At 40.9% G+C, this 70,488-nt stretch overlaps 6 protein-coding genes across 8 annotated transcripts in view; 4 read left to right on the plus strand and 2 right to left on the minus strand.

Moving 5' to 3' along the window:
• aldh3b1 (aldehyde dehydrogenase 3 family, member B1) overlaps positions 1–1,237 on the plus strand; it is an 8,482-nt gene extending 7,245 nt beyond the window's left edge. For both annotated transcript variants that reach the window (XM_026326059.1, XM_026326058.1), the window contains exons 9-11: positions 1–32; positions 122–221; positions 555–1,237. The exon at positions 1–32 is cut by the window's left edge and continues 135 nt beyond it. In XM_026326059.1, coding sequence (XP_026181844.1) covers positions 1–32; positions 122–221; positions 555–742 — 320 coding nt within the window. In that variant the 3' untranslated portion in view covers positions 743–1,237. The remainder of the gene's footprint in view (positions 33–121; positions 222–554) is intronic.
• A 4,414-nt stretch (positions 1,238–5,651) lies between these two features.
• clpp (caseinolytic mitochondrial matrix peptidase proteolytic subunit) lies at positions 5,652–10,285 on the minus strand. Its single transcript, XM_026326230.1, has 7 exons — positions 10,189–10,285; positions 8,718–8,807; positions 8,233–8,304; positions 7,991–8,087; positions 7,519–7,706; positions 7,272–7,377; positions 5,652–7,109 (listed from the first exon to the last, which is right to left on the minus strand). Exons 1-7 carry the CDS (start codon positions 10,198–10,200, stop codon positions 6,883–6,885), a joined length of 792 nt encoding a protein of 263 aa, XP_026182015.1. The 5' UTR covers positions 10,201–10,285; the 3' UTR covers positions 5,652–6,882.
• A 1,188-nt stretch (positions 10,286–11,473) lies between these two features.
• Positions 11,474–14,089, plus strand: LOC113141147 (guanine nucleotide-binding protein G(I)/G(S)/G(O) subunit gamma-5). The gene is made up of 3 exons (XM_026325386.1): positions 11,474–11,578; positions 13,502–13,630; positions 13,795–14,089. The coding sequence occupies exons 1-2, from the start codon at positions 11,486–11,488 to the stop codon at positions 13,625–13,627; spliced, it is 219 nt and encodes a 72-aa protein (XP_026181171.1). The 5' UTR covers positions 11,474–11,485; the 3' UTR covers positions 13,628–13,630; positions 13,795–14,089.
• Positions 14,090–17,154: 3,065 nt separating this feature from the next.
• carm1 (coactivator-associated arginine methyltransferase 1) lies at positions 17,155–41,027 on the plus strand. The gene is made up of 16 exons (XM_026325188.2): positions 17,155–17,389; positions 26,080–26,205; positions 27,728–27,834; positions 28,372–28,476; positions 30,910–31,020; positions 31,184–31,361; positions 31,529–31,619; positions 32,448–32,529; positions 33,316–33,401; positions 33,852–33,941; positions 34,075–34,212; positions 35,052–35,141; positions 35,253–35,365; positions 37,419–37,496; positions 38,347–38,415; positions 38,528–41,027. The coding sequence occupies exons 1-16, from the start codon at positions 17,248–17,250 to the stop codon at positions 38,665–38,667; spliced, it is 1,746 nt and encodes a 581-aa protein (XP_026180973.1). The 5' UTR covers positions 17,155–17,247; the 3' UTR covers positions 38,668–41,027.
• A 9,648-nt stretch (positions 41,028–50,675) lies between these two features.
• Positions 50,676–59,983, minus strand: prkar1aa (protein kinase, cAMP-dependent, regulatory, type I, alpha (tissue specific extinguisher 1) a). Of its 2 annotated transcripts, none has more exons than XM_026324667.1 (11): positions 59,851–59,983; positions 57,738–57,917; positions 56,947–57,114; positions 56,310–56,401; positions 56,164–56,225; positions 56,038–56,084; positions 54,911–55,069; positions 54,724–54,784; positions 54,468–54,589; positions 53,968–54,049; positions 50,676–53,495 (listed from the first exon to the last, which is right to left on the minus strand). In XM_026324667.1, the coding sequence occupies exons 1-11, from the start codon at positions 59,953–59,955 to the stop codon at positions 53,323–53,325; spliced, it is 1,251 nt and encodes a 416-aa protein (XP_026180452.1). In that variant the 5' UTR covers positions 59,956–59,983; the 3' UTR covers positions 50,676–53,322. The 2 variants fall into 2 exon arrangements, with proteins under 2 accessions (XP_026180452.1, XP_026180453.1); XM_026324668.1 differs by having other exon boundaries at positions 59,855–59,898.
• Positions 59,984–60,902: 919 nt separating this feature from the next.
• The window catches only part of LOC113140711 (actin-related protein 2/3 complex subunit 1A-A), a 12,220-nt gene continuing 2,634 nt past the window's right edge, over positions 60,903–70,488 (plus strand). The window contains exons 1-7 of the mRNA XM_026324669.1: positions 60,903–61,059; positions 61,716–61,837; positions 63,120–63,224; positions 63,738–63,960; positions 64,258–64,365; positions 65,239–65,445; positions 65,718–65,793. Of these exons, the coding sequence (XP_026180454.1) occupies positions 61,774–61,837; positions 63,120–63,224; positions 63,738–63,960; positions 64,258–64,365; positions 65,239–65,445; positions 65,718–65,793 (783 nt within the window). The 5' untranslated portion in view covers positions 60,903–61,059; positions 61,716–61,773. The remainder of the gene's footprint in view (positions 61,060–61,715; positions 61,838–63,119; positions 63,225–63,737; positions 63,961–64,257; positions 64,366–65,238; positions 65,446–65,717; positions 65,794–70,488) is intronic.

Consider the following 70,488-nt stretch of genomic DNA (forward strand, 5'->3'; position numbering starts at 1 on the left):
TGGCCCTCTACGTTTTCTCTGATGAATCCTCTGTAAGCTCACAGACCTCTTCAGCCTCCTGTCTCACAGCTGCTCACCTGCTGCTTCATATTTTACATCATGTTTTCTTTCCTTTGTGAAGGTGGTAGACACAGTTCTTAAGAACACCAGTAGTGGAGGATTCTGCTCCAATGATGGGATCATCCACATGACCCTGCCAGGCCTCCCGTTTGGAGGTGTGGGTAGGTGTCACCTTCCCCACTCCTCATTGTCCAGTTTCCTCCCATTGGATCATGGGAACTGTGGTTTTGGGGTGCTGCTGTTTATTATGATGCAAGTCATTCTATGATTACCATGATACTAAACATTAGGTTGTAAATATTGTTATTCTGAACATGTTATGTTATGCCCATGTACAGACTCGCAGGGCCCATAACAAGAATTGTGTGAACCTGAAAGTAGGATTAGTTATTTGTAGTTACTTACTTAGTTACTATTTTGAAGAGAGCGGGGGAGCCTTTTCATGTTCTTTAGTTTTTTTTTGACTGGTGGTATGGTTTTCCATGCTCCTGCAGGGGCCAGTGGTTGGGGCAGCTACCACGGACGCTGGGGCTTCGAGACATTCAGCCACCGACGGGCCTGCATGTTGCGCGGCTGGGCTTTGGAGAGACTCAACGGTCTGCGGTACCCACCTTACACCGAAACCAAACTGAGCTGGCTGCGCTGGACCGCCTCAAGCAAGAGCAGCTGCTCGCTCATGTGATGACAAGCAAGGGCTGGTTTGTGTGTGAACACAGGGTATTTTTATATTGTATGTATGAGAGAATGAGTGTGAGGGAAACTAATATGGAAACAGGATGAATCATTACATTTTAACCCATTGTGAAGGTTGTATGTTTGTGTATATTCACATATATAGTGCCTGTATTGTGTCCCTTTTCACGTATCATTTTGCAAGTTAATCTTTTTCTCACTGGTTTCTTTGCATTTTATTTTCTGAGCACATGTATTCTGATTAGCACACACATTAGAGACAAAACTTGCTAATTTTTCATGGATCAAAACCTTTTACTCTGGCTCAGATTTCTTAATTGCCAGAGCTTTGTCTGGTTATTTTTATACTCATGATCTGAGATATTTAGGTGAAGAACAAAGTTACAGTGTTATTGTTTTAGCAACCTTATTTGTCACTGTTGGTCTACATGTATTGTCTGAATTTTAATACTGTTTCATTAAATATTGTAATTTTGAAACATTACTTTTACTGCTTGCCAGAATGATTTCCTTGGGAATTAATAGTCTTCAAAGAAAAAAATGTTTGCACTGAGCACACACAGAACAGTTATATTGCCATTTACAAAATATGTAAACTTCTGGCATTGAAAACTATGTAGGAGATAGAGAAACACTACAAATAATTAATAATAAATAATGTATGTAGGGCTGGATAGAAATCTGTGTAGGGACTATACACTCCCATCCAAAAGTATTGGAACAGTGAGGCCAATTCCTTTATTTTTACTGTAGACTGAAAACATTTGGGTTTGACATCAAAAGATGAATATGAGACAAGAGATCAACATTTCAGCTCTTATTTCCAGGTATTTACATTTGGATCTGATACACAACTTATTTGTAAAAGAACACCATATTCTTAGGTGAGCAAAAGTATTGGAACAGATAGACTTAAAATAGATTAAAGTGAATAAGACTTAGTATTTAGTTGAAAATCCTTTGCTTGCAATAACTGCATCAAGCCTGTGACCCATTGACATCACCAAACATTTGCATTCCTTTTTTGTGATGCTTTTCCAGGCTTTCACCGCAGCCTCTTTTAGTTGTTTGTTTTTGGGGCTTACTCCGTTCAGTCTCCTCTTTCGCAGGTAAAGTGCTGACCTATAGGGTTTGGAGATTGATTTGGCCAGTCTAAAACCTTCCACTTTTTGCCCCTGATAAACTCCTTTGTTGTTTTTGGTCATTATCTTGCTGCATGATGAAGGATCTCTCACTCTGGTTGCATCTTTCTTTAAATTTCAAGTCAATGTTTCTGTAGACTTCTGAGTTCATTTTGCTGCTGCTATCAGGTGTACATCATCAATGAGGATTAATGAGCCTGTCCCAGAAGAAGCCATGACATTACCTCCACTGTGTTTCACAGACGAGCTTGTATGTTTGGGGTCATGAGCAGATCCTTTCTTTCTCCAAAGTGAGCCTTTCCATCACTTTGGTAAAAGTTCATCTTTGTGAGGCTCATCTCTTTACATTTCAGCAAATTCTCACCTGGCCTTCCTATTCTTCTTGCTAATGAGTTGTTTACATCTTCTGGTGTAGCCTCTGTACTTTTGTTCATGAATTCTTCTGTGAACAGTAAACTGTGATACCTTCACTCCTGCCCTCTGGAGGTTGTTGCTGATGTCACTAACAGTTGTTTTAGGGCCTTTCTTTACAGCTCTCACAATGTTTCTGTTGTCAGCTGCTGTTTTCTTTGGTCTACCCATTTGAAGTCTGTTACTTAGTACACCAGTAGTTTCTTACTTCTTCAGGACCTTCCAAATAGTTGTATTGGGCTATGGCCAATGTTTGTGCAATGGTTCTGATTAATTTAGCATCTTCTCTCAGCTGCACAATTGCTTGTTTTTCACTCATAGGCAGCTCTGTGGTTTTCATGTTGGTTACATCTCTAACTATCAATGCAGCCTGCACAGGCAAAACCAAAATCTGAAACTGAGCGTTATTGTTTGAATAGTCAACGTAATAGGACACACCTGGGCAACAAAACACACCTGAGGAGTTATTCATAAAAACCTAATAAAAATTAAGACCACTCCTCTTATTGAACAGAAAAACAGAACTGTCAAATGTGGATTATTAAATATCAGGTCCCTTTCATCTAAATCTCTGTTAGTAACTGATCACCAAATTGACCTACTTTATCTTACTGAAACCTGGTTACAGCAGGATGAATATGTCAGTCTGAATGAATCAACCCCCCTCAGTCATAAACATTATCATGTTCCTCGAAGCACAGGTCGAGGTGGAGGAGTAGCTGCAATCTTCCACTCAAACTTATTATTAAACTTTCATCCTCAGAACAGTTATAACTCATTTGAGAGCCTCACTCTTAGTCTCTCACATACAAACTGGAAAACACAAAAACCAGTTCTACTTGTCATTGTGTACCGTCCACCTGTCCCTTACTCAGAGTTTTTAACTGAATTCCCTGACTTCCTGTCTGATTTAGTGCTTAGATCAGATAAAGTCATTATAGTGGGAGATTTTAACATTCATGTAGATGTTGAAAATAACAGCCTCAGCATTGCATTTAATTCTATATTAGATTCAATTGGTTTCATTCAAAACGTTAATAAACCCACCCACTGTTTCAATCACACCCTTGATCTTGTTCTGACCTATGGTGTCGAAATTGAACATCTAATAGTTTTTCCCCAAATCCTGTTTTGTCAGATCATTCTTTAATAACTTTTGAATTTAAGATGATGGATCATGCAGCGTTTGGAAGAAAATTCCACTACAGCAGATGTTTATCCGACAACGCTGTTAATAAATTTAAGAAAATGATTCCATCTCTATTTGCATCTATGCCAAGTATAAACATAGTGGAGGGCAGCTGCCTCAATCCTACTCCCTACCAAATTGATCATGTTGTTGACAGCGCTGTAACCTCACTGTGTGAAACGCTTGATTCAGTAGCCCCTCTGAAAAAGAAGTTAGTGATTCAGAGAAGACTAGCCCCATGGTATAATTTACATATTCGTACCTTAAAGCAGGCATCACGAAGGCTGGAAAGGAAGTGGCGTTCCACAAACTTAGAGGAAATTTTTCTAGCCTGGAAAAATAGTCTACTAACATATAAAAAAGCTCTCCGTAAAGCCAGAACTGCATACTATTCATCACTAATAGAGGAAAATAAGAACAATCCCAGGTTTCTTTTCAGCACTGTAGCCAGGCTGACAAAAAGTCACAGCTCTGTTGAGCCCAGTGTTCCCTTAGCTCTCAGCAGTGATGAATTTATGAGTTTCTTTACAAATAAAATCACAACTATTAGAGATAAAATTCAGCAGACTGCTTCTCTCCCATAGATCTCTCTGAATTTACATCAGTAGTTGCTTCATCGAAATCATCAACGTGTCTCTTAGACCCCATCCCGACTAGACTGCTTAAAGGCACCCTGCCATTAATGAACTCATCTATATTAGACTTGGTAAATTTATCTCTAGTATCAGGCTACGTACCACAGGCCTTTAAGACTGCAGTAATCAAACCTTTACTCAAAAAGCCTAGTCTTGATCCAGGTGTCTTGCCTAATTATAGACCAATATCCAACCTGCCATTTATTTCTAAAATCCTAGAAAAAGCTGTTGCTAAGCAGCTATCAGACCACTTACACAGGAATGAACTATTTGAAGATTTTCATTTAGAGCACACCATAGTACAGAAACAGCACTGTTGAACGTTACCAACGATCTTCTCTTAGCCTCAGATAATGGACTTGTTTCAATACTTGTCCTCCTAGACCTTAATGCAGCATTCGACACCATTGACCACAACATCTTATTACAGAGAGACTGGAGCATGTGATTGGTATCAAAGGAACTGTGTTAAAATGGTTCCAATCTTATTTAGAGGCAGATTCCAGGTTACCTGTGGTTCCCAGAGTTTCCAAAAGCAGAATGGGAGGCAGAGCCTTTAGTTATCAAGCTCCTCTCCTGTGGAACCAGCTCTCAGCCTGGGTTCAGGAGGCAGACACTCTCTGTACTTTTAAGGCTAGACTTAAAACCTTCCTCTTTGACAAAGCGTATAGTTAGGGCTGGCTTCAGGTAACCCTGAACCATCCCTTAGTTATGCTGCTATAGGCCTAGACTGCCCGAGGACCATTGGTGCACCGAGCTCCCCTACCCTAACCGCCCCCCTCCCCTCCCTTCCCTTCCCCTCTTCCTCTCCTCCCCCCTCACATGTATATTCCACCATTGTCACTAACTTTGTGCTCTCTCCCTCTCTCTCTCTCTCTCTGTTCTCTCTGTACCTTCTGCAGGTGTCCCTGGTCCTGGAGCTGTATATTACTGATGTGCAGTTACTGCCCCACCAACCTGCAGTGTCTATGTGTTGTTTATTGTTGCTGTTCTTTTTTCTCTCCTCTATGCAGTCACCCAAACCGGTCGAGGCAGGTGGCCGCCCAAACTAGGCTCAGTTTGGGCGGCCACCTGCCTCGACCGGTTTGGATGAGTTAAAGGGAGTTTTTCCTCTTCACTGTCACCAAGTGCTGCTCATAAGGGATTTGTTGGGTTTTTTCTTTTTTGTAAAGTGCCTTGAGATGATTGTATTGTGATTTGCTATACAAATAAAATTGAATTGAATTGAATTGAACTGTCAGTCACATGTTCCAGTACTTTTGCTCACATGTAAAATGGGTGGGTTCAAAGAAAAGGTGCAATCTTCTAAGTTGTGTATCAGATCCAGATGTAAATTCCTGGAAAAAAAGAGCTGAAAAATATGGGGAATGAAATAATCTTTTTTTTATGCATTTAATGTTGTAACCATTTGTAACCACTTTATTATAAAATCCTAATATATTAGGAGTTCATTGTTTCATTGCTGTGAAACTTGCTGTCCCCTACATTTTCTTTTTGTTAAAAAAAAACTTGGATAGTTAGTAGTAGGGGCATATTTTATTCTTCACAAAGTTGTTAAAAAACTACCTATATGGTACATAACACTGATATCAGCACTCTAAATAGTAAAGTACCGTAGACAGAAATTAGATGTAAAACAACAAATGCAATGTGTCTCTAAGTATTTGAACCTCTTCAGTCTTGGTGGTTCTCATAGCAGGAGTCAACCAGCCCAAGTACAACATGTATTTAAATTACCACTGAGAGTCCTGTCCAACAAGGGCCTCAGACTTCTGTCACAGCAGTCAGTTTAATTTAGGAATATTATAATCATTCAAAGTTTTGATATGGGTTTTGGGTTCTTTGTAGCTATAATTCGTACAGCACTGGTAATAGGTCCTATCATCGGCTAGCTACAGAGGTCTCTGCAGGTTCAGTTGTCTAATGGCTCTTTTGGTCAGACAGGATGTGATCAGGGTTCTAATTCCTGCAAATAAGGCAAGAGCTTAATATGAAATCCCACTAGTATGAAAAACATTTTTTGGAGGTGTAGGTGCTGTTATCACATTACATAAAACATGACTAATAATGCACAGCTTATTACCTATCTTATTACCTTTATTTGTTTTTGAAATAGTTGAATAGTTTGTTTTGAAATTGTTTTGCTTACTTCCATTACTGTTATGTGGTATTATTTGGATGTTGCATCAAGAATATCCAGTCCATGTTTGTGAACAGTGGCCAGAATAATCATATTGTTTTACAGATCAGAATATATACATAGGGGTCATATCAGCTCCTCTTCCCTCTTTAGTGGGTATCTCTTCAGCAAGGAGGTACAGAACATCTCTTTTAGTGCTCAGTCTGCAAACTCTGAGATCAGCTCAACTCAAATACTATACTTCCACTGTGGGTTAAGTATTAAACAACTTGGTGTCTGAACCAAAAATTCACTGACTACTGCTGACTACTTTTCACAGTCATTATGCATATCTTTTATTTCATAGAATGAAGGTATCAACATCTTACCAAAAATAATAATATAAAAATCCCAGTATCCAACAATGTATTCTTGAATGCCTTCTGATCACTGAGTGAAGCCAGGATGGTGCCTGCACAGGTGTGAACAGCACAGTGTTGGTACTGTAGGGTTAATAAAGATGTTGACACTTGAGAAAGCCACCACGGAGACTATGCCTTGCTCTCAGGAACGCTAAGGTGGTGAATCCTGAGAAAGTGTGTGCAGAGCTCTTACAGCTTTGCCATGGCAGGTTCATGGCTCAGGCTTGTATGAGGAAGGAGGATTTGTCCCTGGCGATGACTGCTCAGAGGCCGGAGACTCTGGTGTTTGCGAGGCATTCACTGCTGCTGTGGGCTCTTTCTGCACCAGTTCAGGCTCATCCTGTCCTGCCTGGGGTGGGTGGACCAAGACCCGGTCTATGAGACCAAAGTCTTGCGCCTCCATGGGGCTCATGTAGCGATCCCTTTCCATCACACTTTCTAAAAGGCAGGAGAAGGGGAAAGAACTGTCATGTGCTGCATATGGTATGACCAGTATTCCTGTTCAATCACCACTGACTATACAAAAATATGTGCTTGGTTTTTTCATTTTTTTTACAAGCCACAGAGAGAGGTTATAGATAAACAGTGGAGAAAACCTACCAATAGTTTCCAGCAGCTGCCCTGTATGTTTGGCATAGATGTTATTGATTTGTCTTTTGAGCTTCAGAATCTCCTCAGCCTGGATGGCGATATCTGTGGCCTGACCCTGGACACAGCACTATGAATATCACTGCTTTGTTTCAGTGAAACTGTCACATTTAAAATTGTGACTGCTTTGCTTCCCCTGTAATTTCACCAATGCCTGATTTCAGATCAGTTATTAATGTACGTAGGACAACCACCTTACCCTGGCTCCTCCTGAAGGCTGGTGAACCATGATGCGTGCATTGGGAAGTGAATGCCTCATCCCCGTCGTTCCAGCTGCCAGAAGCAGGCTGCCCATACTGGCTGCCTGGCCTACACACCAGGTGGAGATGGGATTGAGGATGTACTGCATGGTGTCGTAAATGGCCAGGCCTGCTGTCACCACACCGCCTGGGAAGGATATGAGATGCTGAATGACTAAGCTCTTACTTTATTTTACCCAAATTCAAAATTAAAAGTTAAAAGAGATCATGGCAAAAATTTTAAAGTTAATTTGTAACATGCAGTGCCTTGTTTTCAAACTTTGTTCATGTATCTGTCTATTGCTCCAAGCCATTCTTTTGCCAATTTCGAGAACATTTGTAAGAAACTGGAACGTATAGCGGTACTGTTTACAACACCTTACTTGAACCCCGAATCCCTCAGTCTAGTTTTGTCTCCAGCGATGGCCTTACCAGGACTATTGATGTACATGTGGATGGGTTTGTTGTTGCTTTCTGACTGTAGGAACAGCAGCTGAGCAATAACCAGACTGGCTACAGAGTCATCGATCTGAGCAGAGGCATGAAAAAAAGAACACACACGCACACGCGCACACACACACACACACACATATATGTGTATATATATAACAAAAACAAAACAAAAAAATATAAAGGTTAATTTGATCCATGCCAACATTTTGGAGGACACTTACTGGACCCATTACACAAATGATTCTCTCCCTCAGGAGGCGAGAATAGATGTCATATGCTCGTTCTCCTCTTCCCTGGAAAAAAGTCCAAATTTTTTGAACTCTTCAATGACCATTTAAATAATGCGAAAGTCGTCATTTCCTATGTACCACTCAATCTTCCCTTGTAAAATCTATTTTAAACCAGCATATGTACAACACTGTATGTTGTTTTATGTAGAGAATGACAGTATGAATGAGGAAAATGATTTGAAGAAAATGTTACTGAATCTTCTTGTAAGTAGTAACCTTTTAAATTGTTAACTAGATTTTAGGAGATTACTGTAGATGTATTTGAGTATTGTAAATCGACTCTTCTTGTGTGTAGTGATAAGGAAATTATTTTAAGCTGGTCCACTTATTGAGGATACTCTTTGGGCACATTTCTGTATATGGAAGTTGTACATAGTATTGAGAGCTCTGAACACAGCCCAAGTCATTGCACTCACCGTCTGCTCCACAACAATAGGTATAAGAGGACTCCTCCATACGGGGCTGTGGTGGATAGGTCTGCTGTGTCTCAGTGTTAGTAATAGCCTCTGAAAGACAGACATGCGGAAAACACAATCCTTTCTACTTCTCTGTTTTTCAAACTTCATTCAGCAATCACAGCAGATTGTCTATGTAAGGATGTAGTATGTTGTGTCACCCCAAAAGCATCAATGAATCAACAATGAATAATTCACTTAGACTAGACAGGGTTAGAGCTGACAGAGTTAAGAGATGACAGGGTTAGAGATGACAGGGTTAGAGATGACAAGGTTAGAGATGACAGGGTTAGAGATGACAGGGTTAGAGATGACAGGGTTAGAGATGACAGGGTTAGAGATGACAGGGTTAGAGATGACAGGGTTAGAGATGACAGGGTTGGGTTAGAGATGACAGGGTTAGATTAGAGATGACAGGGTTAGGTTAGAGATGACAGGGTTAGAGATGACAGGGTTAGGTTAGAGATGACAGGGTTAGGTTAGAGATGACAGGGTTAGAGATGACAGGGTTAGAGATGACAGGGTTAGATTAGAGATGACAGGGTTAGATTAGAGATGACAGGGTTAGATTAGAGATGACAGGGTTAGAGATGACAGGGTTAAGAGATGACAGGGTTAGAGATGACAGGGTTAGAGATGACAGGGTTAAGAGCTGACAGGGTTAAGAGCTGACAGGGTTAAGACATGACAGAGTTAAGAGATGACAGGGTTAGAGATGACAGGGTTAGAGATGACAGGGTTAGAGATGACAGGGTTAGAGATGACAGGGTTAGAGATGACAGGGTTAGAGATGACAGGGTTAGATTAGAGCTGACAGGTTTAAGAGCTGACAGGGTTAGAGATGACAGGGTTAGAGATGACAGGGTTAGAGATGACAGGGTTAGAGATGACAGGGTTAGAGATGACAGGGTTAGAGATGACAGGGTTAAGAGCTGACAGGTTTAGAGCTGACAGGGTTAGAGATGACAGGGTTAGATTAAAGATGACAGGGGTTAGATTAAAGATGACAGGGTTAAGAGCTGACAGGGTTAGAGATGACAGGGTTGGGTTAGAGATGACAGGGTTAAGAGATGACAGGGTTAAGAGCTGACAGGGTTAAGAGCTGACAGGGTTAGAGATGACAGGGTTAGAGATGACAGGGTTAGAGCTGACAGAGGTAGGGGGGACAGGGTTAGAGATGACAGAGTTAAGAGCTGACAGAGTTAAGAGATGACAGAGGTAAGGGGGACAAGGTTAGAGATGAGACAGAGTTAAGAGATGACAGGGTTAGAGATGACAGAGTTAAGAGAGGTTAGTTAGCCTACTAGCTAGCTAATGCGGCTCAGTGCGACAAGCAGCAATATCACCAGTAATCATCGATTTGAATATAAAACGACTGAACAGTATGAGCAACACTGACAGGCATTACAGTACAACTGTTGGTAATACTCACTTGTAGAAGCATTTTGAAACTTTCACGTTTGTCTGACCGCTTAATACACCGTAACCTGTTTCACTTTGCCCTTTCACCCCGACTTTTTCTTCGTGGCAGTAATAGGCGCTTAGCAGCCAATGTATTTCATTAGCGCCATCTACCTGACGGTGTGCAGCTGTTATCAAGCATGAGTATAAAATATATAATTATAATTCTAGGTCTTTGAACCCCTACTGATTTTAACCTGCTAAGTATAAATATTTTTTACTTTTAAAACAACAATATAAATTGATGAGACTGGATCAACAATTTAGATGCAAGCAGCCTAGTTGTGCACAGTGTAACATATATATGGTTTTGTGTCAGCTAATATACAATTCAGCAAGCTTACAGAAGGTCATTAGCCCAACTTCATTCAGTAAGGTCCATCAGTTGATTAGTTATAGTCAGAACATAAAATGATCTTATAAAACATAATGCATTGTCATATCTTAAACATTCAAAACTGTTAAAATGAACTCCACATCAACCAGCTACAACAGTAACACTACACATCACAAATTTTACTAACATGTTAAGTCCAGTCTATTTAGAGCAATTTTAATTGTTTCATGTCATATTTGAAAGACAAAAATAACAAAGTAAAATAAAAGGTCAATAAAAGCCACTACACCCTTCAGTATTGAGCTTTTTAAATATTCCTGTTCATGCATTTATCCTAACTTGGAATTAATGGCAGGAAAGTAAACACATTTTGCTGCAGTGATCACAACTAAACTGACCTTTGTTGCAGTGCTCACTGTTGTTGCTTTTTTTAAATTTAGTTTATCATTTTTTAAATAATATTTATCAAAACAAATACCCTATACTTCAACTTAAAAATAATATAATTATTGAAGATGGTACAGTTTTGAATCATTCGATATTTTTGTCTGTCTTTTTTATCATATTGTATTGCATTGTGTTATATTGTGTAATAAACTCTGAGAAGCAGTACTTTGAGCATTTTGATCACAGGAAAGATTCGCAGGAACACTTTTGGAGTGACATTTTTGATACATATCTTTACTTTTAACAGAGGACATCTGTGTCGTAGTGTTACAGCTTTTTCTTAAATAAAGGATATGAGAATTCCCTTCTGTAAAACAACAAATTACACACAACATGCTCTAATATCCATGGGGGGAAGTAAAAAAAAACAAGCAGGATTTTTATTTTGAAGGTTTGGCCGGAAGATGTGGTGTATTGCAGCCTAGAAGTGAATTGGGAGTGTTTGTGACTACTCAGTCACTTTCATTGTTATTTGGACTCAGTCATGTCAAACAACAGCGCCACCAGCAGCAGTTTAGTCATTGCCCAGAAGGCAGTGAAACAGCTTCGTCTGGAGGCTAGTGTCCACCGGGTAAAGGTATGCACACACAAGTTAGCAACTCTAATTTTACAGTGAATGCAGCTTTTCTTAAATGCTTCTTCATATGCTTCCTGCTAGGAATTAATTGTGGCAAGAAAATGTTATTTAATTTAAGTATAAAAATGATAATGATATATTCTATAATTGAATGTAATGTGATTTTATAGTACCTCTATGACTGGGTTTATAAAAATCTACCCTTTGTGTTCTTGTGAAAAGTGGTTTCCCCTAGTTGTTTTTGGTGTCGTCAAAAAGAGGGCCATCCTCATACTTACAGACTATATTTTTTTTAAATTTAGATTCATGTTTTAAGTCATTTCAGTGTGTGTTTCCTGGTGTGCAGTGAAATGGTTCTCTGCTAGGGAAGCACAGTATTAGCTTTGTTGATTGTATGGCTGCGTGACTGCTCTGATTGTTGGGCAGCTACTTATTTTAGAACAGATGTCAGACTAGTTTCATCTCTGTGTGTGTGTGTGTGCTTGTGAGCAGTTCAGTACACTGTATATTGTTCAAGGGAGCTCCCAGAATTAATAAATTACAGGAGACTTCCACTGAGTCTAATGGTTTGTACAATTTGTCATAGTTTGGTTTAAATAACCATTAAAAACCTACTTTGTGATATTGCCAAGATACAAAAAGATACAATGATAATTGAATGGCAACGGGATGTTTAAAACAAAAGTTCATATTTCATATTAAAGTTAGATTCATATATACTCGGACAATGATAAGCTTGAATTTGTAGCTGTTCACAGAAACACTCAATATAAGGTGCAAAGAGGTGTCCATGCAAGTGACAGAGGCCATCATAAGGCTGAAAAACAAAATAAACCCAACAGAGAGACAGCAAAAACATTGGAAGCGGCTAAAACAACAGTTGGAACATTCTTAAAAAATGGAATTAGTATTCACCATAGTGAAGAACAATCATGAGGAGGTCGGTGTGTCATGGTCAAAGTAAAGAAATGGCTTCGCCCAATGTGCAAGTTATTAATGCTCAAGAACAAAAAGGAAAGATGATACTTTGCCAGAAAATATCTAAAAACGGCTGCCCAGCTCTGGAATAAGATTCTCTGGACAAATGAAACCAAAATGAATCTGTACCAGAATGATGCGCGGAGTACAATATGGAGAAAGAAAGGAAGCATACCACATCATCTGTCAAACACAGTGGAAGTGGTGTTATGGCATGGGCAAGTATGGATGCCTGTGGAACCAGGTCACTGTTTATTGATGACCTGACTGTGGATAACAAAATATAAGGGTGGATTCAGGTATGTATAGGGCTATACTCTGCTCAGATTCAGCCAAATCCTGAAAAATGGATAGGATGCTGCTTCATGTTGCACATGTATAATGACCCAAAACATACAGCAAACGCAACCTGAGAGTTTCTCTAGGCAAAGAAATGGGATATTTTTCACTGGCCAAGTGAGTCATCTGATCTCAACCCAATAGAGCATGCTTTTCATTTACTGAAGATAAAACTGAAGGCAGAAAGACCCACAACAAGCAACAGCTAAAGGGAGCTGGGAGCTGCAGTCATTGACTGAAAGGAGTTTCATCAAAGTATTAAAAGTAAGCCTTACATATGGAATTATATTATTTTGTCCCATCATTTATTAGCCTTCAAAATAGGGGATGGATGTGTAAAAATGTCTTAATGCCACACTCTTGAATTAAGACTGAAAGTCTTCACTCACATCCTGAGTGTTTCGGTGTTTCGGTGTGGTGGTGTACAGAGGCCACATGCCCAAAAGCTTATCATTGTTCCACTATATATTAACCTAACTGTATGGCTGTCATATAGCCTATGGTACTCACAGAGAATTGTTAACAAAATTGTTAACAGACTGCACACTTTATTTTTCTCCAAATTCCTCCCAGTTCAGTGCTTCTTCTGGATTTAATATTATTTAGGTTTCTCAGGCTGCTGCAGAACTGAAGACCTTCTGTTTGCAAAATGCCCATAAAGACCCTCTCCTCACTGGGGTACCTTCCAGTGATAACCCTTTCAGGCCTCCCAAGTCATGTGCCATCCTCTAATTCGTGAGTGTTCCTCTTCTCTTTGGCTGAATTCAACAGTAATTCATTCATGCTCTCCTCACTTTTTTTTTTTACCATATCTCTTGTAACTGCCGAACAATGAACCTGTTGTCTTTTTGAGCACAAGACACATAGCTTCAGGCAAAATATATTTCTTGTCTTTTTAGGACTGTCAAGGAGCCCAAAACAGACTCAAACAGATGCCTGGTCATTGGAGTGGAGATTTCTGTCATGTGCCCCTCTGCCTATGAATATAATGAAGTCAAGAGGAGCACACACAGGAGCAGCTGGCGCTGATGATTTCAGCTGAAAATGTTGTAATGCATTGTTCCCAATTTGTTTAGATGTGTGTCACAGTGTGTTAATTATTCAAACCACTGGTTTCATGTTTTGCTCTTTTCAGTGTTCATATTTCAGGGTTCAGGTTTCAGGTATTATACCATAGTAGTTTTACAGAGCAGTTTTGTTTTTATTTTGTTTTGTTTTATTACTAATAGAATTTAGGAGTATTTTTCTCATATGTTATGTGTGATGCCTCCTATTATTGTAGTTATACTGCTCTACTGAACTGCAATGTTTTTTGGATAGCCATTTCTGAAATCTCTGCTGCGAAACTGTAATGGGATTGAATTTAAATTGCCTTGCTCATAAAGAATTGAAATATTAAAAAATAATAATAAACAGCAATTCACATATTGAAATATATCTGAGGGAAAATATGTCAAATGTGTAAAACATAATCTTAAATGACAGTCGTCGATACATTACGGATATCTTTACAGTCGTCGATACATTACGGATATCTTTACAGTCGTCGATACATTACGGATATCTTTACAGTCGTCGATACATTACAGACATCTTTACAGTCGTCGATACATTACGGATATCTTAAATGACAGTCGTCGATACGTTACAGATATTTTAAATGACAGTTATCGATACATTACAGATATATTTACAGTCGTCGATCCATTACGGATATCTTTAAAGACAGTCGTCGATACATTACGGATATCTTTAAAGACAGTCGTCGATCCATTACGGATATCTTTAAAGACAGTCGTCGATACATTACGGATATCTTTAAAGACAGTCGTCGATCCATTACGGATATCTTTAATGACAGTCGTCGATACATTACGGATATCTTTAAAGACAGTCGTCGATACATTACGGATATCTTAAATGACAGTCGTCGATACATTACGGATATCTTTAAAGACAGTCGTCGATACATTACGGATATCTTTAAAGACAGTCGTCGATACATTACGGATATCTTTAATGACAGTCGTCGATACATTACGGATATCTTTAATGACAGTCGTCGATACATTACGGATATCTTTAAAGACAGTCGTCGATACATTACGGATATCTTTAAAGACAGTCGTCGATACATTACGGATATCTTTAATGACAGTCGTCGATACATTACGGATATCTTTACAGTCGTCGATACATTACGGATATCTTTACAGTCGTCGATACATTACGGATATCTTTACAGTCGTCGATACATTACGGATAACTTTACAGTCGTCGATACATTACGGATATCTTAAATGACAGTCGTCGATACGTTACAGATATTTTAAATGACAGTTATCGATACATTACAGATATATTTACAGTCGTCGATCCATTACGGATATCTTTAAAGACAGTCGTCGATACATTACGGATATCTTAAATGACAGTCGTCGATACATTACGGATATCTTTAAAGACAGTCGTCGATACATTATGGGATATCTTTAAAGACAGTCGTCGATACATTACGGATATCTTTAATGACAGTCGTCGATACATTACGGATATCTTTAATGACAGTCGTCGATACATTACGGATATCTTTAATGACAGTCGTCGATACATTACGGATATCTTTAAAGACAGTCGTCGATACATTACGGATATCTTTAAAGACAGTCGTCGATACATTACGGATATCTTAAATGACAGTCGTCGATACATTACGGATATCTTAAATGACAGTCGTCAATATGTTACAGATATTTTAAATGACAGTTATCGATACATTACAGATATATTTACAGTCGTCGATCCATTACGGATATCTTTAATGACAGTCGTCGATACATTACGGATATCTTTAATGACAGTCGTCGATACATTACGGATATCTTTAATGACAGTCGTCGATCCATTACGGATATCTTTAATGACAGTCGTCGATCCATTACGGATATCTTTAATGACAGTCGTCGATCCATTACGGATATCTTTAATGACAGTCGTCGATACATTACGGATATCTTTAAAGACAGTCGTCGATACGTTACGGATATCTTAAATGACAGTCGTCAATATGTTACAGATATTTTAAATGACAGTTATCGATACATTACAGATATATTTACAGTCGTCGATCCATTACGGATATCTTTAATGACAGTCGTCGATACATTACGGATATCTTAAATGACAGTCGTCGATACGTCACAGATATTTTAAATGACAGTTATCGATACATTACAGATATATTTACAGTTGTCGATCCATTACCTATATCTTAAATGATAGTCATCGATACATTACAGATATCTTAAATAACAGTTAATACATTACAGATATCTTTGATGAAAGTTGTCTTTAGAGATATCTGTAATGTATCGATAACTCATTTATGATATCTGTAATGTATTGATGACTATCATTACAATACATTACAGACATCTTTAATGACAGTCATCGATATATTACAGATATCTCTAATGACAGTCATCGATACATTACAGATATCTCTAATGACAGTCATCGATACATTACAGATATATTTACAGTCGTCGATCCATTACCTATATCTTAAATGATAGTCATCGATACATTACAGATATCTCTAATGACAGTCACCGATACATTACAGATGTATTTACAGTCGTCGATCCATTACCTATATCTTAAATGATAGTCATCGATACATTACAGATATCTCTAATGACAGTCACCGATACATTACAGATGTATTTACAGTCGTCGATCCATTACCTATATCTTAAATGATAGTCATCGATACATTACAGATATCTCTAATGACAGTCACCGATACATTACAGATGTATTTACAGTCGTCGATCCATTACCTATATCTCTAATGACAGTCATCGATACATTACAGATATATTTACAGTCATCGATCCATTACCTATATCTTAAATGATAGTCATCGATACATTACAGATATCTTAAATAACAGTTAATGCATTACAGATATCTTTGATGAAAGTTGTCTTTAGAGATATCTGTAATGTATCGATAACTCATTTATGATATCTGTAATGTATTGATAACTATCATTACAATACATTACAGACATCTTTAATGACAGTCATCGATACATTACAGATATCTGTAATGACAGTCATCGATACATTACAGATATCTGTAATGACAGTCATCGATACATTACAGATATCTTAAATGTGACAAATGTAATCATGACGTATCCAAGCCGTGTTTACGCAATAATCACGATCAGACGCCGGGTGGCGCTGCTGGAGCGGCTCGGGTGTCGGTGCTAGTCCGCCTCCAGCAGAGAGAAGTGCGCGGTTGGATGTGAGCGCCTCCGACCTCTCTCTACTTCCAGATCGAAGATGGCGGTATCGGTGTTCCCCGGCGTGCGGCTCCTGTCCATCGGAGACGCGAACGGAGACATACAGCGACACTCGGAGCAGCAGCCGTTGCGGCTGGAAGTGAAAACCACACAAGACGCCGCGTTCCTCAATCTCTCCAATGGTGAGTGGGGCTTTGGTGCAGCTGCTCGTCGGGCAGTCGGCCCTTCTCATGCAGCTAACCCGTTAGCCACAAAAAGCTAACCGCGTCGTCTTCAGCCTGTCACGAGGGAGCCCTGCATTTTGGCCGCCCAGTGGCTGCGGTGGCTTCTTAGCTTTAGCTGCTGGGCTCCGGCACCGGGCTTTGGAGAGCGTGGTATGAATATAGCGCAGCGGACACAGCGCAGCTCCCGCGGCTGCCCCGCTCCTGCCCCGCTCCTGTGTGACTGAGTCGTAACGTAATGCTCGGTAAACAATGCGCTAACGGGCATCACACGGTCTGACGTTTTATATCGTGCCACATTGAACGTGCCCGGCGGCTCTGAGGTGAACCTACTCCGTGCTGTCCCCAGCAGAGCCGGGCGGTGTTAATATGCACCTCAGCCTGCAAATGAGCTCCTCTGGTTGTTTTGGAGCGGAGGGCATCGGGGCTGTGCGCTGCGCTCCGGACCAGCGGCTGCTTCTGTGTTTAGCCAGTAGCGCGTTTCTTCATAGAGCATGTCCAACTTTTTAGGCATTTTCTTTTGGCAGAAAAAAACGGGCTTGGTGTTTAGGTGGCGTAGCGAGTCCGGGCCCTCATTATGTATGCGTTCATCTTTGTTCTCATTGGAACAATAGCGGGTCCCTGGCGCCTTGTCCCCCTCCTGTGCTTGCAGCAGCCCCGCAGGTCTTTCTTCGACGGATTGTCCCGCTGCCGGCCCGTCTCTGCTGGGGCTGAACATAAAGAAACGCACGCATTTTCTAGAGGCATTCATTGCGGACTTTTGAGCAACTCTCCTTCAAGTTGTAGCACCGAGGGAATCACGAAAAGATGAATCTCGCTCTCAGGCCTAGTAAAAATAAAACTAATGATTAACAACCTAAAAGTAAAGGAGAAGATAGGCCATGCAAATCCAGTGGAAAGTAGCCATGTCATTGTTAAAGCCATGTTTGAAGACTTGTAGCCACATCAAAGAGTGCATGTCAATGAATCGGACAAGGCTGTGAGAGAGAATGGCTTCTGGTCTGCTGCTGAGGACATTTATACCAACATCAACTGGCTGCTTTTTAGTTCAGTGAAACTTGCAGACAGTGTGAATGAACATAGTGTGCCAGATACAGAGGAGTTAATATTTTCTGACATGGTAGGTCAGAATCAAACTTTGCTGTTGTCAGGTTACACAGCAGATACAATGCTACTGAGGTAACTCATCATCACAGCCACGCTGCTGTAAAGTCAGGCTGTTTCTGTGGCGTCTGGCAGTTTGGGTGCTGTCTCAGTATTCACTGGCTCTGGACGTGAATATTTTAAATAGATTTTTTTAGTCCACGGGAGTGCATGCTAAAACAGTATATTCAGTACACGTAAAGCAAGATGCCGCATAAAGACGATATATGAAATCAAGAAGGTTTGATCTAACTTTTTGTGGCAATTCTGTTGTTTTGTCAGTAAATCAAAATCTGCCAACTTTAATGTATGTTCTATCAGTAAAGTAGTTTGGGCACATCAGTGGTTTTCTTTGTTTCTAGTGTTTTCTGTATAGTAGATTAAGACATGGAAATCATGAAGAACCTAAATGAACTCTGTCAAATGTTAATGAAGGGTCTCGTGAAATGCTATTAACTGGTGCTTTCTGAGTCTGTCGACTCATCTTCTGCAGCAGACTCTTGACAAGCAAAGTAGAGTTACAGCAAAATATGTGAGATTTTAGATCTTTCATAGCAGCCACAGTTCACATGGATGACAACATTGCAGACCATTGCATTCTCACCACAGTCTCGCTGAGGCAGTCATCTGGAATGGTTTTCTGTGAACAGCTGTCTTTTTCTAAGATAGTTGGTGGTGTCTCTTGTTACCTTAATGCATTTGAGACAATAAGTTGTGTTGTGCCAAAGTAGTGCTAGTGGACGACCAGTGTTATGTTATGGAAAGAGCTATTAGGTAATTAGATGCAACAGCCCATCATTGCTTTAAGACATGTAGATTTGTCTATCAGTTTGGAAAATTTCAAGTGCAGTTGCAAAAAAATATCAAATGATGTGATGAAAGTGAGGGTCAAGAGTTTTGTCTGCTGCAGAAGATGAGTCGACAGCCTCAGAAAGCACCAGTTAATAGCATTTCACGAGATCCTTCATTAGCGTTTGACACAGTTCAAGTAGCTGACACATCTTGACAGCAGCTGTTCAACACTCTGCAGCGATGTGCCATCCCCACTGGTTTGGGGTTTTGGGTTGTTTTTCAATGGGAAATTGGCCCAAGTACATTTCCTTGTAAGGGAAATGTGACCAAGAAATAGAGTGGTGGGTTGCTGCATCTGATGACCTGGCAACCAAAATGGTCTGATCTAAACCCAGCTAAGATGCTTTGGGATGAGTTGGAGTGCAGTGTGTAGGAAAGTCAGTACGTGGAAGAACATAGGTCATGGTGCTGGTTTAGAGAATGCAGAGCAAGTGGCTTCTTTAAGGAATCTTAAGTTTTTGCTTATTCCATAATTGTATAATGGAATTATTTCATAATTTTAATGTTTTCACTTCTAATATATTATGTAGAAAATAATAGAGACAAAGAAAAATTGTATCCAGTTATTTAATTGGCATTGTACAAAAGCAGAGAAACTGGAAGCTTAGAAACTAAGGCGTGTCAGAGTTAGTAGGTTGCTGTTACTTCAGTGTGTAAATATATATTTCAACAACTCATTGTTATGTATATATTTTAAGAAATGTGACTTAGTGTGTGATTTAGTAACTCGTGAACAAACAGAATTTGCAGATAAGAACAATCTGATTTTCAGGTTACCATTAATTAGGCTGTCACTCAACTTCAACTTTGCAAAGTAGCACAGGAAACAAATCTCCAAAGCAAACATGACCACAATTAGGACTGTGCCAGTATCACTCCAGATGTACAACCCACTGTGCCAAAGGGTCTGAATACTTTCTGAAGCCACTGCATAACAGTGATGTAGAGCAGCAGAACAAATCATCTCATCTGTCAGTGACTGACAGCAGTGAAGAGGAAACAGCACAGTGAACAATCAGTCCTAGTCATAGACTGATTGAATCAGTGTTCACAGTATTGTCAGGACAGGAGACTCATACTGTCACTGACAGGAGAAGGGCAGAAATACAGAAAAGCTGTAGAACTCTAGATTTTTCTAATTTCTTTGACCAGGTGTGTTTTGTTTTCTGTCAGAAACATGTCTACTTTAATAGTAAATATTCTGCATAGTAAGTAAATGGGAAATGTGCAAATTTTACACATATTTCAGTGAAATTACAGTCAGCACTACTCAGGCTGTTAAAACAGTTGTAATATCTTCAGTGACTCTCAAAAAGCTTTCAAATCTGAGAAAATAGCCATGATGATGCGTAGATATGTCAACAGGGTTGTCTCAGATAAAACAAACACAAAGTCTGTGTTACAAGCTGAGGAGGTGGTGTTTGAAAGACACAGTCCACCAACAGTGCCACCCCCCAAATAAATCACCTGCAAACAGTCCTGAGGCATCTGTGTTTGTACTGAAATGTTTTCTCACAATGTTACCCAGTGTTTTTGTCACTTATGCAACAGTGTAAGTGGATGAGAGGAGAACTGAGATGCATGATCAGCTTCTTTTCCATTACATGCGTCACTCTAAAACTGAATCCCTGCTCGTAATCCATTCATAGATGTTGGATTAGTTTAGGCTTCTGTATGACTCTGTACTGGGCCTGCTGCATGGCCAAGAGGTCTTTCCAAGTGTTTGCATAGGGTAGTATTACAGATGGAAATCTGTGAGGCTTCATCTCTCTCTCTGTCAGTCCCCCAGAATCCTATTCACTCATAATGACCCCCCCCCCCCCCCCCCCCCATTATTAATTTTTGGCCTTTGCTGTTAAAATTGCACATTTGATTTCTGAAAAAAAAGCACATTATATCTGCAAGTACAACATTAATGTTTTTTGCCTTGTAATTGTTAATTAATGGCGACGAGGCAGACGGAGCAGGAGACGTGCAACATACAGCATTATAGCAGCAAGATTCGAACCACCACTGACTGGTTACCCCATTAAGGTTTTTAACCTTATGCCAGTTGTTACTTCTTGTTTCTGCACAGTATTGAAACTATGCAGAGTAAAATGTGCTATGGTACCAAAACCTTAGTTGGACTAGATTATCACTATTTTATAATATTGGAGGAGCTACTTTACACTACACTCTTTACTGTGAGCTACCTGACTGGTACAGGAACGTCAGTCAGAACATGTCAGCTTACACACTTTTTTGTGTCATTGATTTGTTTTATTTAGGCCACCATTAATCAAGAAGATAACAGATTTTCAATAGAGATTTGTGAATCTGTAATATAAAATACATTTTCTTGTGGTGCGCATGTGGCATGCATTAAGCACCTCGGCTTGATCACTTAAAGCTACAGTGTGGAACTTTTGTTGTTACTTTTTTCCGGGTATGTTGATGTGGAGAGGTGCTAACAAAGATTCCAGTGACCCAGACTTACTGTACAACCTGACAGCAGTGCAGAGACATTCCCTTCTGAACTTTCTGAGCCAGCCTTGCTTTTCTAACCAATCAGACAAGGTCAGAGTCAGGGGTGGAAGCAGGAGCATGAATGTGGTTCTGCTCTGCTAGTATGGTGCCAATTGGTGATCAGATTGCCTGCCAACTATTATACCTGGTAATTACAGTTAAGTAGCTCAGGTGATCAGTTATTTAAAGCATGAGGTCTTTTCTCTGTATTATGTCCATTTCTGCCTGGATAGCTTGCACCCCTAACCTGAAGTTCACTTGTGAAAGTATAAACAATAAATGCTTGTAATTACTGACAATTGACTGCAGAACTAGTTTTGTGTGTGTGATTTGAGAGAGAGAGAGAGACGGAGTGACGCACATACCCACACAAGGATACGGGAGGGAGAAAGGTTCGTTCATGAGAACCACGTTGTTGTTGCAGATAAAATTTGTTTTTATAATCACCACACCATCTGATAAAATGAACCCAGATACAGTAGCTGTTTGGTGAGATTGGCCGTGTTGATTTTTTTTTAATGTGTGCCGAGTGCGACGGTCACCATACCCTCATTCCGCCTTAATAGCCACAGTTTTTTGTTTTTTTTTGTCCCCTACAAATGCACTGTTTGCTCCTGTTTGAGTAACATTTGCTGAAACCTACAGTATGCAGTTTTTGGAAAATTCCTGAGCCTTTTTTGTGACATGCTTTTTCAAGATTTACATCTTTACTAGAAGCCGGTGGACTGGGGGCTGAGAGCTACAAACACATTACTGGTTTTGCACTTTTCATGGAATTTGTTGACAGCAATAAAATATAGAACAGCAGCTGTGTCCTTTCCCTCTGATGTAATTTAACTTTCTATTCATGCTGTTTTGTGTAAACAGAAATCTATGCAAATGGAAATGCAAATCTTGGAATGGGGAAACAGCCATACAATCAGTATGTGTAAATTACCTCACCTAGGACGTTTAAAAAAAATGTCCGGCAGTCTGGTTGTTGCATATAGATTCCTATTAGTCTGCTATTTTTCAAGCGCTTTTAAAAGACCAAATTTCAGTACCTGTGGGTGTGTGAGCATTGGAGGGAGATAGATAAGCCGAGGCTGCATTGTTTTCAGCTCTCCCACACGGGAGCAGGCTGTGAAAGTGAAATGTCCGGCCAAATGTGACTAACAGCAAGATAATGGTAACAGTCATGAGAAAAAAAATTTATTAGAGCTGAAATAGCACATTGAGTAATCAGTTGTGCCTGTTCACTTGTACTGTTTTATTCAAACTCCATCATCTATTGTTCATGTTTGTTGGCACCCAAATATCATCAGGGGAACCCAATTAAATGTATCCACTAAAAAGTTCATTTTAAATGCTGTATGACACACAGTTTTCTGGAAATTACAGTGGCTATATGTAAATATGTTGTGGTGTCCTAACTTTCCATTGCAACCACAAGGGGGCACAATCCAATGGCTTCATGTGCTGGTCCCAAGTCCTGGGAAATGCAGAGGGTTGTGTCAGGAAGGGCATCCGATGTAAAATTTAAGCCAGATCAAACGTAAATCATAAATATGACTTCCATATTGGATTGGTTGTGGCCCGGGTTAACAACAACCGCCACTGGTGCTTTTGACCTACAGGGTGCCAGTGGAAATGGACTATTGTTGGTCGAAGAAGGAGAGGAGGAAGGCGTGTTTGTAGGCAAAGAGAGTAGAGGAAGGGCAGGAGTGTAGGACTTAGAGTAGGGACTTTGAATGTAGGGACTTTGTCAGGGAAAAGTAGAGTTGGCTGATATGATGGAGAGAAGAAAGGTGGATATCTTGTGTGTTCAGTAGGCCAGGTGGAAAGGTAGCAAGGCCTATAGATTAGGAGCAGGGTTAAAGCTGTTTTATCATGGTGTGAATGGAAAGAGGAATAGAGGAGGAGTTATCCTGAAGGAGGATTTTGCTAGGAATGTTCTGGAGGTGAAGAGAGTGTCAGATAGGGTGATGAGTCTGAAGCTGGAAGTTGAAGGTGTGATGTTGTATGTTGTCAGTGGTTATGCCCCACAGGTAGGATGTGAGTTAGAAGAGAAGGAGAAATTCTGGAGGGAGATGGATGAGGTGATTCAGGGTATCCCTAGTGGTGAGAGGGTGGTGATTGGGGCAGACTTCAACGGACATGCTGGTGAAGGAAACAGAGGTGACGAGGAAGTGATGGGTAAGTTTGATATGCAGGACAGGAATGCAGAAGGACAGATGGTGGTAGACTTCGCAAAAAGGATGGAAATGGCTGTAGTGAACACATTTTTCCAGAAAAGGGAGGAGCACAGGGTGACATGTAAGAGTGGAGGCAGGAGCACACAAGTTGATTACATCTTGTGCAGACGTTCCAACCTGAAACAGATCAGTGACTGCAAAGTAGTGGCTGGGGAGAGTGTAGCCAGACAGCATAGGATGGTGGTGTGTAGGATGACTCTGGTGGTGAGGAAGATGAAGAGGACAAGGGCAGAGCAGAGGACCAAGTGGTCGAAGTTGAAAAAGGAAGAGTGTTGTGTGGCTTTCAGGGAGGAGCTGAAACAGGCTCTGCGAGGTCAGGAGGTTCTTCCAGATGACTGGACAGCTAAAGCTAAAGTGATCAGAGAAACAGGTAGGAGGGTACTTGGTGTGTCATCTGGAAAGAGGAAAGATCAGTAAGGATGAAGTGAGGAAGGCATTGAAGAGGATGAAGAGTGGAAAGGCAGTTGGTCCTGACGACATACCTGTGGAGGTATGGAAGTGTTTAGGAGAGGTGGCAGTAGAGTTTTTGACTGGGCTACTTAACAAGATCTTGGAGAGTGAGAGGATACCTGAGGAATGGAGGAGAAGTGTACTGATGCCCATCTTTAAGAACAAGGGAGACATGCAGAGCTGTGGAAACTACAGAGGAATAAAGCTGATGAGTCATATAGTGACGTTATGTGAAAGAGTAGTGGACACTAGGCTGAGGTCAGAAATGAGCATTTGTGAGCAGCAGTATGGTTTCATGCCAAGAAAGAGCACCACAGAATTTGCTTTGAGAATGCTGATGGAGAAGTACAGAGAAGGCCAGAAGGAGCTGCATTGTGTCTTTGTAGATTTGGAAAAAGCGTATGACAGGGTGCCCAGAGAGGAGCTGTGGTTTTGTATGAGGAAGTCTGGAGTGGCAGAGAAGTATGTTTGAGTGGTGCAGGACATGTATGAGAGCTGTAAGACAGTGGTGAGGTGTGCTGTAGGGGTGACAGAGGAGCTCAAGGTGGAGGTGGGGCTGCACCAAGGATCGGCTTTGAGCCCCTTCTTGTTTGCTGTGGTGATGGACAGGCTGACAGATGAGGTTAGACAGGAATCTCTGTGGACCATGATGTTCGCAGACGACATTGTCATCTGTAGTGAGAATAAGGAGCAGGTGGAGGAAAATCTAGAGAGGTGGAGGTTTGCTCTGGAAAGGAGAGCAATGAAGGTTAGCCACAGTAAAACAGAGTACATGTGTGTAAATGAGAGGGACTCAACTAGAACGGTGAGGTTACAGGGAGTAGAGGTGAAGAAGGTGGAGGATTTTAAGGACCTAGGGTCAACAGTCCAGAGCAACAGAGAGTGTGGAAAAGAAGTGAAGAGATATGTGCAAGCAGGTTGGAACGGGTGGAGGAAAGTGTCAGGTGTGATACGTGACAAAAGAGTGTCAGCAAGAAGGAAAGGTGAACAAGACAGTGGTGAGACCAGCAATGTTGTCTGGTTTAGAGACAGTGGCACTGAGAAAAAGACAGGAGGCAGAGCTGGAGGTAGCAGAGCTGAAGATGTTGAGGTTCTCTCTGGGAGTGACGAGGATGGATAGGATCAGGAATGAGTACATCAGAGGGACAGCTCATGTTAGATGTTTTGGAGAAAAAGCCAGAGAAGCCAGATTGAGATGTTTTGGACATGTTCAGAGGAGGGACAGTGAATACATTGGTAAAAGGATGCTGAGGTTACACCTGCCAGGAAGGAGGCCTAGAGGAAGACCAAAGAGGAGGTTCTTGGATGTAGTGAAGGAGGACATGAGGATAGTTGGTGTGGGTGAGAAGGATACAGAGGATAGGGTTGAATGGAGGCGGATTATTCGCTGTGGCAACCCCTGAAGGGAGCAGCCGAAAGCAAAAGAAGAAGTCCTAACTTTCCATTTCCTCCCTTTCTTTCCAGGAGAGGAAGCAAGTGTGTTCAAGTGTTCGGTTTCCAGGGAGACGGAGTGCAGCCGCGTGGGGAAGCAGTCGTTTATCATCACATTGGGATGCAACAGCGTCCTGCTGCAGTTCTCCTCACCTGCAGGTACACACAAAACACTTAAATGCAATGAGACTGTTGCACACTGTACATAACACATATAGTGTATGGCAATAATACCTTTTCTGCCAAAGATCATCATCTTAAGGGAAAAAATACAGCTTGCAGTGAAGAAGTAATATCTTGCTTTGGAAAAATGAATAATAATCTCACATTAGGGCAGCACGGTGTCTTATTGGTTACCACTGTTGCCTCTCACTCAACAAGAAGGTTCCTGGTTTGAAACCCATCAGGGGCCTTTCTGTGTGGAGTTTCCTCCCACAGCCCAAAAACATGTATGTCAAGTTGATTGGTGACTCTAAATTGCACATAGGAGTGAGTATGTGAGGTGGTTCGTCTATATGTGGATGCTCAGGTTGTTGCTGATGCCTTCAGGGAATCACGGTGGCAGCCTTCAACAGTCCAGGACTGCATGATGCTCCCCCAATGACATTTGAATACAAGAATGACTGTGACTTGCTTTAACTGATGAAATAAATCCTTTAGAGTAACAAAAGTAGACTATACTCAATTCATTAGTACAGTGCCAAGTCACAATACAGTTATCTCAAGGCACTTTACCTAGAAACCCAACAAATTCCTTATGAGCAGCACTTGGTGACAGTGGAGAGGAAAAACTCCCTTAAACGGAAGAAAAAACCTCCAGCAGGACCAGACTCAGTCTGGGCGGCCATCTGCCTCGACTGGTTGGGGTGAGTGGATAGAGGAGAGAGAAAAGAACAGCAACAATAAACAGAGGAGAGGAGTATATAAAGAGGAGCAGACAAGCGCTGTTCTCCAGATGATTGGCTTCAATCATTCATCAGTCATCATCAGCGTTGCCTCATCCCTCCCTGAGGCCTGTGTTGTATATGCATGCAAATGATAAAATGCATGCCCTGATTACAAGAGACATGACAGTTTGAGTTGAAAATTGAATAGGGCCATGTTTGGCCATGGGCATTCTATAAACAAGAAAAATATTCGCACATCTCATGTGACACCTTAACTTCTGATGCATCCCATGAGGTCTCATCTTGATGTGCACTGCCCTCCTGCACCAAACACTAATGTAGAGAAATTTTATTATTTCAGTACAAAGACCAAAAAAAAAAAAAATCCCATTAAATGTGCTTACTTGCTAATATTACCCACACAAACAAATATGTTTGGATTCATGCACTGGCAGACTGAAGAATGTTACATCTGTATCTGGTCTTATAGCTGCTTATATTTTTTTCCATCTCAGAAAGAACAAACTGATGTTTATCTTTAAGGAGGACCTTGTCAGTCAGGTTAAGTTGGATCTCAGCATGCCATCTGATTGAATTCTGACTTCCATAAATGCTATTTTAGGTTGGTGCATGCCAGAAATCTTATTACTACTACTGAGCAGTGACATTTTACGCTCATCTTCACCTATCCTGCATCCCAAGTGGCACATATATGCACAGTATATATATTTTGTTGTTTAACATAAATTGCAGTGTGACCTGTTATTAAGGGATTTATGTCTGCTCTGCTTCAGACTTTCAGTCTTTTTATAACCTCCTGAAGAACTGTCGTGGGCAAGTTGGTGAGCGCTCAGTCTTCACTGACAGAACAGAGGAATCCTCTGCTGTACAGTACTTCCAGGTGACAGGAACACACATCCCATTGTCCCGCACAGCACAAGAACAACCCCAGACCTTTAAAGACAACAAACATTTGCTTGTTTTTCCGCAAACGTGGACACACCTTTTCCAGTACCTCAAATAGCTGAATGCACACCAAACATTCACAGCAGAAAAGGTGTCCGTGGTCACATAATTTTACAGGCCACACAGTTAATAGGTTAATCGGTTGTAGAACATAGTTCAGCTTAACAGCTTACGTAGCACAAATGTAGGTCAGTGTAGTCCATTTAATTCAACACCACTACACCACTAAGAAACTAGTGATTTAATAGCTAATAATCTTCTGTGGGCAACAGTTTGAAAATAACATTTCTAATATTATTTATGATACATTTTTTCTATTACCAGTAAATTTGAAAATACATTTCTCAATTATTTTATATTAGAATATCCAGGTATTTGTATATGTACTTACTATATGGGTTTGTACAACATCAGCTTAATATGAATAACAAATTACATCAGTATATTCATATTTTTTCTTGTCTCTCTGCAGTTTTATGGCTACCTCTCCCAGCAACAGAACATGATGCAGGACTATGTTCGGACAGGGACTTATCAGCGGGCTATTCTCCAAAACCACACAGACTTCAAGGACAAGGTCAGGGTCAAAGGCAAAATGTTTTTATGAACTGCAACTTGACCTTTTTTTTTTTTTTTTTTATTCTTACTAGAGGTTAGCATTTTGTGACAAAGCCTCATGAGGTTTTCACACTTCCTCAGTATGCCACATGATCAGATCAGGTTTTGTTAGACCAGAAAAATTTTTAAATGGCTCTGTTCTTCCGTTTTTATTCCACCAGCACATATATTCCCTTTCTTCTCAACATGAAAACCTCTGTTACACAGCTGTGGTTTCTCAGTGGTTGACATTAATTGCCCCTTTGTCCTCTCCATTCACAGCAATATATTTCTGTTCATTGCAGACTGTTTCTTACAACTTTATCCTGCTCTCATGGCATAATTTTTCATTATATGTGGTGTAGCATTCGTCTCATAAGTCCTTCATGATTAACTTTAAATGTTGAAATTTTAATTACCGTATTGTCCAGACTTTAAGTTGCCCTTTTTTTTTACTCCTCTGGCTTGTCCTGCGACTCATATAATGAAGGGACTTATATGTATATTTAAAGTCATTTCATCAAGTAGTCACTAGTGTTAGATAGCACTCTGGACTCATCCATCCATCCATCCATCTTAGCCCCGCTTATCCGGGGCTGGGTCTAAGCAGGGATACCCAGACTTCCTTTTCCCTGGACACTTCCTCCAGCTCTTCCGGGGGGACACCGAGGCGATCCCAGGCCAGCCGGGAGACATAGTCCCTCCAGCGTGTCCTGGGTCTTCCCCGGGGCCTCCTCCCAGTGGGACATGCCCGGAACACCTCCCCAGGGAGGCGCCCAGGAGGCATCCAAAACAGATACCCGAGCCACCTCAGCTGACTCCTCTCGATGTGGAGGAGCAGTGGCTCTACCCCGAGCTCCTCCTGGGTGACAGAGCTCCTCACCCTATCTCTAAGGGAGCGCCCGGCCACCTTGCGGAAGAAGCTCATTTCAGCCGCTTGTATCCGAGATCTTGTCCTTTTGGTCATGACTCAAAGCTCATGACCATAGGTGACAGAGGGATCACACTCCTCAGCCTCCCGGGGAAGGTCTATGCCAGGGTACTGGAGAGGAGGATCCGGTCGGTGGTCGAACCTCGGATCCAGGAGGAACAATGCGGTTTCCGTCCCGGTCGTGGAACTCTGGACCAGCTCTATACCCTCTTGAGGGTACTCTAGGGCTCATGGGAGTTTGCCCAACCAGTTCACATATGCTTTGTCAACTTGGAGAAGGCATTCGACCGGGTCCCTCGCGACATCCTGTGGTAGGTGCTTCAGGAGTCCGGGGCCCTTTGCTGAGGGCTATCCGATCTCTGTACAAACGGAGCAGGAGCTTGGTTCACATTGCCGGCAGTAAGACAGACCTGTTCCCAGTGCACGTTGGACTCCGGCAGGGCTGCCCTTTGTCACTTCTGTTCATTATTTTTATGGACAGAATTTCTAGGCGCAGCCAGGGGCTGGAGGGAGTCCAGTTCGGGGACCACAGGATCTCATCTCTCCTTTTTGCAGATGATAATGTCCTGTTGGCTCCATCGAGCCAGGATCTCCAGCGTGCGTTTGGGTGGTTTGCAACCAAGTGTGAAGCGGCTGGGATGAGAATCGGCACCTCCAAGTCCGAGGCCATGGTACTCAACCGGAATAAGGTGGCTTGCCATCTCCAGGCCAGGGGAGAGAATCCTGCCTCAGGTGGAGGAGTTTAAGTATCTCGGGTTCTTGTTCACGAGTGAGGGAAGGACGGAACGTGAGATTGACAGACGGATCGGGGCATTGGCAGCAGTAATGCGGTCGGTGTACCGGTGCGTTGCGGTGAAGGAGGATTTACTCGATTTACCAGTCAATCTGCGTTCCTACTCTCACCTATGGTCTATGGTCACTCTGGACTCAGTTGAAGATAATACTGTACTGCTGAAAAAGTAAAAACATTTATGTTCACGCTAAACTCCAACTCGTAGTGTAACACAAGTGAAAATGCTATACTGCAGACTTCAAAGTGCAGGTAATAAGGTCTACAGCTGAAACGAAGTTTGGAGAGAGTGTCAGCATTCAGACAACCTGAGAGAGGAAGAGGAGACGCTGTTAATTAGAATAGTTAGAAAAGTGACTTATGTGTTGTTTTTTTTTTAACAAGGCTGTTTTATACTCCAGTGCGACTTATAGCCCAGAAAATATGGTACTGCCGCATGAAAATCTAATAAAATTCTTACTGTTTAAATGCTATCACAATTATACTGTAACATCAGTGCACGTTGTTTTGAAAACATACTGACTCCATTAGACTCCATTCATAAGCAGTTTTTACTGGTTTTGAAACTCATTTCTTTTTGTTTTTCCTTTCTCTTTCTGTCAGTTACCCCTCCATGCTTTATGCAACCTTTGCTCAACATTTTAATAGAAATCCTTGCAGTGATGTCATATTACCTTTTTTCCTTTCTCCAGGTGGTACTGGATGTTGGTTGTGGCTCGGGGATCCTCTCCTTCTTTGCAGCTCAAGCTGGAGCCAGGAAGGTGTATGCTGTGGAGGCCAGCACCATGGCACAGCATGCCGAGGTTCGCTTGCGCACACGCACGCACACACACACACACACACACACACACACACACTAGTGACCTGATGTCGATATGCTCTGAGACACTTGGTTCAAGCATCACTTTGTTCTTACCAGTCATGCAAGCCTCCTAGGTCTAGTAACAATGTCCTTTTTTCATACAGGTGCTGGTGAACAGTAACCGTTTAGGGGAGCATGTGGTGGTCATCCCAGGGAAGGTCGAGGAGGTGACACTGCCAGATCAGGTTGACATCATCATCTCAGAGCCAATGGGCTACATGTTGTTCAATGAGCGCATGCTGGAGAGCTACCTGCATGCCAAGAAGTTCCTCAAACCCAACGGTAAGAAGGTTTAGGGCACAGAGGAATGGATAATGAGTTTAAATAGTAAAATGGAGGTTGAGGGTCTGCTGAAGGCTGTGGGCACAGTAGAATGTCATTATGAAAAATCCAAATTTTGTTCTATGTTGCAAGTTGCTGGCACTAGATTGTGTGTTTGTCTGTTTCAGGTAAAATGTTCCCCACTATTGGTGATGTCCACCTGGCCCCGTTCACAGATGAACAGCTCTACATGGAGCAGTTCACCAAGGCCAACTTTTGGTGAGGAGAGAATGAGGCTGGGGAAACTTGGCACCTTGATTTATTCACATTGTATATTGCTCAAAGACACTGCAAAAATACTGAATTGAAGTAGGGACATGGACCAGGCCACAATTAATCCTCATCTCAGCTCTTCGTTTTTAAGACATTAGAGAGCTTATGTTGTCTCATTTGCAACTTGAATCCATGTAATATTTTCAAGGATGTTTTCCAGCAAGTGATGCTGGACCTGTATTTACACATGTTGGTGGAGGTTTAGAATTAGAATTGTTATAGATTAAGGGTAGATCTTAGGAGGCCCAGATGGTTGTAGTAATAAATGTTGAAGAATGAGTTTGATAGTTATAGTGAGTGAGCCTGAACCTGTAGCCAGAGCTATTTTGACTTCCCTTACTTACCACCTGCCCTTTACTACTCAGGGGAATATCATGAGATCTCTGTTCTTCTACTACTGACTGCTGAGCTTCTATCTGCTGTTCTGACAGAGCATCAAGCAGTACACAGACTTGGACAGTGGTAATCAGACTAGGCCCACTTAAGTGCTTATAACTGACTCCTGACTTTGGTCTTTCATTGGAGAAGTCATTTCTAAAGTAGTATATGTCTTTTCACTGAACTCTGCAATGAGTGTGACTCCTGCACTGTTTACAGGTGTGTCCATTAGCTTCAATACAAATAGTGCATTTGTTCAGTGTAGCACTGTTGTGATTTCATAGTTGCTCTATGTGAACACCTTAGAGTGGTACTGAGTTTTTTAGAGCTAATTATGTTGAAACCATTTAAATTCTAAAGCAAATCTGTTTTTTTGTTTGTTTGTTTGTTTTCCAGGTACCAACCCTCCTTCCATGGAGTAGACCTCTCTGCCCTCCGGGGGGCTGCAGTGGATGAGTATTTCCGCCAACCAATTGTGGTACGTCATCCATCACACATACTGGACAAATCCAATTATTTGTTCCATTCCTCTTTCCTTGATCCTTGCTTGACCTTAAAGTTTGTTTGGTCCATCATCTTAAAGACTGTTCCAAAGCTCTTATCCCTGCTCTAAGGAGTAAGTGGGTTACCTGGAGGAGCCATGAGTGAGGATACACAAGACCATCATTTGCTGAAGTCTTTTAGGGACAGACCTGTCCCTTTATTGGAAGTCAGGTGGTGATTGGATTGTCATGCTTCCACAATTCCTTTCTCCACTCATTTTGTCCTCTCATCTCTTCCTTTGCATCTTATGTGGGTAGAGGCAAAACTCAAGCAAAAGATGCATCTGAAGGACAAATATGTAGTTGAGGGAATTTAGATGTACCCTCTGTACGCTCAGAAGTTTACATTTGTTAATTAAATGTCTGCAAATACAAATGGGCAAGGAAATCTGAGTGTAGGATTGGGTTCTCAGGACTGTTTTTCTGGACCTGGTGAGGTTTACCTTTCAAGAGGTATACAGATGGTCTAGAAATGTAGTTTCAGTTCATTTTGGAATTATTTTTTGATTTGTAAACCTGAGTACCATTTCTTACAAATGTTTCCTACATGATGATACCAGCCTGCCGGGTTTGTGTAAGAACTGGTGGATTCATTATTTTACTTGACAATTACTAAGTTTGGTAATCAGAGCTCTATTAGTTTGGGGGACAGTTGTTCCTTTAAGGTGGATCTGTTGCTGTGCTCTATCCTTGTTTGATGAATTTGTGATCTCCTTTCACAGGACACATTTGATATCCGTATTCTGATGGCCAAATCTGTCAAATACACAGTCAACTTTCTGGAGGCCAAAGAGGAGGATCTTTACAGGTGTGTCTGTGTCTGTGTCTGTGTCTGTGTCTGTGTCTGTGTCTGTGTCTGTGTCTGTGTCTGTGTCTGTGTCTGTGTCTGTGTCTGTGTCTGTGTGCATTTGCACATGTGTGTGTGCACATGCCACCTGGTATTATTCACATTGTAACAACCAAAACCTGCTTACACACACACTTGGTGGGGACCCAGCCCTCCTCGTGGGGACTAGACGCTGTTCCCCAACATGTAAATCACTGACTTTTATGGTGATAACTAACGGTCAGTGAATGGTTAGGATTAGGTTAAGGTTAAAGCAAGTCTCCAGGAAGTAAATCGAAGTCAATGTGAAGTCCCCATCAGGAATGAAAACTCACTTGAGTGTGTCCACACGTTCATGTATGTGTATATTAAATGTCTGTTATACCAAAGTAGTTAACATCTCTCTTCCTTGCCTTTTCTTTTGGATCACAGGATAGAGATTCCCTTTAAGTTCCACATGATGCACTCAGGCCTGGTACATGGCTTGGCTTTTTGGTTTGATGTGGCCTTCATGGGATCAGTGTAAGTCAGCTAGTTATTCAGATGTATGGTTTCTCCATATGGAGGGTGTTGGAGCTTAAGAAATACTTTTAATTAGTAATCAGCAGCTTTATTGCTCTCACACCCCACCACCCTTCCTGCACCCTCTCTGTAGGATGACAGTATGGCTGTCCACAGCACCCACAGAGCCTCTCACCCACTGGTACCAGGTGCGCTGTCTGCTGCAGTCTCCCCTCTTCACCAAAGCTGGAGATACACTATCAGGCACTGTACTGCTGGTGGCCAACAAGAGGTATGGCATCAATGTTACTTGCAGTCCACTTTGTGCCTGTTTCAGGTCAGTGGCTTAATAATGTAACGTGGTCCTCGCAAATTCAAACATCCACCCTTGGGATCTCAATCGAAGGCAAAGACAACAGTCTTTCAGAAGAAAAACAGGAAAATTGTTCATGCAAACTTTGTAAATTTTTAACTCCAAATAAACTAAAAATATAGGAAGTGTGCCGCTTTAGAAAGTAAAGAAATATAAAAGAGGAAATGAAAAATGTGCCAAAAGCATAATCAAATTATAGACTGTTTTTCAAGTGACATTGCTGTAGGATAGCAGTTGCAGTAGTTGCAGGGATACATACAGCAGCAACAGCACCGGTAACAGCACTAACAACTGCTGAGAAAGGATGTTCAGAGATTCTCAGTTACTATGTAATAATTTCTGTCCATATTAACCACACTGGCTGTTTTGGTTTTACTCAAAGAACCCAACCGTTTTTTAAATTTTCCTTTGTATCATCACATAATATAGCTTCACTTTGCTCCACTATTTCCCGGTCTATGTATCATCTGTTAGTCTGTGACTCCCTGATTTGACATGTTCATGTTGGAACATCTAGTGGCCACAATTTTTAAAGTCTCTTATTAAATTAAACAGTCATTCTTTTTAATGCTTAAAAAAAAAAAAAAACAGTGCTTAAATGGATGATACACAGGCCGACATGGCATAGTAAGCTGTTAGAGCGTCCACAGGTTGCTTGGCATTCTTTGTGGTAAGCTAAGCTGATTTTATGTAATTTTTTTAATTTTATTTTATTTTTACTTCATCAAATAATATAACACTAATCTCCTTCCCAACAGACAAAGCTACGACATCAGTATTGTTGCCCAGGTGGACCAGACAGGATCAAAGTCCAGCAACCTCCTGGACTTGAAGAACCCCTTTTTCAGGTGAGTTGGTTAATGACAGCAAACACACTTGTATGTGGATGGCACTTTTTTAGGCTTGAAATGGGGACCCCTGTCTGCCTCTCTGTTGAATGTGTGCTTGTGTTTTTGCAGGTACACAGGCACCACCCCCAACCCCCCTCCTGGCTCACACTATACCTCCCCATCTGAGAATATGTGGAACACGGGGGCAGCCTACAGCATGAGTCAGGGAATGGCTGTATCAGGTGAACACACACAAACATTGGTAGATGAAAACACATCCTCCAAGTGGCACCTAGCTTCAGATTCACTATCTATTAGGGATTCTCCTCAGTATTATAGGGGAAATTGCCAGGGAATGGCAGAAACTCAGGATAGCAGGTAATACTAAGTATTCATCCTTCATCTTCTATCTGTAAGGTATTGTGTGGCTGTAATTTGCACAATTTTATCACATGCAAAACTACTTGCTAGCTTTACTTGCTTCTGTCATAAAAGTGAAAACAGTTTTTATATATATTGTGGATGAGTGGGCCACTCACTCTCTTAGCCATGCCTTCAGTGCCTTTTTGAGATTTTTTTGACAGATCTCATCCAGTGTTAAACATCTGGATTTCTAGCTCACAGGCTACTTAGATCAAAATGCCTGGATTTACCTTCCTTGCAACATCAGTGAAATTCAGTCAGAATTTCTGGATAGGCTAGATTATCTGATTTCTTTGGGTTATTATGATTTATATCAGTTTTTATTATAATGTTTGCTTGAAACATAAATAACCTGGTTACTTATATATGATTCTTAGAAAGTGGTATGAGAAATTGAACTGCTGATTTGAACAGCAGTAATCATAGCCAGTGTTGCTTTCACTGTCCTCCTTTCTACATTTAAAAAAGCATCTGTAATGATATGCTCTTATATCTCTATACTAAACTACCTCACCTGTACACGGCTCTGGTTTTTCAAACAAATATTCCATAACAGTCAGGTCCTAGTGCTACTTTCACATTTAAAAGGAATGTGGTTGGCATAATATTACCAGGTTCTTTGCTTACCATAGTAAATGAACAGCACATAAATGGAAGATGAGAGGTTCAATTCAATTCAATTTTATTTGTATAGCGCCAAATCACAATGCGAATCATCTAAAGGCACTTTACAAAAACAAAAAACCCAACAAATCCCTTATGAGCAAGCACTTGGCGACAGTGGAGAGGAAAAACTCCCTTTAACGGAAGGAAAAACCTCCAGCAGAACCAGGCTCAGTTTGGACGGCCATCTGCCTCAACCGGTTGGGAAACCAACAGCAACAATAAACAACAAATAGACACTGCAGGTTGGTGGGACCAGTAACTGCACATCAGCGATATACAGCTCCAGGACCAGGGACACCTGGAGAAGGTACAGAGAGAACAGAGAGAGAGGGAGAGAGCACAAACTAGGGGAGAGAGAGAACAGAGGTGAGCTTCAATTGGAGTCAGGCCATTGAGCCTGAGTGCCTTGCTGTTAAGTTATATAAAAACCATGGCTACCACAACTAATTGACAAAATCCATAAAAATGATTGTTAAAGGAGTTTTCATAATCAAACAGTTTTTACACTGTTATGTGGACAGTGGTGGAGCCTTCTTGTTCTAGTTTTTCTGTTATGTGGTCAGATAATCAGTCGTCCAGTAAAAGGTTTACGCTTCTCAGGTCAGTTGACACAGTAACATGTATCTACCTGAGCAGACACTCTGTTTTATCTGACATGAGATCCATGTCAACCTTAACCTTTATGTTTTTAGGCCTCATGTCTGTATTTCCTCTGGTGCATTTAGTGAATTTCTAAAGACAACTGTAGACTATATAGGACTGCCAGTCTTTTTTAGCTGTGTGTTTGTGATAACAACACACACATGGATTAAATGTTTGTTTTCACATATAAATTCTGGACAATGTGATGAGAATTAGCTCTGTAGTTTTAACACATGCAGCACACAGCAGGAGAAATATCCAGTTGAAACAAATGGTCAGATATGACAGGTTTATCAATATCAATCAATACAGTGAAATCAACAACACAATGAAGTGTGCAAAAAGTTAAAGGGTCTGAATACTGAAACCACTCAATAACGCACTTGTGCCTTAAGGGACCAAAAAACAGAATCGCATGAACAGAACTTCAGTGAAAGAAGTTTTTAATGAAAGAGACTATTTGCTGGGGGCACATTTATATGAAGGGAAAATTAATAATGAGATTCTGCATCTTTTTATTGTGTGCTAAATGCTAATTGCTTTGTTTCCTGTCTCCACATCCAGGGATGCCTGCAGCTTATGACCTCAGCACAGTCATAGGCAGCGGCCAGTCAGTGTCTCACAACAACCTCATCCCCCTGGGTATGAATCAAACGCAATAGCATTTCTTAAGTTAATAATAACATTCTAGTTTTAAGTATATAGTTGAGCCCATTTTCCTTCTACTGCATTGTAGCAACTCTGCTCCATAAGAAGAGATGTATTTCTGCTGCAGTGAAATACAGCTGATTGCTCTGCCAATTTTTCTTTTCATCTGACACTCCAACCTCACTCAGTCCTTAGTCAGTTTTGGGGCATTTTGCTTGTATTTGGTGATATATTGCACACAGGAAACATCGGGCAGAGACGGGGTATGACATGCAGCTACAGTCCAGGAGGAATCGAACTGTTGACTTTTTTTGTTTTGTTTTGTTTTTTGTTTGTTTATTCAACAGGGTGTAAAATACACATACTGTATAATGTGTATAGATCCTACTGATTTGCAGGCCCCATTAGGTGTTTAAATTAAGGCTAAAACATCCAAATACTTACCTTAATAAATAGAATCAACAGGAAAGAACTGGACAGATAAAAACCACCTGTGTACATATTCACAGTATATCTGTATAAAGTGTCTGTATGCTGTGTTGTATTTTATGTTAACATTTATCAGTGTCATAGTATATGTGATTTTATGGGTACAGAATGTAGGTAAAATAACTAACTACTTTGCAACTGAAAAATTCCAGCAGGAAGCATGTGTAACATTTTAACAGAAAGACTTTATTCTATGATTGGCAGGTATTTGACAGTCACAAACTATACTGTTTGGGCTAACTTTGCTGATGTAACAGTGTGGGAGGCATTCATGGCATCTATGTAGTATGTTAACATAAAGCAAAAAGCTAAAACCGTTTTTAGTAACTGTGATTTCCTCTCTGATTGGTCACAGTGAACACAGGAATTGTAAACCACACCCACTCCAGGATGGGCTCCATCATGAGCACAGGAATTGTCCAGGGTATGTGCACCTGCACAGAAACAAACAGAGAAATCACTTTGTGGTGTTTAAATTCACCATGCAGTCATCTCCAGCGGGAAGGTTAAATGCTGTGCTTTGTTCTTCCTTCCAGGAGCCACTACAGGCCAGTCTGGTCCCAGCAGCAGCGGTACTTACTATCCTGTCACCAACCAGTTCACTATGGGGGGTGCTGCCATCTCCATGGCCTCACCTATGGTCATCCCCAGCAACACCATGCATTATGGCAGCTAAGATGAAGAGCCTGCAAAAACCTCTTCAATCACCCTGCCCCGCATGACAGATCCCCTACCCCTCCCAGTGGAGCACCTGAGTTTGCCCCCTCAACTCCACCCTTCAACACTGACTGACCCATCAAATGCAGCCAAAATCGATATACCAAAACCAGTGTTGTGCTGGCACTTCCTCCCCTTGTTCATCATCCTCATTTACTCTCTTCAGTTCATCACTATGAACGGTCGACCGCTATATCCGTCCAGGTTATTGTCTTGCTTAGTTGAAAACCCCCTTTTCCTTTTCTCCGTGTAGGATTTATTGAGACTATAAAATGTGCACAGCTGAGATGTCCAGCAGATATCTTCTGTCCCCTTGCTGGGTTTCCACATTTCTTTGCCCCTCCACTCCTTTTCTTCAATGTGTCATGATAACCTGAGAGTGTTTGCCCAAATCTTTCTTTCTCTAAGAACCTACTTGTCGCCAGATACCAGCATCAGTCCGTTCCCACACTTCTCCACACCTCTATGTTAGAGCTGTACAGAAGCTTGTTATTTGTATAGCAGGACACTATTATCATCAACACTCATCTCTGAGCTGCCGCCTTCACTTTTCATATCGGATCCAATCTACAAGGCCTCTCTGCACTTCACTCAAGAAATAAGACTTAAACCAGATAAAATGGTTCCTTTTAAAGGATCACTTCAAACAAACAATCCACAAACCATAAAACATGCTTATGCCATGTGTACTTTGGTTTTATGCAAGACAGATCTATCAGAAAACTGAATCTATCAACGTGGCTAGACACCCTAAGGAATATGAGCAAAGTTAGCTTTTTACAATTTGGATGAACTAACTATGTTCTCCTTATTATGCAGTGTGTGCGTCTGATTAAAAGCAGAATCACACAGCCTCATGCTTTGGTAGAATGGCACACTGGTCACCTTTCATGCTGAGTGGTGAGATAAATAATCATGTGTGTCAGGAAGTTAGATTGATGTCAGAGTAAACCCAGCAGTAAAGTTGTGGACCAGAACACCAAAACAGTTTTTATTTTATTGAGTTAAAGAGGCTATAAGACTCCATTAAACTTGGCTTTGTAACAAGTGACACCTGTCACATTACATATAGTCATTGGATCTATTGTTAAAGCTCCAATGCTGTCTTTTTTTTTTTTTTTTTTGTGCAAAAAAGACTTTGTTAGATCAATAATAGCTGGGGTCAGTGTCTGCCCACAGCATTATCAAAAGCCCTGCCCTTAATACTTGTTGTGGGGCCAACTTTAACGCTGGTCAAAGTGAATATAAAGTCAGGTGTCATCTGTCAGAACCAATCAAAGAGTTGTTGGGAAGTGTATTTTGTCAGAGTTTTGACAGAACAAAGGTAATTTTCTTGCTCTGCAATTACCCTTATGATATCTCTGTACTGAATGTACTGAAATTTATTGGTGGATCTTTTAGAAAATAGACTGGATTTAATAGCAAGCATATACCTGTTCCTTCCAAGAACTGTCTTTGTAATTTAGCACAATGAATTGTACCATTTTTAATGCTTGGTGTTGCCCCTGGTTTTACAGAAGAAGTCACACTATTATGTGAATAATGAAGAACAAGAGGTGAAGTTCACACTTTCAAGTTCCTGTTTTCAAACCTTCATGCTGTGTAACGTTGGAGTTCTTGTGATATTTTGTGTTTCAGAAAGTTACAAACTGCTGGTGTTACATGATTTGACAACCAGTTTGTTTGAAGTGCATAGATGCCTATAAGGTTAGCCAATACTAAGGGCTGCCAATCAGTTAGCCTCCCATAGATTTGTTGTATTCTTGATACCAAGCATGGAATGTGACCAGTGGCACAGCCCCCAAAAACATGCCTCTGTTGAAGCTAAACACTTCCTGTAATCCCAAAACATACCTTCTGCTGCTCCCATTGGCCACTGTCTTCACCTAGCACCTGCTTTCTATCTGAGAGGATGTTGCTGTTATTTGTCGAGCCGGATTATTCTGATTTACTTGGGAGAAGGAACTTGGCTGCCAGAAGAAAAAAAAAAAAGCTTTTCTACCCAACTTCCTCAGAGACTCACAAAAAGACTTGTTGAAGGTGACTGGCTTGGTCAACCCACCTCCCCCTTCATGAGTTCACTGTGTGTAACCTACAACATATCATACCCCCAACACACCCGATGTCCTTGTGCCCTTTCACCAGTCACTGAAGAGAAAGACTGACACATGTGCATTACTTTGTGTCACAACTGTTGGACTTGGTTCATTTGGAATTTATGAATTAGAAAGTTTAAGAAACGTTCTTTGTAGGATTAACCTTTTTGTTATCTTTTTTTTTTCTTTCATGACAAACAATTAAAAATGAGAGCAAATTAAATGTGGTGGTGGTGTTCAAGAAAACATTCTGGAGCAGTTGTAGTATTTCATAGATTGAACCCCCCAGATGTTTACCATGTGGTAGCTATTGCCATCATGTTCCCATTGTCATGGAAACATTGCTCTGTGTTGTCAATAGTGGCATCCCCTTTTAACATAGAAAAGTGTATTCAGAAGACTTTTGTGTTGACCAAAGCAGCAATAACTTTTTCACTGTCTGACAATGACTGCTCCAGACACAGCCAGAGAACTTGTGTGCTGGAATGGTGTATTGAGGGATTTCTCTGTTGAGAACAGGTTGGTACAACACGTGTGAGTCCTAAATTAACTCATTGTTAGCCTTTAAATTTGCACCATTACCTGGGATGTAAGTGGAAGGTTTGAACTCAATGCTTGATATATACATCAGCTCTATTTAAATCATAAGCCATTTTTATGTAGTAACAAGTGTCTGACATATTACAAAAGCTCCATCTGCCTCATACTTACTGAAACATTAAGCCAGTGTTTTCAGACTGACTCTCTCCAGAGGCCTTTCTTAGCTGGATAAATGTGCATATACTCTTAGCTGGTGTCTGCTTTGCATTTGACAAGCAGTTTCTTTTCCACATCTGCAGCAAAAGCAGCAGCCAACAGGACAACTGGTATTTTCAATGGGAACAAAGGAGGATGTTTACTGAACAAAGTAATGAAACGGCTCCAAAATATTGGTAACAAAAATAAGCGTAAATCCTACGGAAACAGTTGACACCAGTCATATATTTTGTGATTTCTTTTTAATGTAAAATGATAAAATGTTTTTGTCTGTGAAATGCTAAAGTATTAAACTAGATAAGTCTCTAGCTACACTTTTATCTCTGCGAGGATTACATGCCAAAGTTGTTGTCCATGCCTAAGCGCCTCTGTCTAAAATACTTGATTCTGTGGCCCCTCTGGAAAATATGGTCAATTCAATTCAATTTTTTTTGTACAGCGTCAAATCACAAAACAAGTCATCTCTTTACAAAAACAAAAAACCCAACAAATCCCTTATGAGCAAGCACTTGGTGACAGTGCTTCCTTTTAATGGAAGAAAAAAACCTCCAGCAGAACCAGGCTCAGTTTGGACGGCCATCTGCCTTGACCGGTTGGGGTGAGTGGATATAAGAGCGAGAAAAGAACAGCATCAATAAACAACAAATAGACACTGCGGGTAGTAATGAGTTACAGTAATCTAGCCTTGAGGTAACAAATGCATGGACTAGTTTTTCTGTGTCATTTTGAGACAGGATGTTCCTAATTTTGGCAATGCTACGCAGGTGAAAGAAGGCAGTTCTAGAGATTTGTTTATGTGTGAGTTAAAGGACATGTCCTTGTCAAAAATAACCAAGGTTTTCACAGTAGTGCTGGAGGCCAGGGCTATGCCATCTAAAGTAGTGATAATTTTAGAAAAGTTATTTCTGAGGTTTTTTGGCCCAAATACAATAACTTCTGTTTTCTCTGAATTTAAAAGTAGAAAGTTACTGGTCATCCAGGCCTTTATGTCAGTTAGACATGCTTGAAGTCTGGTTAACTGGTTTGTGTTAACAGGTTTAATAGATAGATACAGCTGACTGCCTTCTGCATAGCAGTGGTAATTAATAGAGTGCTTCCCAATGACATAGCTTAAAGGAAGCATGTACAGGGTGAACAGAATCGGTCCTAGCACAGAGCCTTGTGGAACTCCATAACTAACTTTTGTTCGTGTGGAAGGTTCATCATGGACATGAACAAACTGTCCGATAAATAGGATTGGAACCATTTTAATGCTGTTCCTCAGATAGCAGTCACATGCTCCAATCTCTGTAATAAGATGTTGTGGTCAATAGTGTCGAATGAAGCACTAAGGTCTAGGAGGACAAGTTAAGAAACAAGTCCATTATCTGAGGCTAAAAGAAGATTGTTGGTGACTTTTAACAGTGCTGTTTCTGTACTATGATGTGCTCTAAATCCTGATCCTGAAATTAAATCCTGATTTTTTTTTTTTTTTTTCCTGAAAATCTTCAAATAGTTCATTCCTGTGTAAGTGGTCTGATAGCTGATTAGCAACAGCTTTTTCAAGGATTTTAGAAATAAATGGTAGGTTCGATATTGGTCTATAATTAGCCAAGACTCCTGCATCAAGACAAGGCTCTGAGTAAGGGTTTGATTACTGCAGTCTTAAAGGCCCGTGGTATGTAGCCTGATACTAGAGATAAATTTACTAAATCTAATAAAGATGAGTTAAATAATGGCAGGGTGTCTTTAAGCAGTCTAGTCGGGATGGGGTCTAAGTGACACGACGATTTAGAAGAAGCAACTACTGATGTAAGTTCAGAGAGATCTATGGGAGGGAAGCAGTCTAAACATAACTGAGGTCTTACAGATGATTCAAGAGCTACTGTAGTAGAAGATTAATTTATTGCCGGTATAGGAAGCATATGATGAATTTTATCTCTAATAGTTGTGATTTTATTTGTAAAGAAACTCAAAGTCATCACTGCTGAGAGCTAAGGGAACACTGGGCTCAACAGAGCTGTGAACACTGGGCTCAACAGAGCTGTGACTTTGTGTCAGTCTGGCCTACAGTGCTGATAAGAAACCAACGAGCCTTCCTCACTGCTGGTGTATTTCTGTCACAGTTGCTGCATCCAGGTAGGAATATGATCACTTAGATAGGGTTGTAAACGATCATGATGCAGTACATTCTCACTTAGTCTGTCTTTGAATCGGTGAGCACTGGTCCAAGGCATTCTGTGACAACGAATGGCTCCTGCCATGGAGCTTGAAGTTTTGGACTGTACCCCTTTTTCCTACTACTGACCCTCACTTAAAACAAGATCACCCACTTGGTAGGACTTCTCTCTGGCTTGTAAGTCATAGACCTTCTTCTGGCGAATCTGAGCAGAGTGTAAGTTCTGATGCGCTACTTGATGAGCAAGCTGCAGGGTAGACTACAGTTCATGAATGAACACTCAGGTGTTTCTCTAGCTTCCCTGGTAACTTCAGCTGTCCTTAGCCAGATGTCATGTGGCTGGAAAACGTCTCACCCCAACATCAGCTGATTTGGTGTGAAACCTGTCGCTGAATGCACAGTGCTCCTATATGCCGCAGGGAGTAGGGGAAGACGTTCATTCCAATTCTGCTGACTTTGATCCACATAGCACCGTATCATCTGCAATAACATTCTGTTGAATCTTTCCACATGCCCGTTTGAAGCTGGATGGTACGGTGTGGTCCGAGTCTTGGTGACTTGTAACAGGCGACAAACTTCATTGAACAGTGAGCTCTCAAAGTTCCCTCCTTAGTCAGTGTGAATTTCAAGGGGAACTCTGAAGCAGGAAATAAAGTCAAACACCAACCGCTTTATGGTTGTCTTAGCTCCTTGGTCGATTATGACAAGAATGTAACGGTCGCCTGACATAGATTCTGGAAATGGTCCTAGAACATCAAGGTGGAGTCGGTCCATAGGTTCTCCAGCCTGGAGGTTCTGGAGCTTTGCCCTTCCCATTGGAATAGTAACCTTACAGTAACTACACTGTGGGCACTTCTTGACAAACAGGCATACATCTTTTCCCATATTGTACCAGTGGTAGCGACTGCGGAGGCGCATGAGTGTCTTTTCCTCCCCTGCATGACCTGCTTGTGCTGGATTATGACAGGCTTGGAGAACCTCATTCTTCAGGGAAGCAGGAATAAGTAAGTAAAGAGGTGACATACCTCCAGTGATATTGCCCCAACGGTAGTAGAGGATCCCATCTCTCATCTCCACTTGAGACCAACACAGCCAGTACTTGCGAACTGCTGGGCTCAGCCCCTTCATGGCAAGCAGCTCTTTTCCTGCTTGATAACAGTCACAAGGTCTCTCATCCAGTGCCATTCGGGACAGTGCATCAGCGTTGGTGTGGTGTGCGCCTGCTTTATGCTCAATGACAAAGTTGTATTGGCTAAGTTCTGCAAGCCACCTAGCAAGTTGTCCTTCTGGTCTCTTAAATCTGTATAGCCACGTTAGACCGCTGTGTCCTCAGTAAGAAGTTAGACCCTAGCAAATTGTGGTAGAACTGTCTGGTAAATCTAACAATAGCTAGGAGTTCTTTACGTGTGACACAGTACCGCTGGTGTGCAGGTGTGAGGAGACAGCTGGCGAACGAGATAACCTTCTCTTCCCCCCACTGTAATTGTGAGAGCATGATGTAATCAGGAACACCAAGATGGGTGCAGTCGTGAGGCTTCTTTTAAGGTGTTCGAAAGCATTTTGCTGTTCCTCTTCCCAGGAAAAGGGAGTCCCCTTTTTGAGTAGCACTGTCAAGGGTGCAGTTATCTCAGCAAACAAACCTCCTGTAATAATTGCAAAGACCCAGGAAAGACTGGAGTTCCTGGACACTGGTTGGGGTCTTCCAGCCCCTGACGTCACTAATGAGGGAAGGATTGGTCTTAATTCCTTCGTCACTCACAATGTAACCAAGAAACAGAACTTTATCCTTTAACAGCTGGCATTTTGAGGGCTTTACCTTGAGTCCATAATCCTGCAACCCTTGAAAAACCTCTGCAAGGCATTCAATACACTGTTCCACATCTTCACCAAAGATGATTATGTCATCCAGGTATATTAGCAAAGTTTCCCACTGCAACCCTTGTAGAACCAACTCCATGGCCCTCTGAAATGTGCTGGGTGCATTTCACAACCCAAATGGCATTCTGGTATACTCATATAACCCATACCTTGTCACAAAAGCAGTCTTGGCTGTCTTTTTCATTCATTTCAATCTGCCAGTATCCTGACTGAAGGTCAAGTGTCGAGAATGTCTTTGCACCACCAAGCACATCCAGGCATTCCTCTATTTTTGGGAGGGGATATGCATCCTTAATAGTAAGGTCATTAAGCTGGCGATAATCTATGCACCACCATCTATCTTCCTTACAAGGACGATAGGGGATGCCCATTCAGAGCTTGAGGGGATGACAATACCTGCTTCAAGCATTTTTTTTCAGATGCGTTTCCTCCTCATTCCAGAACCCTAAAGGGTTACGTTTTACTGGCTGTTGAACAGGCTTAGCCATTCCTGTATCAATACTGTGCTGCAGAGCAGAGAACTTCCCGAGATCATCATCAGTTGCTGCAAAAACGTCTTGGTGTTCACTCAGTAGAGCTATTAACATCTCTTGCTCTTGCTGATGTTCTGTGAGAGTTTCGCTTGCAGAAGTGAACAAATGTCTGAGGTTCTGGAAGGTCACATGGTGTTCATCCAGAGGATCACTGTTGGGGTCTGGTAGCATGGATTCCCCACCTTTTGCATAAAACTGTCCCTCAACTGGAACTGTATAGGCTCGCTCTCCTTCCTCTTGAGCATCAGGATATGCTTCAATGAGCACCCCTAAACAGACTCCCCTTGATAAAGGTCTACAAGAAGCTGTGATGTTGCATAGCCTGACTGGAATTCTCTGTTCTATGTTAATTATAATACTGCCTGAAGACACTCCATCAGCCAGGCTAACAGGCTCTAGAACAGCAGAGAGTTCTGGTTTTAGGTCATCTACCACACCCCAGACTAAGCATTCACACTCTAGCGGCACAGTGAAATCACTCTCTAACATCACCCTCGAAATGGCGTAGTCTGGCCCCTTGCCTTCAGATATATATGCTGGGATGAGTTCTGAGCCCATGAAAATTCTGCCAGAGGCATGTATGGTGAAATCAGCAGCTTTTAAGAAATCCAAACCCAGGAGCAGGGCATCACGAATCAAGATCATTAAACTGGACCCTCGACTCTCAGCTCTATTTACATGTATAATGGATGGACTTTGCTCTGTTTGCTCAGAACGATTTTGATTTGGGGGCTCCATTTTGGTCACAGTATTTGCAGGTGGACTTGTAGATGGACTGGGAGACCGTAAACAGTTTCTTTTGTAATGCCCCTCCAACCCACACTGAAAACATGGCCCACTAGCAGCTCTGGTAGGGCTGTTACTCTGCTGTCTATATCTGTTTGACTTGAAAGAAGTCTGAGATGCAGGTCCCCTTTCTGACTGGACTGCCACACTGGAATTTGTCTGATGGGTGGGTCTTACTGTAGAAGGGAGAACAACAGAAGAGGGAGGAGGTAGATGGTCTATGGCTTGTTGGAGTTTATCAACTTTATCCATGAGTGCTTGCAACTGGTGCTGTGTAACGTAGCCCTGCGACTGCACTCGATGTGACTGCAAGGCCTGTGGCTCATCAGGGTCCATGTCTAGATCAGCCCAGGATACTCGACATGTCCTTCCCCTCTGATCGAAGTCTCGCCCAAGTGTTGATTTGAAGTTGTGTTCATAGGATGAAACTAGCCGCTGTGCCTCATCCAGTGATACAGGTTCATGGTTCATAACTTTGTATGCCACTTTCTGGTTGCGCAGCCCGTTTAGGGAAGCGTCAGCAGCAATTTGCTCCCTGAACTCAATGTCAACTCCAGGATAAGCCAGAATGACTAGCCTGTGAATCTCCTTCGTGAAACAGTTTCTTTAGACTGGTGCAGTTCCCCCAAGTCTCCTCCGTGCTGTGGTGAGAGGCTCTTTTTCGCCAAATTGGAAAGCCAGCTGTTCTTTCAGCAGAAAGTAATCCTCACGTATGTGTTCAGGTAATGAGCACAAATATCTAACAGCAGCGCCCCTTAGACATTCATACAGTTTATCCACTGTCTCTACTGCACTCCATCTGTAAATGGCAGCTCTGCGCTCAAAAGGAATGATAAAAGAGTCCCAGTCATCCTTACCATCAAAAGTATAAGGATGACTGGAAGATTAAGGATGATTAGCTTTAGGTCCATCTGGAGCTCTACCATTATGCTGCTCATAAGGAATTTGTTGGGTTTCTATATAAAGTGCCTTGAGATGATTGCAAGGCAAGTTTATTTATATAGCACAATTCATACACAGAGTAATTCAAAGTGTTTTACAGAAATAAAAGATGTTAAAGAAGTTAAAAGTACATAGGCAAAAATCAAAATAAGAAACAGCAAATAGTGAAATTAAAATTAAAGGAAACTGAGTGCAGATAAATCACTGTCAGTTGTCATATGTTATATGCCACGCTAAAAAGAAAGGTTTTTTAGCTTGGACTTAAACATTGCTAGAGATGAGGCTTGTCTAACATCATCAGGAAGACTATTCCAGGTTTTAGCTGCATAGAACTGAAACGCTCCTGCTCCCTGTTTAGTCCTGACTCTGGGCAAGAGCAGAAGACCTGTCCCTGATGTTCTCAGAGTTCGAGATGGTTCACATGGCATCAACATGTCAGAGATGTAATGTGGTAATGTGGAACCATGGAGAGACTTATACACAATCAGTGCTGTTTTAAAGTCTATTCTCGGAGAGACAGGAAGCCAGTGCAGAGATCTGAGAACAGGAGTAATGTGGTTGTACTTCCTAGCAGCAGCGTTCTGAATGTACTGCTGCTGCCTTACAGCTCGTTTTGAGAGCCCCATTCAATTCAATTCAATTCAATTCAATTCAATTTTATTTGTATAGCGCCAAATCACAATACAAATCATCTCAAGGCACTTTACAAAAACTAAAACTAAAAACCCAACAATTCCCTTATGAGCAAGCACTTGGCGACAGTGGAGAGGAAAAACTCCCTTTAACGGAAGAAAAAAACCTCCAGCAGAACCGGGCTCAGCTTGGGCGGCCATCTGCCTTGACCGGTTGGGGTGAGTGGATAGAGCAGAGAGAAAAGAACAGCAACAATAAACAACAAATAGACACTGCAGGTTGGTGGGACCAGTATCGCACATCAGCGATAAACAGCTCCAGGACTTAGGGTAGGGGAGCTCAGTGCACCGATGGTCCTCAGGCAGTCTAGGCCTATAGCAGCATAACTAAGGGATGGTTCAGGGTTGCCTGAGGCCAGCCGTAACTATATGCTTTGTCAAAGAGGAAGGTTTTAAGTCTAGCCTTAAAAGTACAGAGAGTGTCTGCCTCCTGAACCCAGGCTGGGAGCTGGTTCCATAGGAGAGGAGCTTGATAACTAACTATACCTGCACTCTGAGAGCGAAGTGGTCTATTGGGATAATATGGTACTATGAGGTCTTTAAGGTATGAAGGAGCTTGATTATGAAGGGATTTGTATGTGAGGAGAAGGATTTTAAATTCTATTCTGTATTTTACAGGGAGCCAATGAAGAGAAGCTAATATAGGAGAAATATGATCTCTCTTGCTAGTTCCTGTCAGGACACTGGCTGCGGCATTCTGGATTAACTGGAGGCGTTTTATGGAGATATTGGGACATCCAGATAGTAATGAGTTACAGTAATCTAGCCTTGAGGTAACAAATGCATGGACTAGTTTTTCTGCATCATTTTGAGACAGGATGTTCCTAATTTTGGAAATGTTGCGCAGGTGAAAGAATGCAGTTCTAGAGATTTGTTTTATGTGTGAGTTAAAGGACATGTCCTGGTCAAAAATAACTCCAAGGTTTTCACAGTAGTGCTGGAGGCCAGGGTTATGCCATCTAGAGTAGCTATAATTTTAGAAAAGTTATTTCTGAGATTTTTTGGCCCAAATATAATGACTTCTGTTTTCTCTGAGTTTAAAAGTAAAAAGTTACTGGTCATCCAGGCCTTTATGTCAGTTAGACAGGCTTGAAGTCTGGTTAACTGGTTTGTGTTAACAGGTTTAATAGATAGATACAACTGAGTATCATCTGCATAGCAGTGGTAATTAATAGAGTGCTTCCTAATGACATAGCCTAGAGGAAGCATGTACAGGGTGAACAGAATCGGTCCTAGCACAGAGCCTTGTGGAACTCCATAACTAACTTTTGTTCGTGTGGAAGGTTCATCATGGACATGAACAAACTGGAATCTGTCCGATAAATAGGATTGGAACCATTTTAACGCTGTTCCTCTGATACCAGTCACATGCTCCAGTCTCCAGTCTGCAATAAGATGTTGTGGTCAATGGTGTCGAATGCAGCACTAAGGTCTAGAAGGACGAGTATAAAAACAAGTCCATTGTCCAACTTGAACTATGCCTTTCATATAATTGCAGTAATGAGTTGTAGTGGAGCTGAAGTAAACCATTAATATGAGTGAAGCACAACTAAAATACTTAGTGTTTTTAAGTGTATGTTGTTTGCAATATGGACTATGACAAAAGCTAAGTGTATGTATCCTCTTATTTTAAAAGAACCCTGATTTAAAAAAAACAACAGCTGTGTGGCCTTGAGACCGCAGGCTCCGTGGACAGGTGCACTTTATGGACATCGTCATTCTCTCACAGGTGTTTAAGAGAAGACTAGAAGAATCAGCTGCATGGTGCATTCTGACTGTTATCTCTCTCTGTGTACATGCTTTTTCTCTATGCTTTTTGTTATGTTTGACTTTGCATCTACTAGTATTACAGAGAGAATCAGTATATATGAAATTGTTGAAGGGAAAAATAGGTCAGTCCCTGGGCCTTCCCTGTTCACTTATGGGGATAATTTAAGAAATTGTGTTGATGTGATGCATATTTCCATTGACGCATGTTAAAATGACTTTTGTTAACCTTTAAGTTTGTATCCTGCAGGAAAAAAGATCTTCAAGTCATTTAAGCACAACCATAATAATACTGAAATACAGGACTGCTTTACAGGTCAGGGCTTCAGGTATAGGCAACAACAAGTAAAGACACTCAGTGAAAACTGATCTTTTTATTGCTTGACCCACTGTGAAGAAGTCCTACAGAGAAATCCAAAACATGCTGACTTTTAAGCACAATCACTCCAGTCACTCTACAGAAAAGAATAATCCTCTGCTCCGACTTGTTGCAGGCCTGTGTGTTTTCAGCTTTACCAGCACTGGTCTGACTGAACAAGAGCACACTGATCTGCATAAGGCTGAAAATAACAATTCAGGTTTCTGATGAAGGCAGCAGAACATTTCACAGCTATTTGCCATCTAGTGAATCAAAAAATACTGCAAGTATAATAGAACACAGCTGATAAAAAAAAAACTACAGTACACATGGCAGACAGATGTAACACTACTCATTTAAGACTTATTTGAGTAATATAACAGATCAAACACATTTAACACTTGTGTATTAATGGATGTTTACCAGAAAAAAACAAAAAAGTCCTGCCTTCACTAAAGTGATAAAAGTTCAAATTGTTCATTTTAACGTATTATCATTTTGGAGGGTGCAGTTTGTGTTGCTGTTGAAACAGCATTGCATTTCTATTACTATGTCCACCCCATTCAGATTGTGTAAGAGTATTCAAAAACCACAGATATCTCTGTCTATAATGCTGTGCACTAAAAGCAGCAGCACAAACTGCAGCCTCCACAATGGATCAGTTGAATTAGCACCTCTTTAAAACAGTTTCAACAAGAAATGTGCAGCATTGCATCCAATCTGAAACTGTATTAAATTCTTCCATTTTTGTATGGCTGCTTTTGTTCAGGCGACATTTATCGTTTTGGCTCCTGTAGGATTTTATTGAAAAATGTTCATTTACATTTAGTCTTTCTATGTTTATTTTATTGTTAGCAAGGTATTACATTTTTTGGTAAATGTACTGCATTACACTGGCCAGTGTTAACCTAACCAGTGTCATATACCTTTGATATAATAGGCATGGTTGCTTAATTTGAACCTAATACACACCCCTAATGTGATGTCATATCATGAGTACTACTATTAAAACTAAGAAAGCAGTTGCATAATTTCTTTTGGCTGTAAAATCTGAGGGGAAAGGGATAATGTTATTGTTATGCCAAAGAGGTCTATCTTGGTTACCTTCAGCCTGGATAACAACTTATATAACGCAATATCTGTTACCAGCTGGAGGTATGGTGGTTTTAAAGCTGTGGCACAGGGGGTTCAAACAAAAGATACTGAATTGTATTACACAGGATCCAGAACATATGGAGCCTGATATATGCTTCAGACTGAGTCTCTGATTGGTGTTTTGATAATGGCAATTTTCCTCATACTTACCTCTCAAACCAACTAACTTTACAGATGTGCAAAACTGGAATACTCCTTTAATTCAACACTGTTATAACTAATTCATGCTAGTGAAATTGGTACAATCTCTCAACTGGATTTTAAAAATTACAGTGATCTCTTTGGAGATTTGAGAATGTGCACAAGTAAGCACTTCTGAAGACTCCTTCGTTTGCTGATGAGGTAAAAAAGGCACTTCGTTTATGCCCTAAGGACAAATGTAAAATCTTCACAACACTGCATTTTAAATCTCAGCATCAAATTTGACATTGGATTGTGTATGTCCTTCAGCAAGCTGTCTTGATGACTCTCCGAGAAATGGAAGTTTGATCTTTAAAATGTACAAAAATACAGCCATTTACTCTAAATACACAGACTTGTAGCAGCGCTGTAACTCAATGGGTACCTGATGTCAGCAGAGTTAAAGGGATACCGGAAAACAAAATAGAATGAGAGGAGAGGTTCCCCTAGCAAGGCTGCAAGGTACAGGTGACAAAAAAAGACAGAGGGCTGCAGCTGACTGAATGCCAAAATGCCAACACCAACAATGATTACATGCTGATGTTTACAAAGTTATAGCTTGTTAGCAGGCTAACATGTGCTAATTGGTTTTGGCATGACACGGGAATGTCATTCATTTTGCAGGTATTTGGTCATAAACCAAAGTTCTGGACAAATTGAACTGAGAATGACAGATGACAAGTCAGACTTTACTTAATACTGCAAACTGATAATGTTATAATTTGTTCCATTGTTATCTGTGGAACCTTTCTATTTCCATTCACATTTTACATCCTCTCTCAATTTGACTTGACTTTTTACTTCAGCTGTTTCATCTAGACAATAATGGTCCAACCTTTGTCTAGATTACTTAATGTTATCTGTAGAATTTGTAGAAATATTCCCATTTTAATAAGTGCAAACCTTTAACCATTATTCCCATGTTTTAAACTGACGTCTAGAAATAGACAGATTGGGACTTGGTGCTACCTCTAAATGTCCTGTTATGAAGATCATAATGTGTGAATTTCTGTGAATGCAGACTCAGTCATGTACACACCATTACTTAAACTACAGTATATGTAGTTTAAATTTACACAAAAATTGTACCTCTTTGGTATTGGGATTCCAGCTAAAAAATTCTTCCCTTCACAGAAAACAATCTTCTAATGATACAGCCTATTCAAAAGTAAAATAAACAGAAATAAAGAGGAGAGGGCCTGAAGTATTTAAGTGATATTGCAGAGGGTTGTGTGGATGTGCTTACATAAGCAACAGAATAGCAGTAGTAAGAAGAGAAAGCAGATGGGCATTGGTGCACCCTGCAGTAAAGCTCAAACTGAGAGGGAAACAAAGCTGTTGTACTGCTCAATGTTTCTCTTCAGGATGTCAGAGCAGGGACCCAGGACCCGCTCAAACCGAGGCCGGTCCAGCTTGACACACTTGAGGGGTCCGCATGCAACAACAGTGGCAGCACGTGGCCGGTTCATTAGCAAGGCGATCTCACCTGACGGAGAAAACCAGTCACACAGGCATTTCAGACTGCTGGTCACCCCATAAATATCAATGAGGCTAGGCTAATTTACAATAACAGCTCCCCAGCACTGCTTTCAAGAAAATTCATTCATATCACAATACGCCCAGCAGACATTCTGACAGGTCACAGCAGGAAATGCTCAGGTGTGACTGATAACACTCAATATGGCTTCATATTGTGTATGCTGCTAAACTTTAAATGAATTTGTATTTGCTTTTATACATTCATATTCTTAGTATTATGTGTGTGTGTATGTGTTTGTGAAGCTTTTTTTATGAACTGTTCTATAAATGAACAGAATTACAAAGCTAGAATGCAGGAACTAGTGTAACCAGCTGAGGTAGAGATACTACAGTTTGGTTTTCAGGTCCATTTTGTAATTAGTACACATTTCCCAGCTGTTTTCTCTTTGTGGGGCAGTGTGGATGACAGTCCAACTTACCAAAGTAATCTGATGGTCCAAGTCTGCCAACCTCCACAAACTCCTCGTCTTCTGACCGCCTCTGAAGCACTGCAGCTGTCCCCTGACCACACAAAAAAAAAAGCCATGTTGAACTACCTATCCCAGCAGCAGTCTAAAGAACATCTAGAATGACTGCTTTACTATTTTAGTTTTGATTGAGCCTTTTATTTTTCTACATTAGTAAAACTGCATCTTGGTAAAAAGTAGGCATCCCATGACCCAGAGCTAAGAAATTTATCTTAACTTCAAGAAGCCTTCCACTCTGCTTCTACAACTATTAACATGAACTGGACAAAAAAATCTTTTTATTATGTATTTAACTTTTTCTTCAGACAAACTGGCAGCAGGAAGTACTGTATTTAAAACCTGACTTTTTTTTTTCCAGAAGGAATTCATGTATACTGTAAACCTCATACATTAAACAATGAATAAAAATGACATTTTTCTGAATGAATGGCATTTCAGAAGTTAGTCTGTACCTCTAGGATAATGAAGAACTCATCACCAGGTTCTCCCTGCACAACAATTTTTTGGCCATCCTCAAACAGCACTGTCTCCAACGCATCAGCTACTGTCAGACGCTCCCACTTATCCAGAGACTCTGCTCAGGAACAACACTCAACGCTCAGAACAGATCCCTTCATTGAGATATATTATGCCAATGACAGAAACAGTTTCAAAGCAAGACGGTCCAGTCAGCCAATAGAATGAACAACTAATGAGCTGAGGTCTCACCTAAAATGGACACCTTGCTGAGAAATTCCTCATACATCTTGCGCTTTCTCAAAGTACTCCCCTAAAAAAAATAACAATTGTGACAATCCATATTATAACCTTGTTATACCAATAAAAACCAGAACAGCTTATTGTTTCCCATTATCTTACGGCCATTTTCAGTATTTTCAAAGAATGCACAGCTTACCATCAGTATTCTTCTGTAGCTGTCTCTGTCAATGCCCCACAACTTGACATTGGTCTTGGCCCGGACTGTAGCTGCACGGGGTGTCCCATAGATCAGAGCTAGCTCCCCAAAACTTCCTCCCTCACCAATACTGGTCACCCATTCATTGTTCACATACACCTGGAAGGTTAGAGAGATCAGACGACTGCTGCTGCTGGCACAAACATTAACTATTTCCATTACACAGCACATCTGAAACACAACAGAGCATAAAACTGTAAATTCTCTACAGCTAAAGTTAAAGCTGCATTAATCATTTTTGACCACTTGGGGGCATCACAGTGAGCCGTAACACAACTCCACAAAGGAGGGTGTTGTTAGATTAAATATTTAGTGATTTTTAATTAATATTTTTATAATTTTCTTTTTGAATGGTGATCTATGTGAGAGTGCACAAAAACCTGTAAAGGTGACAGGGATGAAACTTCATGGAGAACTACCCCATGGTGAAATGCTTCACATAATGAAAAATTTCCTCTACAGTGCCACTATGTGGCCAGTTTCTAGTGTTTGCATTTTTCATCATAACTTAAACCTAATTACTAGAAGAAAAATCTTGTGTTTTTTTGTGCAACTGTGGAATCTAGGGATAGGTTTAGTGGTGCAAACATGGATACTGAAGATAACCACTGTTGTGTGAGTGATAGTGAAGCCTGATACCCTAGTGCCTAGAGGTTTTTCAAATGGCGATCTCAAGAACTACTGATACTGAACACACGGAACTTGCTATACAGCTATGCCATGATAAAGGGTTTTAAACAGTATAATTCTTACTGTGCACATATGTGGGCACCTAGAAGGTTGATATTCTGATATTTTTCGCACATGAGAAGCTTGAACATGCTTCCACTTCTGAAATGATCAGTATGATAAACCCTTCAACTGTACTGCAAGCAGATACAGGTTTCTTTCAGCAATCACATGCATTTTCTTTAGGAAATGCACATTCTAGTTGTTAGTTTAATCTTGTTAGTTATTGCTCAATGTTTTTCATCACTGAACCACTAAACCACACCCAGATGATGAAAAAGATGAAAACTTTGCTAGTGGCCACTATTTTATTGCATTAAAACATAAATATTTCTTACATCCATCTCTCCCTGGTCAATAACGTAGAAGTTGTCTCCCTCATCACCTAGAAAAGGAGCAACAAACAATTCCATGAATACACATAAGAAAAACAAAATATCCATGAGAAACAGTGATAAACTCACCTTGCTGAATGACTGTTTCTCCAGCAATGTAGTTCACAGAAAACATGGCATCAAAAATGTCACTAGAAAGACATTAAAGGAAAAGCGCTGATAAGCCGCGAATGTCTTCAAAGAGATTGGCAAACCAAAGTGATTGGCACCATTACCTCTTCTCGTTGTCATCCAAGTGGGCAAACAGTACATTCTTCTCCATGGCTTTAGCCAGGGCAGCCATAGTCTTGTAGTCTTTTGGGATGACCTTGAGTGAAAAAGGCCTGTTTAGATTTATCTGGTACATCTAAGTGAAAATTAAATATACTGGAATCAAAATAAGTATAACTGTCCATGTAGGTTAAATAGCTGGATTATGTCATTCACTGACACTTTTGTGCTATTATACAGCACTTACTACTGGTGAACCAATTATTAAATAACTGCTGATAAAGGTTTTATGTTGTTCACTCTTTTCTTTTTTCCTCATCATCCCGTTAGAAAAATATCTAGCTCTTTATTTAAGTAAGCTGTTTGCTGGTGAGGAGCAGGTAGTATACAGTGTTTAGAGTTGTCACTGAAAACAGCTGATTATTATTATTGCTGCTGCTGCTACTGAAAAAACATTTGATGGGAGCAGTGATTCTGAGTCAGAAAGCCAAAAACTAAGTTCAATTAAGCTGAAATTCTCCACAGAGCTAAGAGATAATTCTCTTATTCACGTTACACATGGTATAGTATATAAATCCAGATTTACGCAGCTTTAGGAATAGTAGGAGGTGTGTGAAACACATTAGAGTTAATATCACTTGCCTTTCTGACATAGGAGGTGGCGTCCTCCTCAGTGTACACCTCAGCACTGATAGCCCCTCTCCGGCTTCGACCCCTCACCACTGGGTTCATAGGTGGAGAAACTTCATCCTCACGGGAATCTGACCTAAAGCTGGACTTCTGCTGTGAAGCCATCTGCTGGACCTCCTCCTGTTGGCCAACAGGTACGTAAAACCACAAAGGAAAACATGTACTACCCACTGACTAGTGCATTTTACTTATACTTAAAAATCACCTATATACAATGGAAGCCTACGGCATTAAGGATATGACTCAGCTACTTTTGGTGTTACTGATAATGCAAAATACTTTTGAAACAACACTTTTTTCCCTCAAAATAATGTGAATGTGTGAGCATGAGGAATTCCTGTGTGGCTCCATGGTTAACACCATACACATAGGCAGGGTTTATTGATAGCTATGTTGTTATCTTCTCCATTCACTCCAGTGGTAATCTGACCTTGTCAGATCCTGTCTGCAGATCATTTTAACCTGCTCTAACCTGGCAAAAAAAACTATTGTGCAGTTTGGTAGTTTTTGACAAAAAACAAATCTGAGAAAACGACGCAGTATCAGAAACCCCCCATTTCAGTAGTGAGAGATACTGAATTTAACTGCATTATGTTGCAGCATATCAAAGGTCTTTTTATGTTTCAGCAGCAGCAGCTCCCAGCGCTCAGCAGATTCATTATATTTTAAATTCACACTGAAGCAAAAGACTGTGTAATGTAATGCTATACAGTGCCTCTGCTGTCATAGGTATCAGTACATACCTTCTCCAACCTTTCAAAGTAGTTTCTGAGGAAGGCCATGGGTCGCTCAGGCCTGGACGTGCACAGCTGGATGATGCAGTCCTTAAGCAGCTGCTGAATGTTGTGCTTCTGAACATACTGCTCGCACTCTCTGAGGCTCTGTTCTTCCCGGCTGCTTGTACTGCCTGCTGCCATCTTTGTCTTGGGAGAAGAAGAAAGCAAAGCACAGTGAAGAAGGAAGAAGCTGTTTTATGCCACTCAGTACTGTAGTAAGACCACAGTTAAATTTCATCTGGGGCCTTGGGGATTTAGCAATTAAAAACGCTGTACACTGATACTGTAATACACCCTGTCATCACATTCAATGCATTCTAGGGCTACAACAACTAATCAACCAAAATAAATTGATTATTAAAATAGTTGGCAAACGTATTTATTGATTAGTTAGCAGCTGTGCAGACAAAAATGGCAGAGGTGGAGAACAGCGCAAGTCAGGTTTTGATTAAACAGTTTTTACATTGCTGCAGTAGTAGTGGAGCCTTCTTGTTCTAGTTTTTCTGTTAGGTGGTCAGACAATCAGTTGTCCAGTAAAATGTTTACAGTTCTCAGGCTAATTGACACAGTGACACGGATTATGCTGATTATCGGATTAAATGTTTGACACAGTGCAACTCACACCAGGGACAGATTGAATCATTGAAACAGATTGAAACAGCCTGGAATTTGACTCCATCCCAGTCCACTCTACATACAAATGATATTGGTGGGCAAGCGGGTCAATGGTTGTTATGCACTATGGTTGCTATGTGCATCACAGAGAGGACGCTATGACTTTTTTGGCAACGTGGTGAGAGTGAAAGTTGAGGGTGATGCAAGGATTCTGAGAATCTGCCAATTTATCCTGCTGCTAGATTATCTCTGGTCAAGTCGACTGTCCACGACCAGCCCAACGACCCACAGGCCACTGGGAATAGTCCCGGTGCTCCTGATGGTCTGTTCCCCACTGGGTCACACCACAACACTACTCAGACTTTTTACAGAGGAGCTCTTAGGAAAAAGTCTGGGTAATGTCTGATCTGTGTTCCTCGGACAGTTGCATTCTCACTGGGATAATGTCTGGCAATGTTCAAGTGCATGTCTGAAAGCATGTAACGCTAGCTTCATTAGGGGTAATGTGCCACAAACTTTTACTTTGAAAATCTAGTAAATAAGAGCCTTTTTTATTGTGATAAAATTTAAGATCTTTTCAAATGTCATTGCTTAAAACAGACTTCTCTTTTGATTTGTAAAAGCCAGATTATTCAATAAATCAAAAATATAATCAACTGATGAATCGATTTTGCTGTGAAATTCTACTAAATAAGAGCCTTTTTATTGTTTAAGTATAAGAGTATATTTTTGTATCGCAAGTGTAGCAAACCCATTCTTTAAGGTGCATATTTTTATCAAAATATGACTAATCTTTGCAGCCCTAGTAAAAATAAGTGTCACTGTCTACATACAAGGCTGGATCATCAACCAAACCCTGGGTCCAGAATATTCAGCAGTAGCGAGCTAATGTTATGTTTTGAAACGGTAATTTTACGTATTAGCTTCTGGAAGGTATGGGTCAGTTAACTTAATCTAACGTACTAGCTAAACTATTTACATTAGCACGATATGACGCACTTTGTGACTTTTGGCCCAGAAAGGTGCTGTTTGTAAACAAACCTCACTTAGCCTACGTAAAGTTTACGTTACTTAACGTTAGTTAACTAAATCGCTACTAGTTAGCTAGCTAACGTTACTTTCAACTGACTACGTTTTGTTTCCGTTAATAAAAATCTACTTAATCTAGTGCTAACAGCTGTGAATGAAACCTAATTTTAAGTTAGTGTAATAATAAAGTAATGTAATATTAAGTCAGTGTAATAAAAAGTTAGTGTTACGCCTAAGGATTTTTCTTAACTGGCCATCTTGAGTACCATCCACTTCAATTAGCTTAGCAAGCTAAGTGTTAGCCATCAGCAGTCCCATTTCTAAACGTTGCGGAAAACATGGATTCTAGGCTGAACAGTGACCGGTTCTCAACAAACGCACAGATCAGTGTGTGACAACTAACTACTCACGCTACGAACTACAACAAATATCTCACCAACTGTAAAATGTCGTGTTGTCGTGCTTGATTTTCTTTCTCGCAGCACAGAAACTCCACTTCCGTCTGAATCCTTTCAAAATTAAAGCGTCCCCTTAAAAACATGTAGCAGCGAGAAACTAAATAAAGCAGCAACCTAATTAAGTATTTATATGAAATCAATCAATACACAGTGCGATGGACTGGTGACCTGTCCAGCGTGTACCCCTGCCTTTCGCCCAAAAAGAGCTGGGATAGGTTCCAGCAGATCCCTGTGACCCTAAATGGGTAACGTTATAAAAAATGGATGGATGGATCAAGAGACAACAAATTGCAAATAAGCGTTCTATATAATTATGACATTACATGAATTTGGTCCTGAGGTAGACTGGAAAAAGATTAGTTGATCAAAAGACTAACTCACTAACTTTAATTGTTAATTTCATCGTTTTTTTTTAAAGCAAATACACATGCCATGTGAGAAAATGTTGTATTTCTCAGACTGACAGTTTGGTATATTTGGGCTCTGGAAAATTATATCCTAGGTGTTAGGTGCGCTTAGGTCTAATGCAGTCTAGAAGTCCTGCAATAAATTGTCCCTGATAGTTTTTCTTTTTTCAGTTGCAATTGCTTTAGATTCAATATCTAATATTGATATATGATTATTTTGGATTATAGAGTTCGTGCTGCTCATCATATTTTATTGCATTAAATCAGATGTTTCTGTTATTTTGTCTATCTCATTTATGGCAATGAAACTAGACTAGATAACAGAAATACCTCTCAGTATAATGCGTAGCCTATATCAAATCAACACAAAATGATCATGCACAGTACAAAACTTCTACAGGACATAAATATGCATATACGTTACACAAATGACATCCATATCACCCAAACCTGTATGTGTTTGGAATGCAGGAAGAAGCCAGAGTACCCAGAGAGAACCCACACAGACAAGGGTTGAACATGCAAGCTGCAGTCGCTGGTTCAAACCCAGATCCTAGATGTTGTGAGGCTGCAGTATTAACCACTGCTCCAACATGCTGCTCCGTATGACTTCCTCCAGACAGGAGACACACCCACGCTTCTCCCACTGCTTTCAGAGTCACTTCCTTCACCAAGTTACTGCACAGCTCTATTCGTGTCGACTGCCCAGAGTCCACGAAAACAGCCCTGCACCTTCCATCATCACTGCCACTTCAACTTGATCACATATACACAGCAAAGGTAAAGGATTATCTTAGCTCTCATTGTTTTTACATTCAGTCAACTTGTTTCTTATTACTGGTAGAACTAGTTTATGCTTTCCATGTGGTCGATACAGCTACAAGTATTCTGCCTTTCTACTATGTCTAATCTAATTGATGTTGCTTCTTGTCAGTTATTCTATCTGTCACTGTCTGTTTAATGAGGTAGAATAAAGCAAAGAGACACCAATAGCACTTGAAATGTACTTGTATGCACCATTCGAAGGCTGTGTCTTCTTGGGCTCAAAACCTTTCAAACTAACTTCTTTTCTGCTTTATGATAATAATGTAAAGCCATAAGAAAAATACATCAGCCAGGATCAAGTTAACATTACAGAGCAGAGGAAAGAAACAAATATATCAGTTGAAGCATGTTTGCACACTGTGTACCACACCTGATAAGGTAAACTTTGTTACTATCAAATTTCCAAGCTTACATCAGAGGAAGCAGCACTAAGCTGGTGTAAGAGTAATAATTAATAGTCTGGTATATAAAAATCTTATTCCACATATTGTATAACTTGCAGCCTGCATCATTTTTCAATCCAAAAGCAACAAACTAGGTGTGCTTTGTTGTTAAAAAGAATCATGTATCTTAAGCTACAAACTGTCTCCTTTTTACTTTGGGACTTGCAGGAGCACATCTGCAGATCAGCCACCACATTCCAGCAGCCTCTCCTGCCTCTGTTCAGACATGTCACTCTACAGTTTTGGCCTGGAGCCACTCTCCTGCCATGCCTGGAACAAAGATAGGACCCGTAGGTGAAACATCATACATATTGAGCTAGTTTAACTACATTTCCATATTTCCATATAAACAATATATACATAAAATGTGCAGTTATACACATCACGTCTGTATTGTTTCTCTGTACTTTGTGGGTTTTGCACAGGGTGGTACCAAACTTGCACTGGCGCCTGCTGATACATTTTCTCCCTCCCTTCTTACATTAATGTTGCATAGAGAACCATAGCAAATTTGATTATCGATGCAGGAAATTGACTCAGAGAGTTTTACTACATGCATCTGACTACACTATAGCAGCATGATGTCTACTGCTGTTTGGGTGTCTGACAGTTATTGTTGAACACTGCACTGTCATTGACTTGTTTTAGAAATTTAACATCAGGTCTCACTACATTTTGAGAATGTGTTTAATTCCATTCATATGGCCTATGTATTTCCATTTTTGTCGGGGCGCCGAAGAGCCATTTTTTGAGGTCGTTTATGAAACGTATAAAAAAACATTTTCACGCGATTCTGATTTCTGGGCAACTTTTGGTGAGTTTTCACACATGTTCAGGGGTCAAATTTGAGGTCGAGAAAAATAATAATAATACAGAAAAATAATATTTCCAGGCCCACGCCCGCCCGGCAACCGCATCATATACGTTTTCCCGAAAGGTCTCGAGCATTGCCAAGTCATGGCGGGGCGTGGGTCAACGTAGACTCTGCCTTAAGCCGCCGCCCCTTGCCTATTGAGCAATTATAATAGTCCCTGCGGCGTGACCTTCGGTCGGTGCTAGGGCCTAATAATAATCTCATGGAACTTTACAAAGTAAGGCCAAGACTTTACAATCTAGAGAAAAAGCCACTTAGCTACAGTGGAATACAAACCCAGGGAGCCAATGAAGAGAAGCTAATATAGGAGAAGTATGATCTCTCTTGCTAGTTCCTCTCAGGACTCTGGCTGCAGCTTTCTGGATTAACTGGAGGTTTTTTATGGAGATACTGGGACATCCTGATATTAAAGAACACAGTCCAGAGTAGAAATACCAAATCCACAGTTGGTCAACTACTGTAGTATGCAAACAGGAGCACCTGATTGTCTGAACTAAATTTCTTGGCAATCCATCCAATCTCTGCTGATGTATTTCAGTCTGTAACGAACTGGATCAACAAACTGGAACAACTATAGCTAAAAAGTAGCCATAGTTAGGGAGTTAGTTATTAAGGACATTCAACACATGAAACAGATTAAGTGTATTATATTTATTAGATTTTTTATTGTATTCATATTTTAACACATTTCCTTACAGAGATTGCAGTGAGTCCCAACAACAATGTGGTGACCATTTATGAGAAGAAAGGCAAAGATTGGCTCAAGATCCATGAGCTGACTGAGCACAGTGGACGTATCACAGGTATTGTAATTTATATCAGCCAACAGAGGATGATTTTACTTATTTGACAACATCTCACTGAAAAATATGCAAATTATGAGCAATAAGAAAGATATATTAATAATTTTCCTGGGGCTGGCACACAAGTTAATCCAGCCTATTCTCATTCCCAAGGCGTGAAATGCTGATATTTTGTCAAGTACCTTTGATGCCTCAATATCAATACAATACAAAAGTATTCATTACAAACTGTCCTCACTCATGACAGCATGCAACTGGCATACTCAGGTTCTCTGGCCCTTCATGAGTTCCTGAAAGTTCAGTTCCTCTATTTGCATAATTTTATATATAAAGCCTAAAGTCATTTTGTTCTTAGATAACAAAATATTACAAGAACTCTAAATATATGTGCCAGTTAAATCATAGTGTCAGAACAAGCTCTGTAGAAATAATAAATAGGCCATTTAACATTTCCTGGTAGACAGTACCATAAGAACTGCTTATTCGTTGTTCCTTTAATAATTATCCCCACAGGTATTGACTGGGCACCGGAGTCCAACCGCATTGTGACATGTGCCTCTGACCGCAATGCTTATGTGTGGACTCTAAAGGATGGCATTTGGAAACCCACCCTGGTCCTGGTGCGCATCAACCGTGCGGCCACCTGTGTGAAGTGGTCGCCTCTGGAGAATAAATTTGCCCTGGGAAGTGGAGCTCGTCTCATCTCTGTCTGCTACTTTGAGAAGGAGAATGACTGGTGAGCAGGGCATGACGAGATTTAGGATATTCAAGTATTGCATTGAACTGACATTGGTTTTTAGGGCCAAGGTGATTTTAGTAATGGTATTAGTGCCTGAGATGGGGAAGTCAAAGTGCTGATGTAGAAAGAGAATATAAAGTCAAATAATACAGCCCAGAGAAAAATAGCAGCATCAATCAAAAATAGCTCAATGTTAAGCTCAATAAAATATATGTTTTTTCACACAGATTGCTGTGACATTTTCTAACATCTACATTCAACGTTTTTTTTTTTACCATTTACCCTCCCTTTCAGGTGGCTGAGTAAGCATATCAAGAAGCCCATTTGTTCCACAGTCTTGAGCCTGGACTGGCATCCTAACAATGTTCTCCTGGCAGCTGGATCTGCAGACCTTCACTGCAGGTGAGACTACCATCATCATGGTGCAGAGGAGGAGAAGCAGACAGGAGTCTTAAACAAAGAGCCAGTTTAATGTGAATAAGCAGATGAAACAGTTCACATTTGAATTTCTAAAGCAGCATGAAGTCATGTGAACCTGATTAAGAATATGCCTGTTGGTTTCTGACTTCTCCACTTTCAGAGAATCCAAATAATATATAGAGAAACTAAATGAAATTCATTCTGAGCTGGCTTTTGGTCTTTTAATGGGATGTTCTGACAACATCAAAATGATATAATAATGCTAGCCTTAAATATGCAAGCTCATTTAATGCTTGTAAGAGTCTATAGCAGGTTTTATCTTTTATTATTCTTGACTTCCTTCAATTTAAGTTCACCCCATTTCGTTCACCCCATGCTGCTGGAGCATAAGGACTGTGGCAGCTGGTTCTGCTGGAACTTTTTTCTTCTGTTAAAGGGAGTTTTTCCTCTACACTGTCACCAAATGCTACTCATAACTAGTATAGCTTGATATAACTGTATTGTGACTTGGCACTATACTAATTGAATTGAACTGAACTGAATTGAATTGAATTAAAGCTGCAATAATTGATTTTTTCCTATCACTTGAGGCAGTGGGACATTATTGATAGATTAACTGCAGCTAAAATTACATTTACATTTCTCTATTAAATCATACATTTTTTATTGATATAGCAGAACAGACTATGCCATTAAAAGGAGAACTTCATAATTATTATATAAAAATGAAGGTGTGAATGATTATTTTTGCAAATACAATACATCTAACAGTGTTAGTCTAAGCAACAAACACGTAAGCAACCCAATGCTAGGCCCCAAAGATAATAAACTATAACAAATCTCTTTGCTTTTCAGAATTTTCTCAGCCTACATCAAGGATATTGAGGACAAACCTGGCCCCACGGCGTGGGGGGCAAAGATGCCTTTTGGGGAAGTGCTGCTTGAGCATAAGGACTGTGGCGGCTGGGTGCACAGTGTCTCCTTCTCTCCTAGTGGAGACCAGCTAGCCTGGGTGGCTCACAACAGCAGCATCACTGTGGCTGATGCTGCCCAGGGGAAGGAGTGAGTACTGGTGACAAACCACTGATTCCATCAGTATGACCTTACTTTCATACTTTCAGGATGATCAATATTCAGCTATAAAGAAAATGTATCAGTTGGTTTTGAGACTGTCTTTCAACAAATCTGTCAATGTGTGGAACCTCCAGGCTTGTATGTTTCTTCTCTCTCTCTCTTTTTCTTGACTGAAATTTTAGTTCTCTAAGTTTTCCTGTGTTTTTTTCTGTGTCATGAGTGCTTGTTGACATAACAATATATCATCTCTGTTTGTTTAGGGTTACCCAGCTGACAACTGACTGTCTCCCACTGCTTAGTGTCCTCTATGTCAGTCCAACTGAGATTGTTGCTGCGGTAACTATTAACCAGCACTGTGTTTGCATCTGTATGTATGAAATGTGTGTGACCAGTATGAGTGTGTCCCCAGAAAATTTAATCACAGTCAGCTACTGCCCTTTCTCAGGTATTCAAATGCTCCAGTAATCAGTGGATTAAATGACTACATAGAGACTGAATGAAGTCCCTCGTAATGACACACCCTACTGTTCTGCAGAGCTTTGCTAGAGTACCTCTAAAACTCTGTCTCTCACTATCTGCCCATCAGCGAACAGCAGACAGACACAGTTATACGCCATTCAATTCAATTCAATTCAATTCAATTCAATTCAATTTTATTTGTATAGCGCCAAATCACAATACAAATCATCTCAAGGCACTTTACAAAAACTAAAACTAAAAACCCAACAATTCCCTTATGAGCAAGCACTTGGCGACAGTGGAGAGGAAAAAACTCCCTTTAACGGAAGAAAAAAACCTCCAGCAGAACCGGGCTCAGTTTGGGCGGCCATCTGCCTCGACCGGTTGGGGTGAGTGGATAGAGCAGAGAGAAAAGAACAGCAACAATAAACAACAAATAGACACTGCAAGTTGGTGGGGCCAGTAACTGCACATCAGCGATAAACAGCTCCAGGACCAGGGACACCTGCAGAAGGTACAGAGAGAGAGAGAGAGAGAGGGAGGGAGAGAGCACAAACTAGGGGAGAGAGAGAGCACAAGGTTAGTAACATTCAATTGTGGAATATACATGAGGTGGGAGAGAAGGGGGGGGGGGGGGGGGGAGGGTAGGGGAGCTCAGTGCACCGATGGTCCTCGGGCAGTCTAGGCCTATAGCAGCATAACTAACTAAGGGATGGTTCAGGGTTGCCTGAAGCCAGCCCTAACTATATGCTTTGTCAAAGAGGAAGGTTTTAAGTCTAGCCTTAAAAGTACAGAGAGTGTCTGCCTCCTGAACCCAGGCTGAGAGCTGGTTCCACAGGAGAGGAGCTTGATAACTAAAGGCTCTGCCTCCCATTCTGCTTTTGAGAACTCTGGGAACCATAAGTAGGCCTGCACTCTGAGAGCGAAGTGGTCTATTGGGATAATATGGTACTATGAGGTCTTTAAGGTATGAAGGAGCTTGATTATGAAGGGATTTGTATGTGAGAAGAAGGATTTTAAATTCTATTCTATATTTTACAGGGAGCCAATGAAGAGAAGCCAATATAGGAGAAATATGATCTCTCTTGCTAGTTCCTGTCAGGACTCTGGCTGCGGCATTCTGGATTAATTGGAGGCTTTTTATTAAGATATTAGGACATCCAGATAGTAATGAGTTACAGTAATCTAGCCTTGAGGAAACAAACGCATGGACTAGTTTTTCTGCATCATTTTGAGACAGGATGTTCCTAATTTTGGAAATGTTGCGCAGGTGAAAGAATGCAGTTCTAGAAATTTGTTTTATGTGTGAGTTAAAGGACATGTCCTGGTCAAAAATAACTCCAAGGTTTTTTACAGTAGTGCTGGAGGCCAGGGCTATGCCATCTAGAGTAGCTATAATTTTAGAAAAGTTATTTCTGAGATTTTTAGGCCCAAATATAATGACTTCTGTTTTCTCCGAGTTTAAAAGTAAAAAGTTACTGGTCATCCAGGCCTTTATGTCAGTTAGACAGGCTTGAAGTCTGGTTAACTGGTTTGTGTTAACAGGTTTAATAGATAGATATAACTGAGTGTCATCCGCATAGCAGTGGTAATTAATAGAGTGCTTCCTAATGATATATCCTAAAGGAAGCATGTACAGGGTGAACAGAATCGGTCCTAGCACAGAACCTTGTGGAACTCCATAACTAACTTTTGTTCGTGTGGAAGGTTCATCATGGACATGAACAAACTGGAATCTGTCCGATAAATAGGATTGGAACCACTTTAACGCTGTTCCTCTGATACCAATCACATGCTCCAGTCTCTGTAATAAGATGTTGTGGTCAATGGTGTCGAATGCTGCACTAAGGTCTAGGAGGACAAGTATCGAAACAAGTCCATTATCTGAGGCTAAGAGAAGATCGTTGGTAACTTTCAACAGTGCTGTTTCTGTACTATGATGTGCTCTAAATCCTGATTGGAAATCTTCAAATAGTTCATTCCTGTGTAAGTGGTCTGATAGCTGCTTAGCAACAGCTTTTTCTAGGATTTTAGAAATAAATGGCAGGTTGGATATTGGTCTATAATTAGCCAAGACACCTGGATCAAGACTAGGCTTTTTGAGTAAAGGTTTGATTACTGCAGTCTTAAAGGCCTGTGGTACGTAGCCTGATACTAGAGATAAATTTACCAAGTCCAATAAAGATGAGTTCATTAATGGCAGGGTGCCTTTAAGCAGTCTAGTCGGGATGGGGTCCAAGAGACACGTTGATGATTTCGATGAAGCAACTACTGATGTAAATTCAGAGAGATCTATAGGAGAGAAGCAGTCTAAACATAACTGAGGTCCTACAGATGATTCAAGAGCTACTGTAGTAGAAGATTCATGTATTGCAGGTATAGGAAGCATCTGCTGAATTTTATCTCTAATAGTTGTGATTTTATTTGTAAAGAAACTCATAAATTCATCACTGCTGAGAGCTAAGGGAACACTGGGCTCAACGGAGCTGTGACTTTTTGTCAGCCTGGCTACAGTGCTGAAAAGAAACCTGGAATTGTTCTTATTTTCCTCTATTAGTGATGAATAGTATGCAGTTCTGGCTTTACGGAGAGCTTTTTTATATGTTAGTAGACTGTTTTTCCAGGCTAGAAAAATTTCCTCTAGGTTTGTGGAACGCCACTTCCTTTCCAGCCTTCGTGATGCCTGCTTTAAGGTACGAACATGTAAATTATACCATGGGGCTAATCTCCTCTGATTCACTAACTTCTTTTTCAGAGGGGCTACAGAATCAAGCGTTTCACGCAGTGAGGTTACAGCGCTGTCAACAACATGATCAATTTGGTAGGGAGTAGGATTAAGGCAGCTGCCCTCCACTATGTTTATACTTGGCATAGATGCAAATAAAGATGGAATCATTTTCTTAAATTTATTAACAGCGTTGTCGGATAAACATCTGCTGTAGTGGAATTTTCTTCCAGACGCTGCATGATCCATCATTTTAAATTCGAAAGTTATTAAAGAATGATCTGACAAAACAGGATTTGGGGGGAAAATTATTAGATGTTCAATTTCGATGCCATAGGTCAGAACAAGATCAAGGGTGTGATTAAAACAGTGGGTGGGTTTAGTAACGTTTTGAATGAAACCAATTGAATCTAATATAGAATTAAATGCAATGCTGAGGCTGTTATTTTCAACATCTACATGAATGTTAAAATCTCCCACTATAATGACTTTATCTGATCTAAGCACTAAATCAGACAGGAAGTCAGGGAATTCAGTTAAAAACTCTGAGTAAGGAACAGGTGGACGGTACACAATGACAAGTAGAACTGGTTTTTGTGTTTTCCAGTTTGGATGTGAGAGACTAAGAGTGAGGCTCTCAAATGAGTTATAATTGTTCTGAGGATGAAAGTTTAATAAGTTTGAGTGGAAGATTGCAGCTACTCCTCCACCTCGACCTGTGCTTCGAGGAACATGATAATTTTTATGACTGAGGGGGGTTGATTCATTCAGACTGACATATTCATCCTGCTGTAACCAGGTTTCAGTAAGATAAAGTAGGTCAATTTGGTGATCAGTTATCAAATCATTTACTAACAGAGATTTAGAAGAAAGGGACCTAATATTTAATAATCCACATTTGACAGTTCTGTTTTTCTGTTCAATAAGAGGAGTGGTCTTAATTTTTATTAAGTTTTTATGAATAACTCCTCTTCTGTTAACTTCTGATTTATTTGATTTATATGTTCGAGGGGCAGACACAGTCTCTATGTGGTTTGAGGGGGGCGGCGGCTCTAAGGAAACTGCAGAGAGACGTTTTAGACTGATTCTCTGCATCCCGGTCCCCACCCTGGATTGTCAGGCTTTAGGTCGGCTAATAAACTCGGCCAAATTCCTAGAGATGAGAGCTGCACCATTCAAAGTGGGATGGATGCCATGTCTCGCTACCAGACCGGGTTTTCCCCAGAAAGTGGCCCAATTGTCTATGAAGCCCACATCGTTTGCTGGACACCACCTAGACAGCCAGCGACGGAACGACGACATGCGGCTAAACATGTCATCGCTGGTCAGATTGGGGAGGGGTCCAGAGAAAACTACGGAGTCCGACATTAATTTAGCAAAGTTACACACCGACTCAACATTAATTGTAGTGACCTCCGATTGGCGTAATCGGGTGTCATTGCTGCCGACGTGAATAACAATTTCCCCATATTTACGATTAGCCTTAGCCAGCAGCTTCAGATTTGACTCGATGTCGCCCGCTCTGGCCCCAGGAAACATTTGACTATGGTCGCTGGTGTCTCTATTTCCACGTTCCTGACTATGGAATCGCCAATTATCAGAGTCGGTTTCTCAGCGGGTGTGTCGCTGAGCGGGGAAAATCTATTAGAAACGTGAACAGGCAGGTGATGAGCCGTGGGCTTCTGCTTAGGAGTACGTTTCCGTCGGACCGTCGCCCAGGCTAATTCTCCGGGCTGCTCCGGAGCTGCCCTTGGACCGCTAACAGACCCTGAGCTCGGTGGCTCCACACCAGCTAACGGGGCTAGGCTAGCTGGCTTTTGTTCGAAGGTGCGGAGCCGCGCCATTCA

Source organism: Mastacembelus armatus, chromosome 8 (genome assembly GCF_900324485.2).
Source record: "Mastacembelus armatus chromosome 8, fMasArm1.2, whole genome shotgun sequence".
Lineage (NCBI taxonomy): Eukaryota > Metazoa > Chordata > Actinopteri > Synbranchiformes > Mastacembelidae > Mastacembelus > Mastacembelus armatus.

Bases quoted from the DNA above. Each gene is read 5' to 3' on its own strand.
- LOC113141147 (XM_026325386.1), top strand. From the start codon at position 11,486: ATGTCAAACAACAGCGCCACCAGCAGCAGTTTAGTCATTGCCCAGAAG. The intron at 11,579-13,501 runs GTATGCACACAC...AATATTATTTAG, and splicing joins CTAGTGTCCACCGGGTAAAG to GTTTCTCAGGCTGCTGCAGA.
- clpp (XM_026326230.1), bottom strand. The intron at 8,305-8,717 runs GTGAGTGCAATG...ACTTTTTTCCAG, and splicing joins CTATTGTTGTGGAGCAGACG to GGAAGAGGAGAACGAGCATA. The intron at 7,110-7,271 runs GTAGGTTTTCTC...CCTGCCTTTTAG, and splicing joins GCAGCTGCTGGAAACTATTG to AAAGTGTGATGGAAAGGGAT.
- prkar1aa (XM_026324667.1), bottom strand. From the start codon at position 59,955: ATGTTTTTAAGGGGACGCTTTAATTTTGAAAGGATTCAGACGGAAGTG. The intron at 57,115-57,737 runs GTATGTACTGAT...GTTGGCCAACAG, and splicing joins ACTTTGAAAGGTTGGAGAAG to GAGGAGGTCCAGCAGATGGC. The intron at 56,402-56,946 runs GCAAGTGATATT...TTTTCACTCAAG, and splicing joins CCACCTCCTATGTCAGAAAG to GTCATCCCAAAAGACTACAA.
- carm1 (XM_026325188.2), top strand. From the start codon at position 17,248: ATGGCGGTATCGGTGTTCCCCGGCGTGCGGCTCCTGTCCATCGGAGAC. The intron at 31,021-31,183 runs GTTCGCTTGCGC...TTTTTCATACAG, and splicing joins CCATGGCACAGCATGCCGAG to GTGCTGGTGAACAGTAACCG. The intron at 31,620-32,447 runs GTGAGGAGAGAA...TTTGTTTTCCAG, and splicing joins TTCACCAAGGCCAACTTTTG to GTACCAACCCTCCTTCCATG.